At 30.0% G+C, this 55908-nt stretch overlaps 3 protein-coding genes across 3 annotated transcripts; 2 read left to right on the forward strand and 1 right to left on the reverse strand.

Moving 5' to 3' along the window:
• Positions 1-470: 470 nt before the first annotated feature.
• On the forward strand, positions 471-4176 carry Jwa. Its single transcript, XM_065514643.1, has 2 exons — positions 471-1022; positions 2946-4176. Exons 1-2 carry the CDS (start codon positions 593-595, stop codon positions 3083-3085), a joined length of 570 nt encoding a protein of 189 aa, XP_065370715.1. The 5' UTR covers positions 471-592; the 3' UTR covers positions 3086-4176.
• Positions 4177-6882: 2706 nt separating this feature from the next.
• LOC135962839 (DNA repair protein XRCC3-like) lies at positions 6883-10006 on the forward strand. Its single transcript, XM_065514741.1, has 5 exons — positions 6883-6937; positions 7001-7132; positions 7187-7530; positions 7660-7863; positions 9785-10006. The coding sequence occupies exons 1-5, from the start codon at positions 6883-6885 to the stop codon at positions 10004-10006; spliced, it is 957 nt and encodes a 318-aa protein (XP_065370813.1).
• Positions 10007-29849: 19843 nt separating this feature from the next.
• aru (arouser) lies at positions 29850-51849 on the reverse strand. The gene is made up of 8 exons (XM_065514770.1): positions 51782-51849; positions 45468-45899; positions 45254-45397; positions 41476-43047; positions 38945-39130; positions 38809-38875; positions 30301-30656; positions 29850-30178 (listed from the first exon to the last, which is right to left on the reverse strand). The coding sequence occupies exons 2-8, from the start codon at positions 45804-45806 to the stop codon at positions 30098-30100; spliced, it is 2745 nt and encodes a 914-aa protein (XP_065370842.1). The 5' UTR covers positions 45807-45899; positions 51782-51849; the 3' UTR covers positions 29850-30097.
• Positions 51850-55908: the final 4059 nt, after the last annotated feature.

The raw sequence follows: 55908 nt of genomic DNA on the forward strand, positions 1-55908 counted from the left end.
TTGTTCTATAAATTTGACAGTTAGGTACCTTAATATTTTTGAGTTTTATACGTTTTTTTTATTATACCACTAAGAAACCACAAATTATTATTTTGTATGCCGTCTTTTAGACAATTTTTTATATTTCAATCTTTCATTACACTATTTTTCGTAAACAAATGTATGCATTATTGCCATACTTTCTACTGAATGCTTTGGTTAAGTAATCAAATGATGGTGAAACGTAAATCGGTAACCGTTGGTTAAGTGGTCCCCGTTAAACAAACCGACAGTTAGTTAATTTTCCGGTTAAAATGAAATAATCGTACATTGTGAAAATGGCCATTAGATGTAATTATTTCACGTGTCGACGTGGCCCTTTTATTGTCTAAACACTATTTTAAAAACAATAGTACGGCAACTCCATTATTGAATAAAAAATTTATATTAAACAACTGACGCGTTCGATGCCGAGTTCAATTTATTGAAGTGATTCACATCTCATTTATAAACTGGAAATTTGCAAATTTACTGTTTTGTTTAGTGTATATTATAATATACTTACGTAAAATACATTTTTTATCGATATAAAAGAAGTGTAAAATTAGTAACAATGTCGGCCGATGTGGCAGAAGCTGTGCAAAACTTAGAATTACCTCCATTGCGTACATTAAATGACTTCATTTTAGGCTCTGCCCGTTTTCAGTTGCCTAATCTGAAGGATTTCGATAAATGGGGTAATCGCGTTGTAAAGAATCTTCTGTATTATCAGACAAATTACTTTTTGATATTTCTATCGAATTACGCTCTGATGATATTATTCAATCCGTTAAAAATTTTATGCGGCCTTCTTGTCCAAGCAATGGTTATAGCAATTATTTTGCATTTCTTTAGTGGTAAACAAAGAATTGTTGGTGTTAAACTACATAATCCAAATCAAAAATGGTACTTCTTAGCCGGTTCGCTGTTAATGGGTTACATGTTGCTGCATTGGTTCGACGCGGTATTATTGACGAGCTTTACATTGTTGTTACCCTTTTCGTGTAAGTATCACTTGAATTTTGTTTAAAAATGTAAATTTGACTCAGATTAGGGAAATAGCACAAACTGTCAATTAGTGCTTTTAGGGGCTATAAAAAAAAACAATTAAGAAAGTATGGTCGGGCTAACTAAATGTTTTTCGGAAGCGGGCCTTATTATGGACCGATCATCATAGAATTAGTTCACATGAATTCCGTATATATAAAACTTATTTGGAGCGAAATTTGTGTAGATACATAGACAAATTTAACATTTATGACTGATAAAATGCTATTACGGGAAGACATTTGTATAGGGGCTAGGTGAAATAATGGACCGATTTCAGCCAGTTTTAATAGTCATTGGACCAAAACAATTGTATGTATCAAATTATATCGAAATATCTTCAAAATTGCATGGACAGCCAGCCAGAAGGATTTACATCGTTTAATCGACTCAGAAATTGATGCTGAGTAGATCAGTATACTTAAAGGTGGGCATTACCAATAAATTATAATGCAAATTACTCAGTTTTGGATCGACAATGGGACAGTTTCTGGAAACGTATTTTTTAATTCGACTTATTGAAGAAAATCTGAAATTCTAAATTTTTATAGATTAATTTACCGTATATTTTATATAAAATCGAGTTCATAAGAAAAGAGTTTCATTAAAGATATTTGAGAGATATTTTGTATTTAGGATTGCTCGCTGCTGGAGTTGCTTACCTTATGAGCTTCGCATATTTTCACAATCCCACATTGTTTTTCGTCTTAATATTCTGAATTATTTTGGTACCCTAGATTAATTACTGTATAACTTCTTACTTACCTATTTAAACTTATTGGCCTTATATTTCTTTGGTTTTGGGTTAAGCAAATATTTTACTTTTTAATATTTGAAAGTATTGTAACATGACATTTATTGAATATTTAAACCTTGTTTTTATACCCTTCAGCTTCGTGAGAAGGGTATATATAAGTTTGTCATTCCGTTTGTAATTTCTACATTTTTCATTTCCGACCCTATAAAGTATATATATTCTGGATCCTTATAGATAGCGGAGTCCATTAAGCCATGTCCGTCTGTCTGTCTGTCTGTTGAAATCAGTTTTCTGAAGACCCCAGATATCTTCGGGATCCAAATCTTCAATAATTCGGTCAGACATGCTTTCGAGAATTTTGCTATTTAAAATCAGCAAAATCGGTCCACAAATGGCTGAGATATGAGGAAAAAACCAAGACAACCTCTATTTTTGACCTATTTTTTAACTATATCTGGATTACTAAGACATTAATATAGACAATATGGATATCTAATGATAGATATTTCAAAGACATTTGCAACGACGTATATAAGACCATAGTAAGTTGGACCTACAATGGGTCAAAATCGGGAAAAAAAATTTTGAACCCGAATTTTTTTTTTTTAAAAAAAAAATTTAAAAAACAAAAAAAAAAATTTAAAATTTAAAAAAAAAAAAATTTTAAAATTTAAAAAAAAAAAAATTTTAAATTTAAAAAAAAAAAAATTTTTAAATTTAAAAAAAAAAATTTTAAATTTAAAAAAAAAAATAATTAAATTTAAAATAACAATCGAAAAATTTTTTTTTTCAAAAAATTCAAAAAACAACTGGAAAAAAAATTAAATTTTGTTTACCTAAAAATATTTAAAATTTTGAAGTATAATTTGGTGAAGGGTATATAAGATTCGGCACAGCCGAATATAGCACTCTTACTTGTTATACTTAGGTTTATTGTATTACTATGTAAAATTATTTTGGCCAAATTGGCTTTTTATTACTGAATAAAATAAAATAAAAAAAAAAATAGGGATTTGGCTGGGGAGCTAATTTTGTTTTTATGAATGTAATAGGACCATTTATTTTAATTGTTATTTTTTTATCTAAATATAATTTTAAATAATTTTTATTTTTTCTTTTTTAGTAACATTTGTACATGCTTCGTTACGTTTAAGAAATTTAAAAAATAAAGTCACCAACACCATGGTTATTTTAAATCCATCTACTCCAATGGGGATGTTCTTAGACGCTTTCAATATTGCAGCCGATAGTATACTCAACTAAATTGTTTAATAATGAATTTCACCACAAAATAACTGAACTAAGACATGTTTTTGTAATATTTAATTTAATTTCATTCAGTTTAAAATATGTTTATAATGCAGTACGAATCAAGTTTGATACTGTACACAATTTCTTTGTACTATACTATGTACATTTAAAAAACTTGAAACAGCTTTCTTTTGTAGTATATCTTTAATGTCTCATTGTATAAAAACTTATTTAATATTGGTGGATACGCGTATTAAATGAATTAATTACAGCGAATAATACACAATTGTTTAGAAATATGATTTTTTTTTACAAAATATATAATATAAGATGTTATTGTAATAATATTTTTAATATAAGATGTTATTGTAATAATATTTTTTTTTCAGTATAAAACACAAACTATATCATCTAAGAGTTTTTGTAATTATTAATATTTTCTTTCAATTCAAAATATTCATGTAATGAAATATACATAATTCAAGTTTAACACTGTGAATGATGCCAAAAACACTAACAGGTTTCTTAATATTATTTAGATTTTGTAAAAAATCTTTATTACTTCTTCATTGTAAAAACAATTATAAACACAAAAAGTGTTTCCTTATGTATTTACATCAAAAGAACCTTCTTTTCTAACAAAATTTTATTGTTTCTTTATTGTATAAAAAATGACTTAATTTTGTTGTATTTAAAAAGTTTTTTTTAATTTTTTGTATTTTTGGTAATAACACTACTGTTGAGCTTTGGGTAAAATAAACAAATGTAATGTTTTGTTTATGAATGAATTATTAAATTTGATTGTTACGTAAAAATATTAATACACAACTAATTGTTTAAAAATAATTTTTAACTCTAAATATCTAAACTAAGAATTTTTTCTAATACATATTAAACATAATATATTTATTTTCTTTGAATTTCAATTAAATATGTATATAATAAAATATGGAATTTAAAAAATTTTACTTGTTGCAAAAACACTTCTGAGATGTGTTTCAAAAAACACATGTAAACAACACAACACAATTTTTTGTAATAATAGCTTTTTTGTTTTTCTTTGTACAAACAATTTAATAAAAATGTTATTTTTGATTAAATTATTAAGTTAGTTTTTTTTTATATTTATGTACAATAATATTTGATATATTGGGATTTTAAGATTTAAATTAAAAAAAAAAAACGGGACTGCATAATTTTAACATAAAATGGGGGACATAACGATTTCCTTAAGATATACATTTCTTTCAAATACTGGTTAAACCGAATATAACACTAACGGCGGAATGAAATAAGTACCCAAATTTTAAGATGTCCTTCATATCGAGGGACTATATTCAAAACCCTCTATCTTTGATTTTCACGAAACTGACTTTTTGATGGTAAAATGTTCAGTAAAACAGCCCTCTATGGTGTGAGTTTCATAACAAACATATTTTTTGCTGTTTTATTTGCATTTTTGTTATTTTTCTGCCTTATACAATTAATTTTTTCCGATTGCAAATCTCTACCATTTGAAATAATTAATTTTGAAATATTTTTTGAAATAATTTCTTCTTGAAATTCATGTTCATGCTAAACAAGAATTTTACATTATTCAATCATTTCTCATCATTCGCTATAGCGAATGCCAATTCTGAATTGAATTACCATGAAAATATTTGACCTTTTTGTTTTTGGAAAATATAATGTCCATGACAAAAAAATAAATGGTTAAAGTTGGAGTTTTCTTAAAAAAGTGTCTACTTTTAAAGTGTCATCCAAAGTAAATTTTTTTTTTTTTTAGAATTTTAAATTTGGTTGGCGGAGTTGAAAAACTCTCAAATTGCCAGGTTATCCCACGTTGATTTTAGTTCCCAGTCGACCTATATCTTCATATAGGAAGCTGGAACTTTAAATCATTTATTAAAAAGTTAGGTTATGAAAACCAAAAACGATTGCATGTGGACAATGCAAACTTCGAGAAACTGTAACGCGGTACAGTTAGACGACGCCAAACATTATCCAATGCGAGAGTGAGCCGCAAAACTCTCGAAGGCAGCGAAAAAGGGACGGCCTGATTGCCCTTAAGCGATAATGACAATGACGCGCGAGCTCTTTCTCCACCCAGAGCTGAATTACGACTGTCCAAAGTAAATTAATTTTTTTTTTTTTGGTGTCTAGGGTTCCATAAGTCGATTGTTCGAACAATCGACTTTTTGCTGAAAAAAGTCGAAAAGTCGAAATCGACTTTTTGGTCGAAAAAAGTCGAACAATCGATAATGTCATCTCAAAAGTCGAAAATAGTCGATAAAAGTCGAAAAAAGTCGACTTTTTAGATTGTTAAAAAAAAATATTTAATTGCAACATTATACTAAAACTATTACAATTTGGTACACTTGCATTTTTTGTAGTGTATGCTAATATAAATAATAAATAAATGTTTACAAATTAAAGCTTTTTTCTACACAACATTCTTCTAACTATTATCGCCTTGATAAATTTCATTTTATTTAATTGCTAAACATTACAAAAGGCGCATCAATAAATGTAGAACTATGTATTTGTTACAAGAAATGGTAAAAAGTTGAAAAAAGTCGAAAATAGTCTAAAAAATTCGAAAAAAGTCAATTTAACTAAAAAGTCGAAAGTTCGAAAAGTCGACTTTTATAAATTGCCAAAAGTCGAAAGTTCGAAAAGTCGACTTTTTAAGAAACGAAAAAAGTCGAAGGTTCGAAAAGTCGACTTTTTAAAAAACGGAAAAAGTCGAAAGGTCGAAAAGTCGACTTTTTGTTTCAGCTATAGAACCCTATTGGTGTCATCTATTATATTACGATAATTTACATCAATCAAAAAAATCGATGAGTGTTTGAGACGAAATATATGATGGTTTTATTATATGTTTGTCCCTCTTTTAAATCTTCCGTGGTTTATTATACATTTTCTTTTGTTAATTTTTCGTAAATTTTTTTTGTTTGCCTCTGCCATATTGCTAAAAACAGCTGATTCGGGTCTATGTTAGTCTATGGTATATATACTTTGTGCAATCAGTCCCCATAAGAAATGCACGGTGTGTGTGTACTCATTTTGGTGTCATCCGGAGAGTGGCCGGATCTGTTCACGTTGAACAGATAATAAAGTGCTTTATTTAATAAAAGTTGCCACATGCCTTAAAACATAGTCAAGACACATTAAGCGAATCCTGTCACTAGCCAAATAAAATTAGCAAATACAACAACCTTTCACAAAATTAAAGACAATCCATATGGCAACTTCATTGATGTTATGTTTTTTCCATGTACATACTACGTGTGGCAACTCAGTTGTCAGAATATGGATAACAAAATTGTGCGGGAATTTGATCGAAATGGTTAAAATTTTCTATTTTCCGGGTGATAGCAGTTAAAAAGTGTTTCAACAAAGAGAAAAGTGTTGTAAAACAATAAAAATTTATCGTTATTTGCAAAGTGTTATTAAAATATAACGAAATATATAAACAACATAGAAATTAAAGTAGCGTCTCGTGTTCGTAAAAAATAAAAGTCAATATATAAAAAAGTGTGCAAGTTTTAACAAAATACTGTTAAATCAATAAAATAAAAAGTGTTTGTTACAAAATCTTCTTCAAAAGTGTGATAAAGTTATTGCTGCGAAAGTGTAATAATTTTCGCCGCCATTGACATGCAATGCAGGCATTAACACGCAAAAGTCTCAGCCAACGAGTCAATAATATATAAAAACAAACAGTAACAACAACAGGAATATGATAGCCTCACTTTAACGGTACTTACCGCAGGAAATTTTCAGTCTGCTTGAAATTCCCAATAAAAATGGCTAGCTTCTTAGAGGATTTAAGTGCCGGAGCCAAAGATGTAGCGGAAAAAGGTACTATATTTTGTTTTCTAAATGAAATTGTTAAACAAAATTATTTTTATCCTTTGAAATAAGCTAAAATCAAACGTGCTGATCAGGCCATTTTAACACCTATGGCACATTTATTGCTGCAAGAAAGTTCACCACATTATATTTATGTTTTGAAATCTTCAGCGGCCAAAATGGTGGCAAAAGAGCAGATCAAGGGTAAGAAAATGATTTACCTTATTAATACAATTAATTATTTGAAGTTTCTTTTAGTTTCAGATCTTTTAAGTCTACCCTATAACAAGAAGTGGTGCCGTTTAAGTTTTGGCTGCAAAGCTTTAGATAAATGTACCCGTGGCGGTATTGTCACTCGAGGCATTACTGAATTTTGTGGCATTTCTGGCGCCGGCAAGACCCAGTTACTTTTACAGTTGTCCTTGACTGTACAACTGCCTCAAGAATTGGGTGGTTTAGCTGGTGGTGTTGCATTTATTTGCACTGAGGATTCTTTTCCTTCGAAACGTTTATTTGAAATGTCCAAAACTTTTGCCAAGAATTATCCCTCGCAGGATATTAACTATTTGGCCAATGTTCATGTGGAACATGTCTTGCAAAGCGTAAGTTTTTTCTTTAAATTAAGAAAATTGGCAACTTTTTAAAAAAACAAAGAAAATATTTAAGATATTTTCTTAATTTCTTGTAAAACAATAAATGTTTGTATCATTTGTACATTGGACTTCCTTAAGGAACAACTTATGAAATGTGTTTCCGAACGTTTGCCAACTTTGATGTCTTCGGTACGTATTGGCTTAATTATTATTGACTCTGTTGCTGCTGTATTTCGTACTTTTACAAATTATATTGAGCGTGCTAAAGATATGCGTAAATTGGCAAATTATCTACTACATTTAGGCGATAAATATAATTGTGCCGTGATTTGTGTTAATCAGGTGAGTTTGTATATTTGTTGATTATTTATTTGTATTTTGCAATACACTCGACTTAATTTAATGAAAGTACTTTAGAAATTGATGCTAAATATTTTATTTCAACAAAGTATTTTATTTTTAAAAACTTATATTTAACTAGCTATGTATGTTTGTTTGTTTGTTTGTTAGTTTAGGCCAAAATTTGTAACTTTATTTTGAACCAGTTCTCGTAGTCCGAATATTCTTAAATATGGCATTCATAATTTCTTACACTTGTGCGGTTACTGTGTAACTCAATCCGAAAACGAAAATGTTCGAAAATGTGTGCTAAATACATTGGAAATCGAATTGAATTAGGGAGTAACCCCCCCGTTTACATTGCAATATTATGTTCGGAAATTAGAAATCAAATTCGAAAATCCGAAGTTATGTTCGGAAAAAGTTTAAAACTGTTAAAATAATCTCTAGATCATTCTTTGATTCTAACTTATTTAAAAATGATGTAAATTCCACAGTTACTGCCATGGTCTATACCAAAAGGCTTTAGTTTGTCAGTTACTTTGCAAAACAATTGAGACCAAGTATTGTGATATTATATAATTTTATAAGTATGAAACCAATGTTTTAATAATTAACTTTAAATTATATTTTCTAATAAGACGAAATGGAATTTAAAAGTTTTGAGTGCTAATATCGCTATTGAAAAGAAATATCAAAAATATATTTTGTTGCTTTATTTCTGATAGTGCAGCTTTTTTAGCATCTGTCAGCACAAGAAGCCAGCAACAAGACTTGAAATTCATTTAGTTTAACTAAAAATTAACAGATCTGAATAACTTGGAACTCTATTGATATAACTTTTAATGAATCGAAAATGAACCTACATATTCCATAAAGAAACGTCATTAATCTACTCAAATGGGTTAATAAAAACACGTTTAACTCAAATAAGGTACTATAAAATTTTGATTTCGAGTTTTCAAATAATGGTGCCCCACCATCTTCACTAAAGAGTTTTGTACGGCCCTCCAAGATTTTCCATCAAAAAATAATTTTATGTGGTCCTCCACTAGAATTACTTCAATTGAGTTTTAATGGGTTTCCTGAGTTCTTCACAAAATACATATTTCTACTGTGTCGTCTCATAACCTCAAATCAATTTTATAACAAATGAACGCATGTGGAAAACACTTATGCGACGTATGAATTACAATGCGAGACAATATTAACAAATGTCATATCAATGAATAGTGAATGAAATGATGAATAAGTCTTCCATAGAAACCTTCAAGATTTCATCAAAGAGTAATGACTAATAAGAAACATACCTTATATAATAATTTGACATATGCCCTGTGCAGTAAATCTATGTTTTCTTATATTTTTTACTTATCGTTGCATATATTATTCAGTTTACCTTATAATTTGCTTATAAGTAAAAATTAATAAAATTTTCGTATTATTTAAAATATTTTGATGCTTTGTATCTTATCTGCCCGTATTTTCGTTTTAATTTTTATTCTTTGCTAACCTTTTAAAACATCACCATCAATATCCAACAACACAACTATGATATCTTTTAAAAAGTTTACAGTTTAATTTCACTTATTAAGACCTGCATTTTAAGGAAAGTACTTATATATGTATATATATATATATAATTTGACCTTTGACCTATACATTGAATATATATTTCTTTATATTTTTTACTTATCGCTGCAAAAATAATTCAGTATACCTTATGATTTCGTTCTATTTCACAAATGTTGATCCCTTGTATCTAATCTGCCTGTATTTTCGTTTTAATTTTTCACTTTCGTAATTAACTGTTTGACAAGTTCATCTTTAACAACCAACAACACCAGCAAAATACTAATCCAAACTTCACTCTATAAGTCAATAAAATTATTCATAACATATCACCCCCTTTCTCTATCATCAGGTGGCCACGATCAGTGACAAAGAGCCTGAAGTACCATGTTTGGGTCTATCCTGGGCCCATTTGGGTCGTACTCGTATGCGTATCAGTAAAATACCCAAACAAATACAACACCATGACAAGCTGTTAACTGTGCGTAAATTAGAAATTCTTTATTCCCCCGAAACACCCATCCAATATGCGGAATTTCTAATAACCGAAGAGGGGGTTATTGATGTGCCTTAAGTAAATAAAATCTATGCTTAAAATTTTATTTTCAATTGAATTTTGGCATATATTTTATGACTGTTTTGTTGTTTTATTATTAATAATATCTAAAGCTAAACATAGGATTTGTACATTTAATAAGTTATTATATATATATGTATGTATGTATATATTTTTCTTTGTTTTTAATATTTTATTTATTTTATTTTCATTTTATTCATTGTAATATATAAAGCCATTTAGGCCAATTTAAATATACATATATTACAAAGCTGTATTCCTGAATTAATAATAAATTATACACATAACTATAGATATACTATAAACTATAGATACACTATAAATAAAAATCCATACTAAATATATCAACATACTTTTTATATTATCAAATCAAATCGAATCCCAAACCAAAAAAAATATTTACAAAAATTTAAAACAGAAATTGAATCGATCCCAGCAGTGATATACAAATTTGTATATACAAGTTTCATTTAAATAAATACAAAACAAATACATAGTATATAGCCAGAAAAACAAACTCAAGTATAGAGTCAATCATAGAAAAAATAAATCTATTCACCAAGGGCATTTATCAGTTTAAGACGAAAGGCATTATTAGAATGGGAGAAAACTCTCAGTTCCAAATGTAAATAGTTCCAAGATCGAGTTATTCTCACTACAAATGATCGCTCATATAATGCAACATAAATTCTAGGAATTACAATCTGTGGGTTCCTGGAAGAATGAGTTAATGAAAATCTAGAACAAAGTGATATTGGCAATCTAGTCTTCATAATTCTGTAAAAGAAAAGTAAACTGCGATATTGTAAATAATTTTGAAAAGAACAGCCAAGGAAACGTTTGAAATATTGTGAGATATGTTCCCTTAAACGTACATTAAAAACAAATCTAATAATTATATTAAAAGCTTTATTTAGTTTTGACAAACAATAAGAAATGTTCCTGATATAACCTCAAGACCATATAATACAAGAGACATTAGAAGGGAATGAGCTAGTCGACTTCTAATTTGAAATGGTAGGTAAATACCAGAAGAATACTTTCTACGTAGACTACCTGAAATTTTACAGAATAAATGATCAATATGATTTCCAAAATTTATAAATATAAATTCCCAGACATTTTAATTTGTCAACAAAGGCAATAGGAAATCCATTTATAAATAGACTAAGATTCGCTTCAACCATCTCAGTAACTCTAAATACAACAGCCTTAGGTTTTGCTAAATTAATAGACAGTGAGTTTCTAGATGTCCAGCAGAAAAAGCGATCAAGGGTAGAATTTATGTCAAAAGTATGTTTTAATCTTTTTTACTACCATTAAAAAGAAGCATTACATCATCTGCATATAAAAATGATCTAGAAATGCTAGAATCAATATGAATTGGTAAGTCGTTTATGTATAAAATGAAAAGAAGTGAACCCAAAACTGATCCTTGAGGTACACCAGAATAAAGAGGAAGCATATTAGAATAGTTGCCATTAACATCAACAAATTGAAGTCGAATTGAAAGATAAAATATCAACTTACAAGCAGTAGAAGAAAAGTGAAAGAATTCTCTTAATTTAAAGATCATTGTGGAAAAATTAATCGAGTTAAAGCTTTAGTTAAATCGAGGGATACAAGTGAAGTTACTTTTCCATCATTCAAATGCTTCCTTATCTCATCAGTCATATTAACCCATTTTCGGCTGGTGGTCGAATTTTCGACCAGCAACTTTGTAAGTGTATATCTAAGAAGCTGACTATATTTTTTTAAATATGTTTTAACAGAAATTAAGATTTATATTTTTTTTAACATCTTTGATATATTTATTTTCTGTCTTTAAGTAAAACCAGAATTTTTTCTTGATGGAGCAAAAAATTTTTAGTCACTTTTCTAAAATGTTAAAAAAATTAAAAAAATAAAAAAGTAATTAATTTTTATTACTTTTCCGTGAAGACAAAATACCAAGTTATAAGAAAAAAAAGAAATCAAATTAAAAAGGATAAAACTCTTATTTTTGAGAGGCCGTAATTTTTAGTGGTCGAAAATTCGACCAATGGCCGAAACCCATCATATAGCGTCATGCATACTAATTTAATTATTTTCTTTTCTTATTATATTAAAATGCTTCAAAATCATAACATATGTTTTATTTTTACCCTTGGGTAATTTTTATGTGATAAATGCATATCATTTTGTTTTGTGAGACCTAAATCTCCGTTTGATATTTATGCACTATATTTGGATAATTCCATTATTGCGGAAATGGTTGCTTTTACAAATGTCGCGTGAAAATAATGCTACTGCTAACCTTTACCAATAGAATTGCGTCGGTTCATTGGAATTTTATATTTGTCTGTTTATCATACTTTACCACATATCGATCATTATTGGTCTTCACCAACATGGCATTATCAATGTTGAAACAGGTATTTGCATCTTGCCGATAATACTAATTTGGATATATCAGATCGTTTTGTTGCACTCATGTAAGATGTTTATAAAATAAAAGCCAATTCGATTCGGCTTTAAGTCGTGGTGCTTATGTTCAGAAAAGGGCTATTTATTTTATAGTATTTTATAGAGTGGTTCAGCCACATCTTATAGTAAGAGCATATGTCCTGGTGCCCAAAAAGTTTTAAATTTGCTTGCTAACGTACATGATCCGGAGTTTCATACTGTTTCCTTTGACAATTTTGTGTTCTTCTTATCAGCTTATGTGTCTTTTTTAGCCAAAATTGTATGCAATTGGAACTATACGTGTAAACAGAATGGAAAATGTTCCGTTGCAAAATCTAAAGAAAGGTTGCGAGGAGAATTTGTTCCTTTAGTTGATAGTCAACAGTAATGTTATAACAATAACTCCACAGTTGAACCACTGGTCAATGCAAAAAGATATTGTCGCAAGCAGAAGAAAACCATAACAATTCCATAGCCGAAAGTGATAAAAGGATAGAAAAACTTCAAAACAACAAACCATTATCGCAACTTGATTTTCATTCTGAAGTCACAAGTAAACTATTGACATACGAAAAGGATAATGAGTCTGAAAATGAGAAGTAAGTACACGCCGTATCAAAAAGCGCATAGAATAAACATAGTCGGTGTAAGCTATGCAGCAAGAAGCACACTTTATTTACATGTAAGAAGTGCAATATTTATCTACACATCAAATGTTTTGATGAATACCATACATTTTTTAAATGTCACGTATTCAGAAATAATAATTATTTTAAATTAAACCGCATTACTTTAATATTTTCCTTCAAACTAAAGATTTTCTTTTATTAATTGCAAATATTTATATTTCTTAAATTATATCGTTTTCGGCCAATGCACAGTGGTTTCCCTTGTATGAACAAGCGGTCAATAATCAATATCTCCAAAACTAAAAAAGCTAGGGTCTTCAAAATTTGTCACCTCATAGCATGCCCGCAGAACTTAAAGTTTGCAAATTTTTAAGAAAAAATATTAACAACTGTAACCATAGTAGCCCTTTGATCTTTCGAGGGTTAATTGGCTTTTAGATTTGTTTTATGAATTTTTGAAATAAAATATTTCAGTATGAAAATTCGTTTGTTTTAAACAATTTAAGTAAATTTTTATTCCATTTTAATTCATTTGAATTATACGCTGAAAAAAAAAACTAAATTAAAAAGTTATACAAAGTTATATAATGCAATATGAGGTATTACTAAATAATATAAGGTAGTAAGGTAAAATAAGACATTAATATACATATATCAAATATTAATCAAATTTAAAACTCCTTGACTTAAACTACATGTTTTCTTTGTTGGTAAGTTTGTCCTCCAGAAATAAATGGATCTGAACTTAAAACAGGCTATTTAAAAGTTCTGTATTTGTAGCATTGCACGAAATTTTTCGGGTATGTTGCAATCTAAACTGTTTTATATGCTTATTTTTCGCTTCAGATGCTTCCTCCGATAATTCACCTATTGACACTACTACATGCTTGCTTACCTTAGCTCCATGGATAAGATTTTTATGTACCGATGCAAAAATAAGACGGTGCACAGAGGGATTTTGTTGTCAAAAAGTCAATTTTTCAAGCACTTAATTTCAACAATCAAATGATGCAATTATGTAGAGAAATGTTTATAGATGAAATGTACACTTATAGTTTTAAGAAAACATTTATTTTATTTTTAGAAAATTGAACTAAAGTCCATGCAAGGGTCTTAAGCACAAATTTACTTATATTTTCATACAATTCAGTGGTATAATTTTCCTAATAATACCATTTACCTTTAACATATTTGAAAAATATAACATTTCAACATCAATAAAAAAAAAATATGGGGAAACATAAACCGTTAAGAAGATATGCCCAAATCTATAAGACTCTAATTATTATTGTATTTTTGATTTTCAATGGAGAAAAAAAAATGTAGCCCCACTTTCCCCCAAGCTCTTTTTTTAATAAAATGAAAGGTGGGAGTGTCTTGTTTCGATTAAAAAAAGAATAGTTTTCGGAACAGGATGAAAACTTAACATTTTTTGTCGAATAATAAACGAAATATCCAAAAATATAAACAATTTTATGCGAAAAACTCAATTTGGATTGTATGGGTAGTGGACGTGGACTTTTTTGATAAAATTTATTTTTTTTTTAATTAAGTCCATATAATTCTCGGTGCTAAATTTCAATGCTCTACGACCACCCCTTATAATTTTTGTTCGAAAATGTATTGCATTTGGATTGCATGGGCGGTATGCGGTTGGCAAGGCCGATTTTAATAAAACTTAGCATACGTTCTTCTTTTGTTTCAGAAAATATATGCACCAAATTTCTAGACTTTTACTTGAATAGGAAAAATTTTATGCGAACAAATCTATTTGGATTGTATGGGCAGTGGACGTTGGGCGTGGTCGATTTTGATAAAATTTTATTTGTTTCTTAGTTTGGTCCATATAATTATCTGTGCCAAATTTCAGCGCTCTACAACCACTCCTTATAATTTTTGCAAAAAAATGTATGAAGCCATCCCTCTGTGGGGCGGGTTAGTATATTACAGATTACATGCCCATCCGCAAATTTCCGCAACTAACTTCAGCACTTTTATTATCTTAAGAATCAGATTAATACAATGAAAAAGAAACCTATGGGGGAATCTTGGGGGAACACAACTAAAACTTTAAGTAAACATAATGAAGTTTTACAAAAAAGTAACAAACATATAGGTTAACTAAAACATTAATTTCACAAGAATTACAACACAAGTTAGTTTTTATTATTTTCTAAAGATAAAATAAATACCTTCAACTTCAAAATCCATTGAAAATAATTTAATTTTGTAGACTACAGCAATTACAAGACCGTTTTGAAATGCACTTTTGCTTTGAATTATTCTTCCAGCGTTCAGCTGCGCTTTGCAAATGAATATTTGCTCATGCTTTCAATTTTATTTTTAAAAAGTCCCGTTAGATTTCCAGTAAAAACCGGTTTGCCATTAAAAGGATTAGATATTTAAGAGAACATTTTTTTGCATTTTGTCTAAATATTTTGTGATCGATTTATTTATTTTTGGCCTATGGGCGGAACCACTGTGCAATGGTCGATTTTTCGACCAAGCCATACTAGGAAAATGGCAACCCTGGGACAAAAAATTTTAATTTTTTTTCTTAATTGGAGCTTTTAAACCATGCCTTTAAAAGGAATTTAATAAGCTCCGTCGGATTCTGGTAGTGGCCGATAATGGGTTAAGTAAGAGAGATGTTGTATTATGACAACGTCTAAAAGCGTACTGAGATGGTGAAATAAGCTCACGAACTGATGACATTATCTGATTCTTAAGTATGTGCTCAACAGCTTTAGATAAAGCTAGAATCATCTAATATACGAACAGATTTGGATTTTGGGATAGGAACAACACGAGCTGTCTTCCAAGCTGTAGGAAATGTAGATGTAGTTAAAATTGTGTTCACATGATAAATAAGAATATTTGATATGTAAGGATATATTGTTTTTAAAAAACGGATAGGAATAGTATCAATACCAACAGCTTTAGACTTAATTTTGCACAATGCATCGAACAACTCATCTTCATTAACGCAGACAAACGAAAATGAAGCATTAGTATCACTATACAGACTAAAATCCATATCATTATCATTTTGAACAGATGCGTCCACATTCACAAAAACATCATTAATATCATCAACATCAAAATCACCATGCCATCTATTATCCCCAGTTATGTCGCAACTTTTAAAAACTTTCCATATACCAGATGTATCAAGGCCAGAAAATAATTTGATGTAAAAAGCTATTTTTTCTTTACGAATTACACTTTTAGCCCTGTTTCGGTATCTGCAATATATATTCCAGTTTAGAGGAGATCGATTTGAACGGAAAGCTCTATAAGCTAGGTCCTTGAAAGAGGTTGCTTGTAATATTACTCTTGATTTAAGCCATTCATCATTATTAGCTTTAATTCTCTTTCGAACAATAGGTACAAATGTGTAAAGATTATTTATAAAAGTATTAATTGTATAGCCTTGAAGCTTCACATCATTTGTTGTAAAAAAGGAATCAACATCAAATTCAGAAATCGAAAATAAGAGACCATCCCAATCAATACGATTAAAATCTTTATATTCAAAATATTCAACCATACGTACCACATTCAAGCGAAAAACAGCATAAATCAATGAATGATGAGATAAAGAGGGATATTGAACTTGATCAGAAAATTGAACCATAGAGTTATCGCTGGGTAACCAAGTATCTAGTAGAGTTGAGGTGCCATGGGCAATATCAAAGTGTCAAATATCAAATATTTTAATGATTATAATTTTGTTCGTTAGAATATTGTTATTACTTACATATTTATAATTAATATTAGTTGTTATAGTTATTAGTAAATCTTAGCATACACTAGTAGTAATGAAGAAGTTAAGTTAATTTTAAAAATATATTTTCTTATTTTCATAAAATTGTTTAGATCGACTGATCAAATTGAGCTTTTTTTATTTATGTTTTAAGTGATTTAAAATCTAGGGTGTTATTAAATGTTTTAAATTATTAGTTTATTAATGTACATATGTTAAAATCTATGTGGTTTGATTTCATATTATTGTATACAGTTTCTATAAGATTTTTTTTTACATATTTTTCAATTTATCACATGAAATATTAAGAGTGTTTTTTAAATATAATACATTTAATATATGTGAAATTTTAGGTCTCCGTATTGCCTTGTAGAAATTGTCCGGTAAATAAACTTGTTTGGAAATACCAATTCTAGAAAACATAACACTTCTTGCATCTGATCTATTTTTCATGTTAAAAACATTTAACAATACAATTTCAAACAAAAATCACTATTTCTATTCTTAAGAATCCGTATAATGAATTAGTTTAAAGGATGTCAGTTTCGAACAAAAACGTGTTTTGTTTTTTTTGGTAGATTCGATTATCCAGTTTATTAACAATAAAAATCAATTTATTAACACAAAAATTTCTAAGTTTAACTGTTAAAAACCTAAAAATTTCAAGATTTTTGTACGCAAAAATTAAAAAAATTAATTTTACAAATATTTTATTCAACATTGAGTAATAAAAACCAATTGATTCAGAACTTAATTAAAAGAAAATTTATAATTATCAGGACTACAATATTATGAATAGGTTTAGCTAAAAACAGTAAGGAAATTGGGCCCATTCGCCAAAATATGGACAAAAAATGAGTTTTTCTTGAAAATCGAAAAATTTATATCGCAGGTACGGAAAAACTGTAAGAGGTATTGACAAAATTTTTTCATATTTTTATTCCAAATTATGATCTCATTAAATTCCAATGTGATGATCAAAAACATCTGAAATTTGTTTAACAAAATTTTTAAAAATTTGAAAATGGAGTTTTGAAACTGCCATTAAAAAAAATATTTTTTTTGGTCGTAACTGCGAATAGGTTAACGGTATCCTACAAAGACAAAAACTCATACACAAGTAAATACGTACAGTGGTGGCCACGAATTTAAGACAAAAATTGTTTGCTAAATTCCACGTGATTGTCAATTATTTTTTCAAATATTTCCACACATATGTATGCATGAGGACTGTTTTAACTCACAAGTGTGTTTTATTCGACTGTGGCAATTCATACATATTCACCATGAATACATAAAATTTTTCTACAACTTGACCAAAAATTTTTTTTTTTAAATAAACATATTTTCTCACATTTATATCATTATAATTTTATTATTATAAAATATTCGGACCAAATTTCGTATTTTTAGTTTCATTAGTTTCGGTCATATCGTGTTATTAACAGCGGATGTTCGCTGAGGTGGGTCAACGTATTTCCACATATCTTTGTCCATATATGTTTTACCGATTTTTCCAAACATTTTTCAGAAACTAGAAACATTAATAATAAATTTCATATCCTTAGAGGTCCTTTTATTTTGGCTCTATCGCACTTAAAATTCAGTTGATGAAAAAAATTCAAGTATTTGTCTTAAATTGGTGGCCACCACTGTATATATTTTTAATAAAAATTAGCTTTTATTTTAATTTTTCTCGAATATGTTAATTTTTATACCCTTCACCTTCGTGAGAAGGGTATATATAAGTTTTTCATTCCGTTTGTAATTTCTACATTTTTCATTTCCGACCCTATAAAGTATATATATTCTGGATCCTTATAGATAGCGGAGTCGATTAAGCCATGTCCGTCTGTCTGTCTGTTGAAATCAATTTTCTGAAGACCCCAGATATCTTCGGGATCCAAATCTTCAATAATTCTGTCAGACATGCTTTCGAGAAGTTTGCTATTTAAAATCAGCAAAATCGGTCCATAAATAACGGCGATATGAGCAAAAAACCGGGACAACCTCGATTTTTGACCTATTTTTGATCTATATCTGGATTACTAAGTCATTAATATAGGCAATATGGATATCTAATGATAGATATTTCAAAGTCCATTGCAACGATGTAGACAAGGCTATAGTAAGTTGGACCTACAATGGGTCAAAATCGGGAAAAAAATTTTTTAACCCGAATTTTTTTTTCATCAAAAAATTTTTTTTGTCATACATTTTTTTTCCAAAAAAAAAAAAATTTTGAAAAACAATTAAATTTTGTTTACCTAAAAATATTTAAAAAAATTTATTTTAAAGTATAATTTGGTGAAGGGTATATAAGATTCGGCACAGCAGAATATAGCTCTCTTACTTGTTATACCCTTCACCTTCGTGAGAAGGGTATATATAAGTTTGTCATTCCGTTTGTAATTTCCACAAAATAATTTTCCGACCCTATAAAGTATATATATTCTGAATCCTTATAGATAGCGGAGTCGATTAAACCATGTCCGTCTGTCTGTCAGTCCGTCTGTTAGTTGAAATAAATTTTTTGAAGACCCCAGATATCTTCGGGATCCAAATCTTCAATAATTCTGTCAGACATGCTTTCGAGAAGTTTGCTATTTAAAATCAGCAAAATCCGTCCATAAATAACGGAGATATGAGCAAAAATCCGAGACAACCTCTGAAAATTTCATCAAAAAAACACAATTTATTACATGCTTTGACAAAAAAACTACAAAACGTATGTTTGGATGTGTATTGGTTTCATTGTTTTGTTTTGTTTCTTTTGGCGGTGTTGTTGTTTTTTATACAACTAAACGTATGTTTGGTTGTGTGTTGGTTTTACTGCTTTGTTTTTTTGGTGTTTTGTTTCGTTTGTAACTTCTACAATTTTTAAAAGTGTTCTTGATAAATTTAGGAAAAAGTGGGCAATGTACATACATATATATATACTAATTATAAAAAATAATAATGCATCCACAACAAAGGTGAAGGGTATATAAGATTCGGCATAGCCGAATATAGCACTCTTACTTGTTTTTTCCTAAATTTGCATTCAATTGCAAAATTATTTATTTAGTAGTAAAATTTTTTCAAAAACTAAAAATTTGCATTTTTTTCGAATTTTGGCGAGGAAAAAAATCGCCCAAATGACAAGGAAAATCATATTCTAGGGATCAAAATAAGGAATTTTGCCTCTAAAAAGAATTCTGATATTACTTATTTCGACCCAAAGGCCAAATTTCCAAAAAAATGGAGAATTTGAATGGGTCAAAGTGGGATTTTTCAAAATTTGACCTTTGGTCAAAATAAGCAACATCAGAATTCATTTTAGATATATGGTTCCTTGGGCAAAGTTTCTTATTTTGATCGCTAGAGTACGATTTTCCTTGTCACTTGGGCGAATTTTTTGTCCAAAAAACAAAAAAAATTCACAAAATTAAAAATTCAGAATTTTTTTTAAAAAAATCATATTCTTGTATAATTTGTTAAAAATTACTAAATGTTATTGTATGTAAATAAATGAGAAAGTAACAGTTATTAAGATCAAGAGTAATTAAATTGTTTATCTCACATCAAAACATTAAAAAACAACAAAAACTAATAAAGGTTATACCAAACCATGTAAATAAAAATAATTTTATAACTGTTATTTTGGGTGGTTTATTTTGATCACAAAATATAAATCACAATTTTGGTTTTTTGGTATATGGACGAGTTATTTTCGGTATCTGGTTTAAGGAAAATAAAACAATACAAGCATCAACAGCAACATCAATCAAACGTTCACACGACAATTGGATCTACGCTCCGGAACGACCCGATTCTCAATCGGTCAAAGAATGTCAACCCAGCAACAGCTCTATCAACCGAATGTTTTTTCCCCAGGTGAGCAAAATATGCCGGCACTTTTGCTCAAAATCCTATTAATTATAGCCGGCATCGAGCAAAACCCAGGTCCAATTATCTGGATTTGCTCAGTGTGTCATACTCGCATCGCACGAAACACCACCTCAGTCCGATGCTCTGTCTGCAACAACTGGTGCCACCTGAAAAATTGCTCAGGTCTCACTAGTCACCGCAACTGGTCTCCCAGCTTCATAGCAAGTTGTTGTAGTACACAACCAACAAATATAAGCACAACCTCTCCTAATATAACACCACAAAATCGTGTACACTTTCCACCTATAGTACACAACAGTCCACGCCCACTCCAATGGACATGCTCTGTTTGTCAGGATGTAATACGGAGAAATATAACATCAGTACAGTGCAATGGTTGTGGAAATTGGTGCCATTTGAGACGATGCACCAATCTGCGTTCACACAGAAACTGGAATTCAAGCTTCCTAGCTGACTGTTGCATTAATAATCCCATTGCAGCAGTCCCTACTCCAGTCTCAACTGCTCAAACAACATCTCCCCGCAGTACTGTGCAAACGCTCCCCAGACATTTCCATTGTCTGCTCGTCGCTACTTGCCTATACCACCTGGCAAACCCAGACTGCTTTGAACTCAGACCACATTCCCATCTTGGTCACTGTAGAGAAGCCTAGCGACTTTGTGGAGCCCGATAAACGCACGTTTGTAAACTACAACAAAGCCAACTGCCATGGCTTTACAAACAACAAATGGTTAGCCCATCTCGACCAATGTACATCTAGTTCCAAAAAGCTCTGGTCTAATATTAGAAGTCTATCTGGATCGACAAATTATAAAAACCTCGCCGCTGTCACCTTTAACGACATGCAATACTCAGATGCCAGGAAATGTGCAATTCAGTTCTGTCGACAGTTTGTCGAACACCCCATCTCTCAGAACCGGGACAAAAGAGCCGTAATCCAGAGAACTAAGAATCTCAAACGAAATACTATGTCCTATTCCTTCACTCCCGTTGAAGTCGAAAACATTATCTCCAAATCTAAACCCTCGAATGCTCTTAGTCCTGATGGCATCTCAATGCATATGTTAAAGAATCTTGGTAAAGTTGCAATTAAATATCTCACACAGCTTCTCGAACTCTCGATTCGCCAGTTGGTGATTCCTGATATTTGGAAAGTTGCGCGAATTATTACCATTCTAAAACCTGATAAACCCGCTACAATTGGAGAATCATACCGCCCGATTTCTTTATTGTCACCAGTAGCAAAGGTTTTAGAATCGCTACTATTACCATCCCTGAAAGAGCATTTCTCGCTTGCCACCCACCAACATGGCTTCAGGGAATCTCATAACACCACGACAGCGTTAAACTTGATAACAACTCAAATTGCCAACGGCCTCAATCAGCAACGACCGTGTCAACGCACAACTGTTCAGCCCTGGACTTATCCAAGGCTTTTGATACGGTTGACCATTCCATGCTGATAAATGACATCTTGAACTCTACTCTGCCCAACGATGTCAAACGCTGGATTGCCAATTATCTCTGTGGCAGACAAGCGTTTGTTGAGTTCAGAGGCCGGAAGTCCAACTACCGCAAGATAAAAATGGGCGTGCCACAAGGAGGAGTACTGTCACCCATACTCTTCATCTTTTATCTTGCCTCACTTCCTGAACCACCCCAGGATGTCTTGATGGTGTCGTACGCAGATGACTGTACTGTATTCTCATCTGGCGTAAATATTGTCGACACAAGTGCCAAAATATCTCAATACTTGGCCACCATCGTAGACCACTTCCAGGAACGTAAGTTGAAGTTATCAACGTCGAAATCAACAGTGTCACTCTTCACTTCATGGACTAAGGAAGTAAGGATGGAACTTAACATCTCGGTCGGAGACAGACGTATCCCTACAGTTCAGAACCCAAAAATTTTAGGGGTAATCTTCGATAGCCTCCTTCACTTTTCTTCGCACGCCACATACATTAACCAGAAAGTGAAGTTAAGAAACAAAGTCCTAAAAGCACTCGCAGGCACCTCTTGGTGCATGGATAAGGAGACTATAACGGCGACTTATAAGGCAATTGGCCGCTCACTCCTTAACTATGCAGCCCCTATTTGGACATCCTTTCTTAGTGACACACAATGGCGAGTGTTGCAGACCACTCAAAACAATGCACTCCGAATCGCAACCGGATGTGTCAAGATGACAAATGTGGATCATTTACATGAGGAAACCAAGATGCTGTCTGTCAGGCAACATAATGTGTTGCTGGCAAGACAATATCTGGTGGCATGTCATCAGCCATCCCAACCATCAAATTTTGATGGAAGATCCCCCTCCTCGACACATCCGGCCAGACTTTCGGCGTTATATTAGAGACATCCAGGACGTCATCCCATCAGACGTCGACCGATTGTCGATAATAAACGCACAGAAGGCATTGCACCAAATGGCGGTCACAGAAGCCATTAATGTCTACAGGTGCAACAAAGTCTTAAATGAACACCCTCCCGCGATTTCGGACAGTGAGAGGCAGCTACCCAGGCAAACTCGCTCCACACTTGCACAGTTAAGAGCTGGTTGGAGCAGTATTCTCAACTGCTACCAGGAAGCCCTCATGACACTGTGCATCTGTTTAATTGTCCCCGTAGGCCCACAAATTTTAATCCAATTGACCTATGGTTAAGGCCGACTGAGGTGGCACAATTTCTCCAGCTCCCAGTACCACCTCATGACACCACTAATAATTAATATTAAAATTGAATCTATTTTCAGGGAAGAACTTCCAACAACAGCGGAACTGTTGCAACAACAACATCAATCAAATTTCTGTGGAGAGTATATATTTGAATATATGAGAATTTAAAATCTCTATTTCCAGCAGTAGTCTTTCAATTGTAGTATCCACCGTATATTCAAGTATATATGTATTTGCAGATGTTCTGTTACAATTAAGGATGAAACAGAAACTTGTCCAAGTGGTTTGTTTCAGTTACTGTCGGATAGTGGTGTACTTTTATAAAACGAGAGTGCAGTTAATACAAAAGTGCTGCAAACAATGACAACTCTCATGTTATATCTCAAAATCTTGGACTTGCAACCAGACCATATATTACTCTTAACTTATAAAGTAATATAGTATTGTGTAAAAGTGCAATAGCAGCTGATGTATTGAAATTAATTTGCAGTTATGTATGAGGAGGATGCTGTAAAGTTGCAGTTGAATCTCAGCCAACTTCTTTATTGGGTTAGTATGGTATGACTTATTATGAGTTCAGATTCGTGAACTATATTATACTTCAAGTAGGACCGATTATGACACCTTATCTTGTTTCCAATACCAGGTATTTTAATAATTTAAAAAATATATTTTTGTTTGTTTTCTTCTGCTTTAATAGTTATTTAATAAATGTAAGCATTATTGTTAATAATCCAAATGAAGAATTTACAAAAATAATATGTAATTTACATATAATAAAAATGTTATAACTTAATATCACATTCAAAGCTGTTTTCGAAAGGGTGGTAACCAATCCTGAACTCCAGATACGTGGCTACCTGGAAATATTTTTGGATAAATCTTAAAAGTTGTGTACGCGATTGTATCGAAAGAATGATGAGAATTGCATTTTCGCAAACATTATAATTAATAGTTATTTTAAAGTATACAAATGTGAATGGTATATATGATTATCAGGCCTGTCACACATTTTGTGCGGAATGGTTTCAATTCCGTAGTTTTTATTCCGATACCGATTTTGTTTTAGGTTCTTCAGATTCCTAAAACAATGTAACTTATTAATTCAAAAAAAAATAGTTAATAATTCTGTATTTCTGAATCTTGACTTATTTCTTCATTCTCATCATCTTCACGTTGTATTTGCTTGACGAGCTTTTTTGTATGTTGTTGCGGAGATTTCGAAAAGCACATTTTGGCATAGTGGCCTCGTTTGTTGCAAAGATGACAGTTGACGTTTTCTGTAGGGCATTTTTTTCTATGCTGTTGACCGCAGCGACTGCACTGTTGTTGTTGTTGATGAACATTGGGTGGTGAGTATCTTGTATGTGTTGGATGCTGTTTAGACGAATACGATGTTTGACGTTGCTTTGATGACATCTGTCTGTAGTTATTGTTTTTATTAATAACACCAATAACATTTGTGTCTTGCTGCAGCTGACTTGTATTTTCTTTGGCAGAATTTATGTTTTTAGCTATTTCCAAAGCCTTCTCAAGTGTGACATTGCTTTCACTTAATAACCTCTCTATGATTTGTTAAAAAATGGGGAGTAAACCACAAACGAAAATATCTTTAACTAAGTCTTCATGCAAATCCCCAAATTCACATAGCAGACTTTGGTTTTTTAACACAGTCACATAATCCTCAATAGACTCATGTTGAGCTTGTTTTCTTGAAAAGAAAGTATGACGTTCCATTGCGATGTTGGCTTTTGGAATAAAATATGCGTCTAATTTTGAGAGCAAGACGTCATATTTCACTGTGTCCACGTCGACATCAAAGGAATTAAAAATCTGCAAACAATCCGGTCCTAGGTGGTGTAACAATAATGCAACTTTCCGTTGTTCCGTCTGCTGTTCTAGGTTGGATGCCCTCATAAATATTTTAAACTGGTTCTTCCACGTCTTCCATGTGGCACACATGTTGCTTTCTTTGAGGTTAAGGGGTGCAATTGTTGTTGCGACGGATAGCACATGTGGAGTAGTCATTGCACTTTCTATAGTTTTATGATCACTCTCCTCTGACTTCATTTAGTTTTAATAAAATATTTATATTTTGTTTTAAAGTATAAATTTAAACTTTTAATTTTATTTTAAAGACTTTTGTCTGACTTTTATTTTATGTAACATCTGACACCATGTTATGTGTTTGACAGAAAGTATGAATAACTTAAATCTAATAATACAACAGGGTGGTTATAATATATATAATGTTAATAGAAATAGTACAAATGTAAATAATGTAAAATCTTATTACATAACATACACCTAAGACTGAAATTAATATTATTCTCCAGAACATCTTTGAAGTCACGATCACATTTAAAAAGTAAAATCACATCATCTGCATATAAAAATTACTTACACATAGAAGAATTTACTTTCGATGGTAGATCATTTATATACAATATAAACAGGATCGGGCCAAGAACTGATCCCTGAGGAACACCAGAACTTAAAGAAAGTAAGTTTGAGCTAACACTCTTTCTAGAAACAAACTGCCTTCTATCTTTAAGATATGACAATATTAGTCTACAACTCGATTTAGAGAATGCAAATTGTTCACTGATCTTATTAATCATTAAACAATGATTGAGACAATCAAAAGCCTTAGAAATATCCAAGGATACAAGAACATTAAGTTTATCATCGTTCACACTAGATCTAATAGATTCAGTAAGATTCAAAAGTAACGACGAAGTATTAAAACCCCTACGAAAAGCGTATTGGGACTCATAAATGTTCATACTAGTGAATTCAAGAACCTGATCTCTGAGCAGGTGTTCCGTTACTTTAGAAAGAGCAGGCAAAATTGAGATTGGTCGAAGGTCTTCAGGTCCATTAACAGTTTTAGATTTGGGTATTGGCACCACACGAGCTACCTTCCATAAAGATGGAAATGGAGACGTCATTAATATTGTATCAAATAAATGCAAAAGACATGTAGAAATATGCGGGAAAATAAACTTTATAAATCTAATTGAGATACCATCAGTCCCAACCGAAACAGTTTTAACTTTGTTTAAAGCCTCTAGAACTTCGACTTCATTCACACAACGAAAAGAAAACGAATTTTCAGAAAACAAGGAGCTATCAATGTCAACAGGCACTCTCGAACCAGAACTACCAATGTTAGCAAAATAATTATTTAAGTCATCAACATTTAAATCATCATACGATTCACCATTATCCAAAGTTCCAGAGTACTTGAGCAATTTCCACATATTCGTATTATTAAGCTCCCTAAACAATGAGGAATAGTAGCGAATTCTTTCTTTACGAATAATTGCTTTAGCCTTGTTTTGATATTGGCAAAAAATTCTCCATTTACTAGGTGACATATTAATTTTGTAATCAGAAAAAGCTAAATCCCTCATTGACCTAGCCAACACAACATTTCTTGATTTCATCCAACTATTCTCAGTATGTTGTACCTTCTTTCTAACAATAGGTACAAACGATAGTAAATTATTAAGCAAATGATAAATATTGGAGCAAATCTGATTCACGTTGTTAGAATTAAAAATAAATGACGAGTCATAAGCAGCCAAAAAAGTAATCAAATTATCCCAATTAATATTACTGTAATTATAATATGATTGCTAATTATTTCTAGGAATAATGACTCACAATGACCATCGACTGAAGCTTTATATACAATTTTAGTTTTTAAACGACTAGAAAAAAAATTAATCCAACACCACCACCTCTAGAGGTAGTTCGATCATTTCTAAAAAAGTTATATCCTGGTACATTAATAGCACGACTTGAAATATAGGGTTTAAGCCAAGTTTCAGAAATAGCAAAAACATCAATGGAAGAATCAACCAAAATATTTTTAAATTCATCAAACTTAGTTGTGTTAACAGATGGTTTAATACTCTGACAGTTCAAAAGTGCAATTTTTAAGTCATTCTTATAAAATCGAAAATTATTTCATAGCTGTTGACCACCACTAATTATCGGACCAATATTAACATTAGAAAACATCAAAGAAAAATATAAAAATTATGGAGGGGAACCAAAGGACATCAGGTAAAGAGTAATTAAAAATAACAAAAAATAATTTATAATAAAAATCAATTATGAAAAATTTCATTATAATATAATAACAGGTGATCTTAAATATATAAGATCAAAAATATAAGAAAGCAAATATAAATATATATACAAAAATAGAATACTAGGGATTAGAATAAAATATTCATAGAGATATAAAAAACATACCATAATAAATTCAAATGGCTATAAAATATCTAATACAAATAATTAATAAGGAAAAAAAAAGAAAACAACCAGTAAGAAATAGTAAATACTAAGATCGCAATTTACAATATCAACACCATAGGTTACTTCGCTACCATTTGAACGAGTAATCTTTGCTTTAATTTTGTCCAAATTCAATATTTTAAATTTATTTATAGTTTTGAGACGAAGTAAACGTCAGCATAACATATTCAACTTTCCAGCAGCAGGAGGGTAATGATCATTCGGTAAATGCGACTTTCCAAATCTCCACCCATAACATCCGAAAATTTCAGGCATCTAGTTTTGAAATAGGATTTCATGATTCTGTCTCTCAAAAACACATTCACCCCTATCGCGAATCAATATTTCACATGCAATATTTTCCCTTTTCCTTTTTTCGTTCATCAACTTTGTTCACGTGAAAAATTCCCCTTGTTGTGAAATTTTTAGATGGAATTTTGTAAACAATAAACAGCTGCTACGAACAAAATCAACTATTGTGAATGTAAAGTTCATCGTGATATTCCCGATAGCAATTTTCCCTTCGAGGGAAATGGATATTTCATGGGAACAAAATTTCACATGTTATTGCCGATAGGGGTGATTATTAAATTTAACCAGGATGGATTTGCGATTAAACATATAGCAGGCATAGTTAATATCGTTAGGTGTTGTCGATTCCTTAAAGTGGCCACAAAGAGTAATAATCGGTGAAACAAGATCAGTTAGGCCATCAGGTAGTCCACTAATTACAATATCGGCACGATTTAGCCGTTTGTGCGTCACACTATTTTCTTCTTCCAAAACAGCTAATTTGTTAGATGTGTTAATATCTAGATGCTTTATTTGTTTGTTGCATGTAACAATATAAGCCTGAAGAGTTGTACGAAAAGATGAAACTTCACACTTTAAGACTGATACGGCATCACTGAAGGATTTTTTAATGGAATTTAAATCATCGTTTTTCTTTATCCAGGCATCTATTTTGTTATTCAGGCTCCCAATCTCAACACGCAACGTCTTCTCAATACCAGCTGATGGATTCGCCTCACATTTTTTACAATTAAAGGAGATAGACTTCATTTCACGAAGAAGCAAAAGGGTTTTTTCATAAATTTTTGCACATTGGGCATGGTGCCACAGATCACAAGATTTGCATTGGACACTTGCATTGGATTTACCAATGTTAAGTTGGCAAGTACCACATTTAGTAGGCATCACAGCTTCGTAGTAATATAATTCCAAATAAGATGTCTCAAAAAAAGTTAGAAATGTGCAAACAAAAATAAAGCACAAAGCAAAAAACGTAAAAACCACGATGCAGCAACAACAAAACAAGAACAGCAGCAAACACTTGGTATAAATTTATTGTGAATTTGCAGATAAATTGAATAAATTCAGCAAATGATTATTAAGTTATTCACAAAAAATGATTTTTAAATTTATGAAAACTTTATTTAATAGAAAAATATATTTATTTAGTTAATAAAATATCAGCCGCGCAAAAAAATACTTCTACTCAGGCAGGGTTGCCATCACATATGAGAACGTCTTTAATCTATATATATATAAATGAAATGGTCCATGTATGTAATGTCATCACGTGAGAACGGCTGGAGCGATTTGGCTGATTTTTTCTTTATTCGATTCGAAATTTTCAGGAGATGGTTTGTAAAGAAAAAAAACTTGGAAATTTTTTTTTTGTGAATCCAGTCAACTGTAATAAAAAAGCTCCCTAAAGTATGCAGTACAAATTTAGATATTTTATTTGCAAATAAATAAGAACAGGCTGGTGTGCGTGGGTTGGAGAAACTTGAAGAATTAACATTAGTAAATGCTACCGGGCGAAGCCGGGGCGATCAAAAAAAAAAATAATTACGAATAAATATCAATTCCACTTTGAAAACTGAAAGTGGTTTCATTCCGAAAGAAATGTTCATTTTACATTTTCTGAAGAAGCAAAATGCGGAATTAATTCCACTTTCAATCGAAATGGAATTCTATGACAGGCCTGTATATATGTATATTATATACATACATATATGTATATATACATAGATCATCTTATGTTGAAAAAAGAATTTCGGTTACAAGTGAATGTAGAATAAATGAAACATTTTATCTTTCCAGATAACTTAAATATGTTAAAACTACAATGCATTTACATTGTATTTTTATTTCTGGACGGAGTAATTAATACTTTACAGTTTTTTGGCATAATGATATTTTCACGAATATATAATTGTTGCTCGAAATAGGTACATACAAAAAGGGCCTTAAATGTTCAATCCTTATAATACGTGTATGTATGTGTGTATGTATGTATATATTCCAAATAGACAGCTCGTAGATAATAAATTATTGTATTTGTTGGCATTGATTCCTTTGTTAGTTTATTAAATTCATTTCGGATTTTGGTCGAGCTTTGGCTAGAATCGAATGTAACTCAGCTGATCGTGCAGTTTTATACTAAAAAGTAAGAAGAACTTATCAAATCATATTCAAATAGCAGATAAATTATAACACACAAAGAAAATGATTACATCATTATTAATTTACATTTAATAAAACAATAAAAACAAAAAACTTACGCCTGAAACGCTTTTTTGCAAACTTAATTGTGATGCTAAACGTTTTCCTTCTTTACTGCCACAAATTTCCATAATACGTTCTCGACTTAAAGCAAATAATTCCTCAGCATTGACACCTATAAGACGTTCAATTGTAGTTGTTGAAAATTCTTTGGCCCTCAACCAGGCTACAACTTCTGGTGGACTAGATTTTTGATCAATGTAAATTGTTAAGGTCTTATGGATGTCAAGATCGTTACGTCGTTCCCGTTGCTTCAATACGTGTTTTAATTCTTCTTGCACCGTTTGACCAGAATATATAGGCGAATCAGTTTGTTTCGTTTCAGTTAAAGATGAAGAAGGCTTAGCGTATAAAACTTTTTTGAAAAGAAATATTTAGAAATTCATATTACAAAAATTAAGGCAAATGATTGCAACCAAGAAAAAAATACCACACATATATAAAATTTATTTTCAAAATATCGGAAATTCTACAACGTAACTAGTGTGCAAATGTGTGTATAAATCAAATTATATATTATATACATATAGATACAAATTAGACAAAATAAATTAACACAATCATGTACATACATATATAATGAAGAATATCGATTGATTACAAAATTGATTTACAGTGTTGGTCTTTTTTTTATAGATTCTGTTAAAAGATTGTATGTACTACACTACCAAATACCAACAACAGATCAATCAAGTAAGAGTGCTATATTCGGTTGTGACGAATCAACATACCCTTCACCAAAGATTTAAACAAAAATTGGTGAAAAAGGATTTTGGTTACAAAATTTATAAAAACAGTTCCCGAAATTTCTAATCCTTGATATATTGTTGGATAGGTCTTTCATTTGATATACATACATACATACCATATACATGACAACAACGCAATTAATAACGATGGATATTTTAGTATGAACATTATTAGTTTTTGTTGTTTTTGATGTGAGATAAAAATTCAATTGTTCTTGGTCAATTGGTCAACAATTCAAACGGAATGACAATGTGTAGTACAGACAACCTTTTAACGGAATCCCTAAATGGCAAGTTCAGATCTACACTACAATAAATTTCAATAGATTTCATGATTTTTTGGAACCAGCTTATGCGTTTCTAGCAAACTAAAGGTAAAAAATAATAATGATCTTATATTGTGTTATTTTCTAAACTGAAACATGTTTATTAAAATAAATAATTGTTCAATGTTCAGGTAACAAATATCAATTAATTTAAAATAATTTAATCACATGTAGTTAAAAAGTATAAAAATAAAATTTTAAATAAGGGACAAAACGTTTTCGAATCTTTATCGAAATCGATTTGCACAATATACTTAAATATGAAAATAACTTTAAACTGCATTTAAAACGTCAATCATATTTTTTCAATGTTTTGCACACGTTTTATGACCTTGAATATTGTATATATAGATGACTGCGGAATTATCTGCACATCATTTCCAAACGTTAGGATCGCAGGATGTATTGCTATTTTCTGAAAGTATCGTTTTGATTTTCCTCCTATCAGTTGGGTCTGATCTAAATACATCTATAAGAACTGAATAAAAATTTGCAAAATATTTTCATGTGTTTAATGAATTATTACCGCAAAAATAGTTATAATTTTCTCGCTGTTGAGAATGTCAATCTCCATATATACAAAATTAATGATTTAGCTCGTAGTTGCCACTGCATCCATCTTGTATAAATCCGGCTTGTTTGATAGTTTTTCACATCGTTGTTGTACAACATAGTTCACCACTTTGCATATTCGCCATGGATGTACACTCAGAGCACGTTTTATGCCAATTCGTTTTGTGCGAATTCTATTTCTTGTGATGTGAAAAATTGTTCTCATTTTCTCTAAAAATTCTGATAAAATCGATCATTCTTGAATACACAATTATTTTTAACTTACTTTAAAAACAGTTCGACAGCTAACAGTTTAGGTTTAGAAAAACTAAACGAGACAATATTTTAAAAAATAATTAACTTTTGATGGCAACAGAACGAGCTAAATCATCCTAAGCATATTTCACCTTGAAGGTTTACTTAATCCCTACATGTAATTGTCAAATAACAAGTACATCCACAACGTGTCACTTGTTACGTTTTTTGGGCTGGAGGCATCATTGGGACATACTTTTCGAAAATGCAATGTCTAAATTGGATGAATTTGAACGGTTTTTAGGGGCTTAAAAATTTTGCATGTATTACTATTATAACAATGTCTATTTTCATAAGGGAAAAACGGTCAAAACCCGAGTTTTGGTACTTTTTTGTATACCATAATTTAATTAAAATTTATCTCTACTTTAGTAAATACTGATTGGTTAATAATGAAAAGACGACGAAAGTGTTATATCAAATAGAAAAGTCTTTTCGAAGATTTTACCATAGAGCAAATCGCTTGTCATTAGGTAAAGCTAGGTACTCTGTTCAAAATTTCGTGCGAAATGCTGTGAAAGTACATATAAAATATTTGGAATGAAATATATGCGAAATAATTTCGCAAAAGCAGTACTCTGTTTTTATTGTGAAAAACATGTGAAATAAATCTGGTAACCTTATTTTTCCACACGAAATAACATACGCAGCACTTTTTTCGCACAAAATTAAAACCAACAGCTAGCTGTCAAACAGCATGTACAATTTTTCGCATGAAAAAACCATATTTTTTCGCAAATAACAGAGTACTAGGCTTAACAGATCAATAATTACATATTGCAGGTACATCATTTAATTCAAAGTATTACAACGGTTTGCTCTATGTAAACTCGCCCGGTAGCATTTACTAATGTCAGTTCTTCAAGTTTCTCTAACCCACATACACCTGCCTGTTCTTATTTATTTGCAAATAAAATATCTAAATTTGTACTGCATACTTTAGGGAGCTTTTTTTATTACATATGACCGGACTCAAAAAAATCCGAGTTTTACCCGAATTTTTGAATTTTTTTTTCTTTACAAACCATCCCCTGAAAATTTCCAATCGAATAAAAAAAATCAGCGAAATCGCTCCAGCCGTTCTCACGTGATGCCATTACATACATGGACCATTTCATTTTTATATATATTCATCAATTCTTTTTAAGAAATGCATTTCTTCGAAAAGACTTTTATATTTGATATAACACTTTCGTCGTCCTTTCATTATTTACTAAAGTAGAGATAAATTTAAATTAAATTATGGGATACATACCTAAACCTTTTTTCAAAACCAATCAGCAAAACCCGGAAACTTTTAAATTTTAATCGATGGACAGTTTTTATTATTTTCATTATATTAAAAAATCAAATAATTCTCTGGTGTTTACTCACTTTTGTGAGTACCTTACCTTAATATTAAATGGACTAATTATGAAAATCAACAACGCTATGCTTAACAAGCATCACCACGACAGGCGGTTATATTCACCGGATTGACCCGAGTTCACTCGGTTCTCGAGGACGGTCAACTCAGCAACCACTGCTGCTACAACGACGTCGACAAGCTACCTTGTCAATTGTCGTTCCCACCAGTGCTACCAGATTAGGGGATTTATCCCCAAATAGAGGATTTTTTTAGCCAATGGGGATAAAATTTTCGGGAAATTTTTTGGGGATAAACCAAAATTTAAAAATGTTTAACATTATGGATAATATTGAAAAACATTCTAAAGTTATGCTAAATTTTACCATGGCAATCCTAAAATTTTGTGTTATTATTATTTGTGAATAGTTGATATGAAAGAAGAAGAATATAAAAAAGCAAGTGTATGCTGTAATTCAATGGATCAATCAAAATTTTAGTTCTATTGCTAAAATGTTAATACAGTTAATACAGGATTAAAGACAAATATCCCAAAAGATTTATATGAAGAACAATAGAGAAAAATACCATTTGAACTATTAGAAGCTCTTCTTAGACTACTAAACACATACATTACAAATATGTAATTCAATTAGCTGTGAAAAGTTCGAACCATCTCCTGAAATGTTGAAACTTTTTAACTCAAATACAATGTACAATAAAATTTCTGAAGATAATAATTCGGAGGACTTTGTTAAAAGCAATAAGTAAATGAAACAGTACATTCTCATACGATATTAGAATTTTAAGTTTATATTCGATTTATTAATATATAAATATTTTTTGGTTTTTAAATGTATATATGTATATGAAAGAGTATAATTATCAAAATAAATATGGAACGGACAAAATAATTCTGACATAATTCAAAACATAAATAAAATAATTTCAAATATAACTAGTAGACAATACATACTATGTACATATACATGCCAAAATACAAATTACACAATAATTAATGGCCAGTCTCAAGAACGTATGTATGTACAACGTATTTCAACCATATATATTTAAACTAATTTAATATATTTTCATAAATTTTGTATTTTCTTTAAAAAAAATATAATCTGCGTTTTTTTTTTTTGTTAAATATGTATATTTGGCTTTAGTATAAAAACCCAATATAAATAAAATATATATGTATATAATTACAACAAACTCTTGATAATGAAATCGATTCAATTGAAACCAATTTGTTTATATGTTAAAATATATAAAATAATTATTGCAAAGTAGATAGTTACTTTTGTTACTTTTAAAGTTTTTTTTTAACGGTTTAGAATAATAATTAATTAAATTGCTCGTTTACATGTTTGTAACAAAAATTACGAGTTTTCATTATAATTTTCTAGTAATAGTAATTATTTACATTTCAAAAATTCAATAACCCTTTTGAGACTTGCCACTTACATTCACAGACAACACAAAATAATCTTTAAGAAATAAGCAATTATTAAATAATACATAAACATAAATCTATTTCGATATAAAATTTAAATAAATATATTGTAACTGTAGTGTATTGTACAGCTATGGCAACCCTAGTTTAAAATTGACATTCCCTTTAATTTTTTATTCCTTCTATTACTAGAAATATACCGCCTTGTAATTTTCTCAACAAGTATATTAAATAAACGTTTTTATTAATAATATTAGATATCTAATCACATGTTTATTAAATACACAACTGAATGGCGACAATTATTTTTAAGGGCACTGCTACACGTTCAATATATATTGTGATATTTGGATCGCGATCCATTTTAATGGATCACGCAAAATTACGTTATTCTGCGATTTGGATTGCGATCCATCAATACTGCATGCTACACGTTCAATAAATATCGCGATACTGGATCGCGGTTCAATATATATTGAACGAGTAGCAGTGCCCAAACGAAACAGAACGTGACCCCGAACTATGAACATTAACACGAGTCTTCATTAAAGGTGGAAAATTAATCGCCGAACATACTATTCAAGGTGTTGTTCTATTTCGAGATAGTGGTGTTGTTATCTCAAAGAATCTACGCAAGGACTTTGCAAAGAGAGCAAAGACTTTCCAAAAATTAGCTTAGTGTAAACTTTTCTTTACACTGTAAAGTGAGAATTGCAAAAAATATTGTGGAACAGAATACTTATCACTTTGCCAAAAAATGTAATTTGATAAGTGCAAAGTGAAAAGTTGATAAGTTATTTTGTGGAATAGGGCCCAGCTCAATAAGTAAAATTTATATATTTATAAATCTCACAAAAAATGTATTTATGTATTTCGAAAATTGTTTTTATACTATTGGGTACGTCTTTTAAATATAATTAATGTATTTGCAATAGATATCCATAATAATACCAAACATACGATTTTGTAAATAGAGGACAAAAAGGACAAAATTTGTTTGCCAACAAATTTACTTAGTTGAAAATTTAAACTCAAAATTTTTAAATTAATCAAAATTAACATATGTATATGTAGTTCTGTTAGCAATAATTTATGAATGTGCTCTATTGAAAATTGTTATCAAATGAATGCAGTGAATTTTAAAAACATTTGTTAGTGTATAAGAGTTTTTGTGCATCTACGAAAAACAAATATTATAGTTGTGTTTAACTCTATTGGTGTTTGTTAAATAAATTTATGTGTAAACATACATTATACATATAGGTATATTAAAATGTTACCCTTTGTGAGATGTCAATGTTTTCAAGTAAAATTAAAGTTTAGTTTGTCACAATTTCTGTCTTTCTGTTAGTATTTCGTAAGCTGGATCAAATGATAAAAATTTTCTTTTCTATAATTTTTTTTGAAACGTATTCTATGCCCGATCTGAAGTTCAAAAGAATATTTTTGAAATTACACGAACATGTCTGACACCATTTTATCCTTTGATCCAGCTATTTTAAAAATTATTAAACTTTCACTTTAGTTAGGGACATCTACAATTTGTCTTTGGGGCGATCTAAATGTACAGACAATCATTAAAATAACTATACACTATTTACTTCAAACAATATATGATATTATGTATTTAATTAATTTCGTTGATAATTTTTTTGTAAATATACAACTGCTGAAGTTTAAAAGTGTATAAAAACACGCGTTTTTGAATATCATGTTAAAAAAATATCAATTTAAAAGATAGTGCCAGAATATATTACCAGCATAATAATGACACTAAGCACACAGACCTTGTTGTAAAGGATTAGTAAGAAAATATTGTTTAATAACAGCTGAAATTTCCTTCAAGAAGAATGGTACAAAATTGATCATTAGAGAATGAATTATATTTCCAAAGCAAAAGGTTAACCCACCAAATATTAATATTCAAAATTTATATTGAATATAACACACCGAATTTGTATTTATATTCACCTCTATCGTGAAAAACATGTGAAATTTATGTTCCCATGAAATATCAATTTCCCTCGAAGGGAAAATTGCTATCGTGATATTCCCATAAACTTTTCATTCGCAATAGTTGATTTTGTTCGTAACAGCTGTTTATTGTTTACAAAATTCCATCAAAAAATTTCACAACATGAGGATTTTTTCACGTGAACAAAATTTATGATCGAAAAATGGGAAAAGGGAACATATTTCATGTGAAATATTGATTCGCGATTAAATTTTTATCATGTATGGAGGTAAAATATGTTGTCGATGTTCCCAAATAAAATGAAAGTTTATTTTGTTTGTTTTATTGTCCTGGTGTCAGTATTTGGTGAGCTGGACCAATGGATAAGAGTCCTTTTTGAAGGTATTTATGATTTGTTCATATTTCAGGAATCATATGAAATATTGGTATCTGCTAGGCACACTGCACAGTCGGGTCAATCGCAAAATATGCCTTATATACCAGACTTTTCGCCGTCCGAATACTATTTGTTTCGATCGATGCTGAATGCTCTCTCTGGGATACGCTTCAATTTGGAACAGAGTATCTGATATTGGCTTGATTCGTATTGGACTCAAAAGATGAGCAGTTCTTTTGGCTCGGAATCAATATGTTGCCAGAAAGATGGGAAAAGGTCCTTACTAACAATGGCCAATACTTTTATATTGTACAAATGTTTCATAAAAAAAATACCGAATTTTTAAGTCATATATCCAATAAATAATTATAATTATTAAAATCTTTGCACAAGTTCGTATATTTTTGGATATAGTATTAAATGCGGTTTTCAAATACCTTTTACATGATACCAATATTTCATATGTTTCCTTTGCGAGAAATATGAAACAAATCATAAAAACCTTAAAAAGAAACATCTATGCTTGGATCCAGTTCACCAAATATTCACAAACATTTTGAGAAACGGTAACTTTAAATGAATTAAAGCCACCCAAAAAACTAAAAATTAAACATGAATTAGTTAATTTAATAAAATACATAACCCATAACAGTTTCACATTCTCATCGAAGAATTAATGTAACATTTTAGAAAGAAAAAATATGAGAATAAGCATTGCTGCGTAGCAGTAGTGAAAGAATGAATTCATAAACAAATAAATAATAAAATTTAAAACTCTTTACTACGAAGCAGGTTTATAAGGGAGAAAATGTAATTGTGATTATGAGTCGACACAAGCTTACGGACCAATATGTGGTTGTTCCTCATGCAAAGTTTTGACAACAAAAAATGCAGACGCAATCCACAGTAAATTAAACAGCTAGGAAATATTTTTACAAAAACATATTATTTAAAGTTAAGTTATATTGGTTGTAGAATTGGTACTGCCTGTAAAAAAATTCGCATTGGATAAACTATATTTTTTTTTTTTACAAAAAACTCTGAATATCAGGACAAAAAGAAGCGCTTAGCTATGTGTTAGTAGGCCTAGAAAATTGCGGGTTTCATGTAGCAAATATGTTGTTTCCTATTTTGAACTCGCCGTACAAAATGCATGCCTTCTTTTCTGCCTTAAAAACCTGCTTCATTCGAATCACTCTTACTGGGAAATAGGTTAAACTATTCTATTGTTCATTTATGTTGCAATATTTTTTACTTGTTTTAAAGAAAATAACAAACAGAATATTTAAAATAATGAATGGATATTGTGTGTTTTGTGTTACAAAAACTGGCGGGTTGCGTGTAATGATTTCTACTCAAATACTAAAAAGTTTAAAAACAATTAGAAGTATCTAAACTCGCCCTTCTTACCCAAATGTTTGTTGCGTATCCAATCTGCGTTGTCATTGCTTGATGTACGTGAATCAACAATATTGTCCTAAAATAAAGTAAAAAATACTCAGATAACAGTGATACTTGCTATTAAGAATACAAATTAAAAAATTACGGTTGTACTAGAATTTCTTGGTTTCGTATAATTGGAAGTTTGCTGATGATGGCCGGCATACATGTTTTGGTTTCGAATAGTTTCAATGTCGCCATAGTTGTAGGGTGTAACAATTGTGTGTGGCACATGGGCCATTTGGCCCCGGATATTTCTGGCTTTCCACCACTTCCGAGTGTCGTCTAGAATCTAGAAAATAAATATACATTACAGGGATTGTCAACGTAAATATTTAGAATTGTAAAATAGGTATCCATAATATCTTGACCAAATTTCAACAACCTATGCTACTTAAACACGGTGCTACAAGGCCATGTTTTGATGATCACAGAAAAACTCTGATCCTCCGAATTATTTTATTATGTTTGACTCATCTGACTCTCATCTATTGGAGTATTTTGATGAAACTCCCGAAAGAAGTTTGAAATCTTAAAATATGAAAATTAGCCATTTTTTGAACATGAGACCAAAATAAAGAAAAATCCCTAACATTAACAAGTGTTACTTTTGACCTCAGTGATGAAAGGTTTAACGTTTCCCGATTTCAGTAAAATCTTTAGTTCTTAGGAAAGTAAAAATTATCTATCATTATAAAATTTTCCAAAACGAAATTTGACAAAAAATTATATTTTAAACGTATTTGCAACAATTTTCAATGTTGCAGTTTTATCCATTTTAAAGCCAAAAATATTGTCTTTAAAATGGTGTGAATAAAATTGTTTACTTCCAAAAGGTTAAAGGTCAATATTCAGAGTATATATTTCAATGTAAAAAATATCAAAGATCGCGGTGTTTGAAATTAATAAAGAACGAGGTATGAGAACAACTAAACTCTCTCTATATTCGTGCAAAAAAATTTCGATGAAGACTCGATTAGTTCAGGAGTTATAAAGAAAAACGTTATTAAAAGTACGTTTTTATACCCTCCACCTTCGTTTGTCATTCCGTTTGTAATTTCAGCCCAATTATGAATAAAAATTCCCCGGGAGTTTTTTCCCTTTTCCCATTTAACCTATTTAAATTCAATGGGAAAAAACTCTCGGGGAACAAACTACCGGGAAATTTTTTTTCATAATTGGGCTGTATATATTCTGGATCATTATAGATAGCGGAGTCGATTAAGCCATTTTCCGTATGTCTATTGAAATCAACTTCCCGAAGCCCCCAAATAACGTACATACACGATTCATACATCAATATCTCCGGAATTCTTCCGGCTCGAGAAAATCGGTCCACAAATGGCTGAGATATAAGGAAAAAACCAGGACAACCTCGATTTTTGGCCTATAGGTCAAAAGACCTATGTCTGGATTACTAAGTCATTAATATAGACAATATGGATATCTAATGACAGATATTTCAAAGATCTTTGCAACGACGTATGTAAGTCCGTAGTAAGTTGCACCTATAATGGGTCAAAATCGGAAAAAATATTTTTTAACCCGAATTTTTTTCACCAAAATTTTTTCGCTAAATATTAAAAAAAAATTTAAAAAAAACCAATTCGAAAAAAATTTTTCTCCAAAAAATGAAAAAAACAACTTTGGAAAAAAATAAATTTTGTTTACCAAAAAATATATAAAATTTGTATTTTGAAGTTTATATATTTGTGAAGGGTATATAAGATTCGGCACAGCCGAATATAGCTCTCATACTTGTTTCATATAAATTCATATAGAAATTTAAGAACCAGTGTTTTACAATATAAAATTAAATTTATTCAACTGTGTTCTGTTTTCTATTTGCTTAAATTTTTTTTATGAATTTATATGAAAAAACGTACTTTTACTAACATTTTTCTTTATAACTCCTGAACTAATCGAGTCTCCATCGAATTTTTTTTGCACGAATATAGTAGAGAGTTTAGATGTCCTCATTTGATATTTTTTATATTGAAATATATAATCCGAAAATTGATCTTTAACCTATTCGAAGTAAACTATTTTATTGACACCATTTTAAGGACAATCACCCTTATCGTGGTTGGCGTAAACGTCATACGCCTACGACAGTTTCGTACTAGATTAAAGAAACAGTTTGCATTTTATCTTTAATCTAGTACGAAACAGTCGAAGGCGTAAGACGTTTACGCCAACCACGATAAGGGTGAATATCATTGGCTTTAAAATGGAATCAAAAATTATGTTGGACTTTGAGTAGTTTAAATGTTACGGGCAATTATGTGTATATAATTTTACTTTTTATAATTTAACAAATTTTTCAGTTTTCAAATCGCGATATTTTTGAAATGGAAAGGGTTTCCGATGAAAGTCTTTGATTTTATGAACCCTTTGGAACCGTAATATGTGTAGTAAATTTTGTTAAAATCGAAAATAGCAGTTTTCTGTCCGTTTTGGTATGGATTCTCCCAGTGTTGAAATTACGTCTAATATTATGTATGATGCCCTTGCAAAACTTTAGGTACATCAAAATTTAGCTCATAAACAGCGAATTTCGACACCCCGATGTTCATACGTACATTTATGTATAAATAATTACGAAATTAAAAAAAATGTTGGGAGAAAAACACGTACCTCGAGATATTCACCACGAACCACACTTAATTCTTTATCATTATTGGCGGTGCGGGGATATGTAACCAATACTATTTTAGCACCAGCCGCCTGCAGTTCATCTAGCCACTGCTCCACCATTTGATCGTCCCCAGAACGTATGCTACTTGATATTTCTGGCATTGGATGACTTATTGTAGTCGGTGAGGGTGAGTTAACCTGATCCATCATATTACCGTGAGCCTGAGACGAGCGCATACCACGATTGTAAAGATTTTGCACACCAGACGTGATTGCGTGTATTCCTACAGCACCCACATCTCCAGCAGTACCAATTGTTGTTGCCGCATTTGAATGATTTTTGGTATTTTGCTGGTGATCTCGGTACGACATAACGACTTCGCTATAACGATCCGCTGTGTCAATTGTGTTTTCAATATTGTATTTATCACTACCATCGCAGTCGTCGTAACTAAGGCCAGTGTTGTCATGCGTAGCTGAGCCACTATTACCTGCCATATCTAGAGCTAGTTCACGACCATTCTCTGTGTGACCACGTTTATTGCTATTGCTTACAATAGCTGGTGGCGGAGGAGTCATAGTAGTTGGTTTTTCCAATTCATCAATTATTAAGTAGTCTGGAGACCAGCCGTCTAAAAAGACCGGATGATAAGAACTAACATCTTCCTTCCACTGATCCCTAGGCACTGTCCAAGCGTCACCTAAAGAGCGCCAAAGTTCGGTCTCTTTACTAGTCACACAATTGATAAGTAAATTAACAGCTTCCCGCGTTAGCAAAGGATTTATCACTCTGGCTGGAAGCTGAGATTCATAGTACGTGTCACTTGCAGCCTCAACAATTAAAGCCAGAGGTGTAAACAAAAAGTGTACTAGCTCCGGAGCGTTCGGGTCATGAATATGAGCCTTAAGTTTTGCCAGTAGATTAAAAGAGAGCTTGAATTTGGCAAATATATCAATAAATTCCTTTTCATGTGGTGGCCGCGTACGCAATGTCAATAGACCCTCACCGGGATCTTTTTTCTTAGATTTTCTATTTCGCCTTCTTCTTTCGAGCTCTCGCGAAGCGGCTGCCGCATGCTGCAGACGAGCTATAAACTTCTCGATGTCGTCAAAACAATGATTAAGTACATTGACATCTCGTTCATATTTATCACTGGAAACCGAACTAGTTTCATCATCATTTAAATTTACACCGCCTAAAGCACGTGCATCATGAATACCCCCATGATCAGAGTCAATTTCACCCAACCCTGTTGCTATATTGTCATTATCAGCTCGCATATTATAGTTGTGTTGTTCTTTGCTCATGGAATGCTGCTGATAATTTGTTGCATGTTGTTCGGTATTACGTGAATGTGCAACTTTGTTATGTCCACCCATCATCACACCACTATTACTGTTGGAATCCATATAGACTTGCGAATGAGTGTTGCTACTATGAGGTATTTGTTGTTGTTGTGTATGACGCGAATTTCCTTGTAATGTCATTACTTCACGTTGTTGTACATCAAAATTACCTCTTTGTAAGTTTTTCAAATCCTCTACCAAATGAACGGCGGAAACATTTTGTGACTAAAAAGTATAAAAAAAACAAAATAATAAAGGCGTAAAAAGCATTTATACTATCAAATATTCATTCTCCATTGAAAATAATAAATAATACAATACAATTTGAATAAAGACGTTTCTTTCAAAAAAAATACATTGTGGAATATTTCTCAAAATATTAACCAAATCGGACCATAAATGAAACTTACGATATTTAAATTGGATTTGTAATAGTTATTCTGTTTCCATTTTTTTCTTCGATATCGCCGACTATTACACTCTAACTTGGTTTTTTTATTAGCTCTACGTTTTAATTATTACTTATACTAATTAACACTATCGACAAGTTCATCACCAGAGATACCAGAGTGACTAGGTATCCACAGGAAGTGTATCGTAAAACCGGCTTGGCTGAGCTCATATAGTTCGTTTCTAATTCTCCAAATGTACTCGTGAGTTCTATTGTTGCTAAAACGCTCAATGGCCAGGCCAGTAAGACAGATTTGATGTCTAATATTATTAGGTATCTTCCGACATCATTAATCTTCAAGAACAGAAGCGATTCTAAAACAGCCATAGCCTCAGCTGTGAATATCCGACAGTTGTTGTGCAGCGAGAATGATGCATCTATGTCCATACACGGAAACCAAAATGCGCTGCTTGTTCTATCTAACTTTTTCGAACCATTTGTGAAAATTCGTTTAAACAGTTTCCATCTGCAATCGATTAAACTGATTCCTATGGTAAGTGAAATTTCAACAATCTAGCATGTCTCAATGTTAGATGTTCCGTTGACTTGTGGTAGAATTTTTCAAATAGTATACCACTTTGAAACTAATTGGGCTTAGTACAGATCACCGATGTCTTCCGATCGGGATGAAATTTACAACAAGGTTAGTTCTATTGGATAGTAATTCAAATACAATTTTTTTAACAAGATCGGTCGAGAACTCTATTATTTAATATTTTTTCCGAAATCAAAAACTTTTTGACTTTTTGACTTTTTTTCAAATTGGGCCCTTTTTAATTTTTTGTTTTATTTGCTAAAAATTATTTTAAGATATTTTTGGTCGCTTAGAGCTAGTTTCTGGGATAGAGATAATCTACATTCTTCGCTTAAACCTAAATTAAACTAAAAATTGTGTTTCTCACTTATTGTTTATATGCTATATAATCTAGGTTTAACTGAGCATCATTGGTGAGTTAAACCTAAGTATAAAATGCCAAAGCACAAACAGATGGAAAATAAAATAAACAATTCAGCACAGCAGCTCTTTGTTTTTATTTGCTTTATTAACATCAATATAATTTTTAATATACATTTTATATACTTTTATATCGCTTTTTCTTTTAGAAAGTTAAAATTTACAAAAAAAGTTATGTAACGCGGTTGCTTTTTCTTATAAAATGTATAGTATTGCCATATTTATATGAAAAAATTTTAAGAATAAACATGTGATTTGACTGAAAAGTATGGCAATGCTAACAAAATTAATCCACTAGTGAGAAACACAATCATTGGTTATAATCCGGCAAAATATCTTTCAGGATTAATATAACAGCGTGTTAAGCTGAGTTTAACTGACAAGTAAGAAACTAGCTCTTAGTGGGATGCGAGTGGGAATGTAACAAAATAAATATTTTGTAACTCAAGACATACAATTTTTGATTTTTTTTTTTTTTTTGCAAAATCAAACTTTTTTTCTAAAATGGGCCCGAACTCGCATCCCACTAAGCGACCAAAAAGGTCTTCAAGGAAAATATCTAAGCTTTATTTTAAGAAAAAAGGGGCCCATTTAAAAAAAAGTCAAAAAAGTTTTTGATTTCGGAAAAACATTAAAATTTTTTTATTTATTTTTAAAATTTTTTTTTCGGAAGATTGAAGAAAGAGCTATCTTACTATTTGGGGGCAAATTTTGACCCCCTTTAACTCTGAAAGTTCTCGACCGATCTTGTTGAAAAATTGTGTCTGAATTACTATCCAATAGAACTAACCTTGGTGCAATCCCGATCGGAAGACATCCATTTCAAAAGTTGGTTCACTTGACATGAAATGTCCCATATACATACATTAAAATAAAATAATAAAATATAGTTCGTAATATCAAACCTTCAAGGCCAATATAACAATATTACATAGTAATAAAACCTGAAGCAAATAAAGTAACATATTTAACTATATATATATGTATTAACAAAACATTAAATTAATTAAAAAAATTACAGTTACCTGAAAAATATGCATTTCAGAACGCGATCCACTGCCCCCGGAAACAATGAATACCAATATATTATTATACAACTCCATAGCATCAGTAGAGGTAAATGCTGTTGGTTCTTGAATAAGCGTAGCAGGAAACCTTTCAATAATATTCTGAAAGTCAAATATACATTAAACATAAGAGTTTTTAGAACTTTATTTAAGACTTCGTTGCTATACAAACCCCAGTTTCATAATCCATTATTAGCACCCAACGATAGTCTAAACATAACTGCATCTTTTGTGACCAAATACCAGTAGTTTTCTCTAACTGTAGTAAACGCCTCATGCCGTCTGCTGGATAGACTATACCGGAGTCTTTATTTACAGTAAACGTCGCCAAGTGTTCAAGCAAATATGTGGGTATATCATGTAATATTACATCACTGTCATCATTACGTCCGACGCTGCCACCACCGTCTTCCCCACCACTTCGTGACTCACGTTCGTCACCCGAATAACCTCGATGGCTGCCGGCATCACCCATACCTCCACCACCGCCATTCGAATGAGAATATGACATTTTGATCGTGCCTTTTCAAAAGAGTTCCAAATTACCGGTAAAAATTTTAATTTTTACAATACCAATCAAAAACATGAAGCAACAATTATATTGCTGTAAATAAATGAACATAAAACAATAATTTGTCAGATATTTATTTCGTACAAAATTGGAAGTACATAGTTCAAACTGTATTGTACTTCTTAAGCAATAGTACATTAGATGCATTTAAAAATAAAATTCCTAAATTCTAATAAGTTTGTCAATAATGAGTCGATTAAAAATATCATCCGAAACTGTTTATGATATAGATTTCCGGTGTCCCTAAAGTTAAATATATATTTCTTCCAAATAGAGCTTTATTTTGAATTGTCAGTTACTGTAACCAAATATTTACACCAATCTTCCTTAATTTGGAATATTGTGACACTAGTTGTAAAAGTTAAGTGCTGAAAATTTTAGCCAAATCGAGATCAAAGTTCAGATATATGCAAAATTTTACTATATCTCCTTTGGGTCAAAATGACCCACAAACTTAATATCGCTAAAACTTGAGAAATATTAAAACAAAAGCTAATTTTTACATAAAATATGTCCGTAAAACTAACTTTTTTGTCAAATAATTTTTGTTGCATTTTAACTCTTTCAGCCACGCTTTTTGGTGTATAAGTTTAAAATCAAAACAATTTTCTGACAAACAACGGAAATATCAAAGTAATACTGAATTCGATGAACAATAAACACTCTGTGCTTTTTTTTAATGAATGCGTGAAAGTTTCTAAAAAAAAAAACCTAATTTTTACAATATTTTCAAATTAATATATTTATTTATTTATTTATTTATTTATTTATTTATTTATTTATTTATTTATTTATTTATTTATTTATTTATTTATTTATTTATTTATTTATTTATTTATTTATTTATTTATTTATTTATTTATTTATTTATTTATTTATTTATTTATTTATTTATTTATTTATTTATTTATTTATTTATTTATTTATTTATTTATTTATTTATTTATTTATTTATTTATTTATTTATTTATTTATTTATTTATTTATTTATTTATTTATTTATTTATTTATTTATTTATTTATTTATTTATTTATTTATTTATTTATTTATTTATTTATTTATTTATTTATTTATTTATTTATTTATTTATTTATTTATTTATTTATTTATTTATTTATTTATTTATTTATTTATTTATTTATTTATTTATTTATTTATTTATTTATTTATTTATTTATTTATTTATTTATTTATTTATTTATTTATTTATTTATTTATTTATTTATTTATTTATTTATTTATTTATTTATTTATTTATTTATTTATTTATTTATTTATTTATTTATTTATTTATTTATTTATTTATTTATTTATTTATTTATTTATTTATTTATTTATTTATTTATTTATTTATTTATTTATTTATTTATTTATTTATTTATTTATTTATTTATTTATTTATTTATTTATTTATTTATTTATTTATTTATTTATTTATTTATTTATTTATTTATTTAAATTCAAGTAATAGAAAAAAGCCTCAATAGGCCAATAAATATATATTACAAAAGAAAAATGTATCTAACCAGAGCACCCTGACGGCAAAGTTTTGCAAAAAATCATAAACGATGACTTCAAAAAATATAATTGTTTAGCAAAATGACAATAGATGCCAATAAACCATGTTTTAAAGTCTGTAGAAAATGTGGTTAATAAACTAACCACCCAACCGCAAAGAGTTAAAATAAAACTAAAAATATGTAACCACTACAAAAAACATTTTAAAATATATGTTTTTTTAAATTAACTCAGAACATTAAATTAATAATGTTGGATCTGGCAAATTTGAATTATTTTTCAAATTCACTAACTAAATTTATAAAACCGGAACTTTACAGAATATTCTGTACATTAACAGGATGAAAGGAAAAACAAGTAAGAAAGTATAGTCGGTCAAGCCCGACCATATGATACCCCACACCAATATAATTATACACCAATCGCCAATTTGTGTTGAATTTTATTTGAATACCAAATTTTTTAAGAAATCTATACTCATTAAAATGATTTTTAGAAGTGGACATTATATGGGAGCTGTGACTAATTATGGACTGATCGTTTAGTGACATAACTTTTGTAAATAATTTATTTGTGTTGAATTTTATTTTATTACTATAATTTTCAAGAGATTTATGTTAGTTAAAGTGATTTTAGGAAGTGGGCCTATATGGTAGCTATGACTTATTGTGGACAGATAATGACAAAATTTGGTGAGGCGAGTTCGGCTGATATTAAACTTAATTTTGCTGAATTTCATTTAAATACCTATATAACTATATAGTTAATTATAAGAGCTTAACTATTTTCATTGGGACAATAGAGGAGCTTGTACCGACTTTTGTCGAATTATCACTTCAGGAAGTGATCCTGAGCTGATTGGCATAATTTACAAATAAGTTACAAACATACATATATTTTAATATTATTTACGCGAAATTACTTTTTTTCATTAAAAATAGCAACGGTTTTATATTTTCTATATAAGATTTGTTACAGTAGAAACTGCTTTTGTTATTTTAAGTCTCCATACATAATTATGTAAACAAAACTACAGAAATAAGAGATCTTGTACATGATAATTATACAATATACACCGGATTCAGAAATTTAACAATTTTATAAAGATATAAATTAACAAGCTAAATTTAAACTAATCATCAAAATTTAGATTCAAATAATTTTTTTGAATTAAGCATAATTTTTGTCAAAATGTATGTAGGTAATGTATGCGTATTAAGATTTTAGAAAAGTTTTTATGTCTTAGTTTGGAGTTTATTAGATATAAAATAATTTTTTTAGAAAAAAATATTAAAACTACAAAAGGCAAAAAGTCAAGGTAAAAATCAAAAATTTCATAATTGAAACTTGAATATATTTTAAAGTGTAAGTGATAACTTAGTATGTATTATAAACAAACAATTTAACTACTATCTGTTTATACTTGTGCAAGTTACGAGCTCTAAAAATCATTGAAAACTAAAGGTGGTATACTTTAACACCCTATATCTCAACTTGCATTCTAAAAAGGTAGTCACATATTTTATTTTCTGAATACTTATGATCTCCTGTAGGATTTGTTTGTACATCATTTTGCAATTGGACCAGTACTTTGGAATAGACAGATTTATTACGACTTTTCTTTCGATCGACCCCACAGAGCCGGATTTTAAAAGAATTGTCACGGTTTTTGAGTCTAGCATATACTAGGAGACGAATTAAAATATTTATAAAAACTGAATTAACAAGTTAATTTTTACTTTTTGTTCTAATTTTAATGTTGTTTTCTTTCTTAATAAATATCTCAAAAGTTTGAAGTCCTGGATTTTTTTCAATATTTCTCACACGTTATATGGTCTAAAATAACAAACCTATATATCGAGCCCTTAGCGCCAAATTATCGTAAGCGACATTTTCTAGATTTTTTTTTTTTTATTGCAAAAATTAAAATTTCTCAGAATATCAAAATTTTTAATAACTTCAAAATTATAGGGGGTAAGATGTTATCATAAGTCAATGTTTACATTTTACAGTAAACGAATTTTATCGTAAGCAACACACAGTAGTATAGAAAAAAAAGAGGGAAATAAATCTGTACTAAATGGTTAGATTGGTTTGAATGAAATTTCACATGAGCAAAGAACAAGTGTTGTCGAGTTTAAGTTTTGAACGTGGACCTCATGGGCCCACCAGGGGCGCGACCAAGCGTCCTCACAGTGGGACACCTCGGGTATGTTACATTTTTAAAACGATCCTATTTCTTCGTTTGTGTTCCGATTTCGTAGCTATCAATTATCTCTTATAGCTTGGGAGATATTCGCATTTGAAAATTAAATTTTCAACAATTTTACCCACCTTACTCCAGTTTTTTGATAACAGTGTATTTCCCGATTTTCTCAAGTTTTCCTTTGTTGGACTAACAACACACGCATGTATCAAATAGAAGAAGAATTGTTTAAAAATAATGATAAAGTTTAAAGTTATATGCATTTGAATTTAAAAAGGCTATTTTTCGATAATTTTTTTCTTTTTAAGTTATCGCAAAAAATTTCTAAGAACTTTTTTCTTTTTAAGTTATCGCAAAAAATTTCTAAGAGGATGTATAAGGAATTTATACTTTCTGAAAGCTAAGTTTTCATGAAATATTTTAAATGAAAAAAAAAATTAAATTGTTGATACCGAGGGGACCAGGTCCATTCAAAAAACACATATTTTTTATGTAAAATTAAACTTTAAGGCAAAAATTCTCAAATCGCATATTCGATATCAAAATATAGTAACCGATTTTAGGTGGCCCAATATTTTTCTAATTATTTCGTAAAGGGTTCCGATAAACCCGACACTGGTATGGATTTTATAGCCAAAAAACTAAAAATTCCCATTTTTGGAATTTTTCAACACTTTTTTCGGAATTTTAAAATTCTTATAACTGTGAAATTTCATTAAAAACTATTTATAAATAAAAATTTAATTTCAATTCAAAAAATTTGCATCTGTAAAAAAATTCAATAAAAAAATTTTTTTTGTCGTATTTTTCAATAAAGTAGGTAGGTATTCCATGAATTTTTAATTAACAAAAGTTATAAATATTTTTGAAAAATAGACAAATAGCTTGAACGACAATATATTATATCGCATCATAACATTTTTAATTCTATGTATAAATTTCAAAATAATCAAAAAAAAACCTCTCCTGTAAAATTTGTGTTTCGTCGCTTACGATAATTTGGCGCTAAGGGCCAAATTATGATGTTTCTTCACATCATGAACAATTACATGGTTTTTGTAATCAAATCATAATAATAAATAAATCAGTCTCATTTTATAAAAATATGTTATGTGCGTACAAACGAGTGTCTACCACTGTATATTATCAACAACTCTACTCTGAGTGAAAGAAGTACTACATACAAATTTATATATTTATTTATTGATATCGGAAGAAATTTTACAAACATTTGAGCTTTTAACAAACTGATATCATAAATTATGGTAGGCAAGATAAAGTTGAACTTAAGTTCACAACATAAAAATGTCTTTATTATAAATAAACATTTTAAATTCATTGCAATATTTTTACATATGTATTACCGTCAGTTTATATACTGAATTCCACTTATTTTTTAGTAGGCGTGGCAATGTAAAAATGAAATTCAAGGCAGTCGTCAGGAACTAAAGCTACCTTAAAATAATATGGAAAATTAAAAGTTAAAAGTGGAATTTTCAAACATATTCTCCACTAATTTTTGTATATAAATAACAAATCAATACATACTAGTATTATGTAGAACATAAATTGTATTGAAATTGGGTCTCTTCACTTTATTTGTTTGTTTGTTTGCATTCTTCATAGTAGGTATTATAATTCTCTCAATTAAGGCGCGTCCGTCGTTTTTCTAAAATTCTTGCATTGTGGCATCATTACTAATCTTGACTTATGTATTTCGTATTAAACTTGTCTTTACGTTTATTTTTTTAGATTTCACACTTTTACCTTTTATTATATTAATTATTATTGTTAATTTTTGGTATTTATTTCCGCTGTATTTGACAAAAAATCGGTTTTAACTTTTACTTAGTACGAAAACTGTTTTTTACCTAGCTTTCATGTAGATAAATAGTTTAAATAGTTAAATTTAAAGTTATTTAAACACGTATTAAAAACACTACCACTTTTCTAACAACTAGTATGATACTTCTACAAAGTCGTCGGTCGTCGCACACTTGTTTTTAATTCTCCTCGTACGCATACCAACATCAACAATATTAAAAAAAAAACACAAAATTCCAATAGAGAACAACAAAAATATTGTTAGATGGGCAACAAATGATTTTCCCCTTTAGGCCGCATACAGTTTTGTTAGAAAAATATTAAACAATTTTAGTCTCTTGTTTTATTTGTTATCGGTTAACGTACCCCAACAACAACAAAGGAAAAGTAATAGCACACCTCACTAAAGCGTGTGTAGAAAAACGTTACCAAATACTGACTAAATTTGTTTTTATTGTGTTTTTTCAACCAACCAGTTAGCCTCAGCGTTGCCGTTCTGTCACAAATTATACTTTGTGGTTGGGTTCCAATTGGGACAAATAAAATGTGTTTTAGTAGTTGGGTTGGTCTGTTTAGATTTTTCGAATTTTGGTAGATAAAGATAGATAAAGATAGTTTTCAATACACACATAACTATTAAATAAATAAACTCTTCAAAATTTAAATCTAACTGAATTCAAAAATTATATTTAAAAAGCTCAGTATGAGAGTTCACTTATTGTTCCCGTTCCCAGATATGATGCCCAAGGCCTTATATTATTTTGCTTATTTAAAATTTTTCATGAAAAATGGCTTTGACATCAAAGTTTTAATGGACCTACCCCCCACGTTCAAGTTTTTCCAAAAATTCTTTATATGCCATTCGATTCGTCTGAGTGTTCACTTATCGTGCCTGTTCCCAGATGTGATGGCCAACGCCTTGTATAATTGTGGCAATTTTTTTTTCTAATTTAAAATTTTTCATGAATAATGGTTCCGACATCAATTTTTTAAATTAAAATGCATATAACATTGAAGTCGGTCACGATTTTTAAACAATTCTTTTTCTGTTTAACATATACATTTATTGTTAGTCCAATTAAATAAAAATGGAGAAAATCGGTAAATATTTAGTCCCGATATTATCAAAAAACTGGAGTACGGTTTGTAACAATTTTGAAAATTTAATTTTAAAATGCGAATATCTCCTTTTTTAGTACTCGACAAGGAGATTCTTTATATGTAATTTTTTTCGAAATCGGAACCCAAAAGAAGAAATAGGATCGTTTTAATAATGTAACATACCCGAGGTGTCCTACTTTGGGGAGCCCTGGCCGCGCATCTGATGGGCCTATGAGGTCGAAACTCAAACTCGACAATATTTCCTCTTTGTGCACGTCAAATTTTATTGAAATGGAACTAAGCGTCTAGAAGTTACAGATTTATTTCCCACTATTTTTTTTTTCTATAACACTGTGCAACACCAATATGTTAAGTTAAACTTGTGTAACATTAAGGCCCTAATTTTATAAAACGCAACGCCTCCATTTTCTTTGCGTTGCATTAAATTACAGTTTGCAAATCACTGCGTTCAAGCAAGTGACTGCTCGCGTTGTAACATCTGATTCTTACGTTATTGCGATTGCAGTTGTTTGAAATTGTATATTTTATACAACGCAACGCTTACGTTTTTTTTTGACACTTTGACTGTCAAATTTAACGCTTCAATTTTCTTGACGTTAGTTTAAAAAGTGGTCAAATATTCTTAAAAAAATAACATATATTTAAACATTTTTAAATATAATTGTTTCTGAAATAAACATACTTATGTAACTACTTTAGGTTTGACTAGCATCAAATATCTGCCCAGTACCGCAATTCTATAAGTTTTTATATATTCCTATCGGTTGCTCTAACAAATTTAATATTCAGTATTTGAAGTTAACGATTTCTCTCGGTAATACATATTAACGACGAATATAGTTAAAAATATAAATTTCATTATTTTTAAAATTAAAAAAATCATTTTTATTTATTAAAATGTTCACTGTATTTTCGTGTTATTAGATAAAATTGTAGTCGTGTGAATAAATAATCGCATTTATATTTAAAAATCAAACACCAGCTCCCCCAAATACATATATTCGCGAAACCTACTGAAAACAGAAGAACAAGAGTTTTTTTTTCTAAAAATCAAAGTAACCCAGTGTAGTCCATATGTCTATGCCACAACAAGTGATCATTGATTCAGAATTTAAATATTTGTTGTTATAAGGACCGTCGAAAAATTCGGATGAATTTCCTTCTAAGAAAACGGTCTTAAAAACGATTTTTTAGCTTTTATATAAGTTTATACTCGTATCACATCGCTAAATAAATTGCTCACTAGGAAATTTGAATATAGGGATAAACATTATACACTCCAGAAATGTGTTAAATAAGGATATTATGCCCTATATAAAAGTTGCTCTTAAAATTCGAATACTATTTTTTAAAAGCAAATGATAATTAAGGCAAGTTAATTTGTATATTTAAAACTCAAATCAGTCTGTATCTAACGAACACAAAAAGGTTGACCAATCATGCTTTCAAAGAACGGCTTATTTCAAATATTTATGTTACAAAACTAACTTCTTAACAATTATCGTTATGGCTTAACTAGAACATTTTATTTGTTGTTAACCTGACAAATGTCGTTATTTACCGACTATTTTTAACGAAAATAATCCGTATAATTCAAATCGGAGTATCTCTTATAGGGGGGTCAGACGGCATGTATTGCTTGTGTATTGGGACATGTATTCGATACATATGGAATTCCATGTGCATGTCATAATTCACATTATACATACGATTCATAATTTCCACGTTCAAACGTACATATGTAATTGCATGTGACATAACCTCTATAAGTTTATATGTTTATTGTTTTTAACAAAATATATTTATTTAAAACATTTTTAAATCACAATAAATGTTTTTAATGCAATGAAACTTATTTTATTATGATTTTTCTTTACTCGCTTTTGTTTTGTTTTTTTATTTTGCACTCACACAGTGTTGTATTTGAAAATACAACACTGTTATACACACGAAAATAGAACATGCTCTAATTGCCAAAAATGTCACGAGTAATACACATGTATTTTACATACACAAAGTTTCATGTGGATCACACGGTATGTATATGTTTACATATGGAAAAATGTCCCAATACATGGCACAAAATACAAGCAATACATGCCGTCTGACCCCCCTTTTATGAATTTTGATAACTTAACGACAAAATTTTGTCGTTAAAAAGTTATTGAATTCCGATACTGAGCTTCCACAAGTATCGTTCTCTACCCCAGCAGAAAACTTCACTTTTATGTTTTTAATATTTATTTTGTTATATTTTGGTGTCTTCTTTGAACAAATATTTTATGGATTCAAAAGTAAATAAACGCCATACAGCTGTTTGGCTTACATCATTGCCAACACGATATAAGTACATCTTTTTGTATGTTTTTATTTTAAATTTTAGTATCAACTTATACAATGGCAACCACGGCTACGTAGAGATTTGACAATAGAAGTGACATCGTAATATTTCGGCGTTGACTAAACGCAATGCCGTACTGATTTATAAAATTTTATATTTTTTGTTACGCGTTCACAACAGCGTTGGTGAAGCGTTTAACACAAATGATTTACAAAATTAGGGCCTAAAACTTTTAACATGTACTTAAATTCATTCTATCAGCATTAAAACCATTCACAACATTCGTTAAGTATTCGTTGCTTTTGGGAGTGTTAGTTTACTTTTATAAATGATACAAGCATCATTTTTCGTTGCACTCCAATTTATAAATAATGTCATGCATTGCTTTACAGAAATAATGTATACTAGCATCGCCTGGTGGTCAAAATTCGACCACTAATAACGAAATTATACAGTTACTTTGAGTATACGCAAAAATATTTTTTTCACGTTTGTGTACAAATGCACGTGTATTTAGATGTGCATAAACATGTTGTTGTTTTTCAAGCAAATTTAGAACGCTTTTTAACACTTTTATGGAAATAATTTTTAAAAAAATTTATATTGTGCACATCTAGAGAAAATAATCGTTTAAACCATATATGTTTCATCAATATTGGTGGACAATAACATACTTAAAAGTGTACCACAAAAAAACATGTGGCCTATTTATATATAAGATTGTCAACAAAAGGGTCATCAAGTCGAATTCATACAAGGTGGTGTCAGTTCTACAAAAACAACGATTGGTCTTATCAAATATCAAAAAACCAAAATGAAAATTTAAACAAATGAGTATTTAAACTTAATATAGTGTAGATAATTGAATAGTGAGGGCTTTACTTATTTATGTAAACAATAAATATTTTGCTAATAAGCTTAGAATATATAGATATTTAAATATAAAAACAAGCTTTGACAGTTGTTAGAACTAAAAAGCGAAAAAAAATTTATTAGCTGTTTGACTGACTCCCCCTTGTATAAATTCACC

The sequence above is a fragment of the Calliphora vicina genome, chromosome X, assembly GCF_958450345.1.
Source record: "Calliphora vicina chromosome X, idCalVici1.1, whole genome shotgun sequence".
In the NCBI taxonomy this organism is placed as follows: Eukaryota; Metazoa; Arthropoda; class Insecta; order Diptera; family Calliphoridae; genus Calliphora; species Calliphora vicina.

Excerpts from the sequence above, each read along its gene's own strand:
- Jwa (XM_065514643.1), top strand. The coding sequence starts at position 593 with ATGTCGGCCGATGTGGCAGAAGCTGTGCAAAACTTAGAATTACCTCCA. Across the intron at positions 1,023-2,945 it reads ATTGTTGTTACCCTTTTCGT|TAACATTTGTACATGCTTCG; the intron begins GTAAGTATCACT and ends TTTCTTTTTTAG.
- LOC135962839 (XM_065514741.1), top strand. The coding sequence starts at position 6,883 with ATGGCTAGCTTCTTAGAGGATTTAAGTGCCGGAGCCAAAGATGTAGCG. Across the intron at positions 6,938-7,000 it reads CAAAGATGTAGCGGAAAAAG|CTAAAATCAAACGTGCTGAT; the intron begins GTACTATATTTT and ends CTTTGAAATAAG. Across the intron at positions 7,133-7,186 it reads GGCAAAAGAGCAGATCAAGG|TTTCAGATCTTTTAAGTCTA; the intron begins GTAAGAAAATGA and ends AGTTTCTTTTAG.
- aru (XM_065514770.1), bottom strand. The coding sequence starts at position 45,806 with ATGTCATATTCTCATTCGAATGGCGGTGGTGGAGGTATGGGTGATGCC. Across the intron at positions 45,398-45,467 it reads TAATGGATTATGAAACTGGG|AATATTATTGAAAGGTTTCC; the intron begins GTTTGTATAGCA and ends TTTGACTTTCAG. Across the intron at positions 30,657-38,808 it reads GATACGCAACAAACATTTGG|TTTTATACGCTAAGCCTTCT; the intron begins GTAAGAAGGGCG and ends TTTTCAAAAAAG.